The 70819-nt window shown below is 48.5% G+C and overlaps 1 protein-coding gene and 1 long non-coding RNA gene across 26 annotated transcripts; one reads left to right on the top strand and one right to left on the bottom strand.

Annotated features, from left to right (window-relative positions):
- Nucleotides 1-37932: 37932 nt before the first annotated feature.
- On the bottom strand, nucleotides 37933-49657 carry LOC129050861 (uncharacterized). Of its 4 annotated transcripts, none has more exons than XR_008514734.1 (4): nucleotides 48899-49459; nucleotides 45359-48015; nucleotides 42233-42552; nucleotides 37939-41949 (listed from the first exon to the last, which is right to left on the bottom strand). It is a non-coding gene; the product is annotated as an uncharacterized LOC129050861 (long non-coding RNA). The 4 variants fall into 4 exon arrangements; XR_008514733.1 differs by lacking the exon at nucleotides 42233-42552 and having other exon boundaries at nucleotides 37943-38087; nucleotides 45359-46725; nucleotides 47408-48015; nucleotides 48899-49032; XR_008514732.1 differs by lacking the exon at nucleotides 42233-42552 and having other exon boundaries at nucleotides 37933-38087.
- LOC129050860 (uncharacterized) lies at nucleotides 47733-65103 on the top strand. Of its 22 annotated transcripts, none has more exons than XM_054534248.1 (8): nucleotides 47733-47869; nucleotides 58566-58648; nucleotides 58740-58818; nucleotides 59599-59748; nucleotides 59838-60069; nucleotides 61840-61862; nucleotides 61952-62045; nucleotides 63044-65095. In XM_054534248.1, the coding sequence occupies exons 4-8, from the start codon at nucleotides 59726-59728 to the stop codon at nucleotides 63335-63337; spliced, it is 666 nt and encodes a 221-aa protein (XP_054390223.1). In that variant the 5' UTR covers nucleotides 47733-47869; nucleotides 58566-58648; nucleotides 58740-58818; nucleotides 59599-59725; the 3' UTR covers nucleotides 63338-65095. The 22 variants fall into 22 exon arrangements, 21 of the variants coding, with proteins under 21 accessions (XP_054390223.1, XP_054390209.1, XP_054390221.1 ...); XM_054534233.1 differs by lacking the exon at nucleotides 58740-58818 and adding an exon at nucleotides 56548-56635 and having other exon boundaries at nucleotides 47736-47869; XR_008514729.2 differs by adding an exon at nucleotides 56548-56635 and having other exon boundaries at nucleotides 47765-47869; nucleotides 58740-59748; nucleotides 59822-60069; nucleotides 61955-62045; nucleotides 63044-63184.
- Nucleotides 65104-70819: the final 5716 nt, after the last annotated feature.

The following is a 70819-nucleotide window of genomic DNA, read 5'->3' as shown; positions in this document are numbered from 1 at the left end:
AGCCATGGTGAGCCACCACGCCTGGCCGAGTACTGGACACTATTTTTCGTGTTTTAAATGCATTATCTCATTTAATCCCCACAGATATTCTCTAACATAGCTGTAATAATCACCCTCTTTTAGTGGTGAGAAAATCGAGGTTCAAGAAGTTTTAAGTGTTTCTCAGGATCACTCAACCAGTGAATGGCAAAGCCAGGGCCCAAAACCAGTACCATTCAACTCCAGAATCCACAATCTTTATAACATGGCTTCTAATGCCGTGCTATCTTCCTGAAAACGTCAGTTCGACTCATGGAAAGTAAACAAAAAACATGAACACAAACATGAAGGTATTATAGAATATGGTACATATGTTCATATTTCTTAAGAGTGAAAAAAAGATTTCAAAGATATTTTGAGTTTGTTCTTGCCCTGTGAGTCAATGCCTCAGGTCTCTGATTGATGATTCAGCAACTCTAGCATCAAAGATACTTTATTAAAAGGTTTTCACAGATTAGAAACTGGGTTACCAGAGATTAAGGAGACGGTGCAAAGGATTGACGAGGATGATGATGACAACAAAGGCAACAATGATAATGACGGTGATGGTGATGATGGTGATAACGATGATGATGGTGATGATCATGGGGATAATGATGGTAGGGGTGATGGTAATGGTGATGGTGATGATGGCAATGATGATGGTGATGGTGATGGTGATGATAATGATGATGATGGTAGTGGTGATGATCATGGGGATGATGATAATAGGGATGATGGTGATGATGATGATGGTCATGATGGTGATAATGGTGATAATGATGGTGATCATGGTGATGATCATGATGATGATGGTGATGGTCATGATGATGGAATGGTGATAATGATGGTGGTAGTGATGATAATGGTGATGAAGGTGATGGTGATGATGGTGATGATGGTGATGATGATGGGGATGATGATGATGATGGTGATGGGGATGGGGATGATGGTGGTGATAATGATGATGATGACGATGAAAACAATGATGACATAACAACCACAATTTTTCCCTTTTCTTCCTCCTTCCTGGGATGCTTCTTCCTTATATCCCTTCATGGCTCCTTTACTTGCTTCCTTCAGGTCTATTATTTCAGCGAATTCTACCTTCTCCAGGAGTCCTTCACTGGCCACACCATACAACTGGCAGCCCCCCTATCCCTCAACAGCCCCCATGCTCCTTTTCACTTCTTCATTGCATGTGTTCCTAGCTCACATTATATCACACATCAATTTGTGTATTTATTGACTTCCTCCCCACCAAGTGTAACCCCACAAGGGCAGGGGCTTTGTTTTGTTTAATAACTAAAGCAGTGCCTGACATACAGTACCAAAAAGTTTGTCTCATGAGAAAATGAATGAATGGATGGGTTTATGGAACCGTTTGCAGCAGGACCTAGTGCCCAGGCTCTCGCCCTGGGCTACACATTAGAATCACCCAAGGAGCTTTAAAAAAATAACCAATGTCTTTCTTCTGTCCTCCAGAAATTCCGATTCTAATGCAGTTGCTCTGAGGTGGGACCTATGCAATGGCATTTTTAAAAAAGCATCCGAGGTCATTCTAATGTATGGCCAGGGTTGAAAGCTGCTGCCCCAGGCTAAAACATCTTATAGACAAAATCTCATTTAAAAACTCCATACTCACAAATACTTTATGGGGTTTCTTTTCTGATTCATTCTGTTTTACAGATGGGATGACAGATACAGATAGACAAGGGACTAGAGCAAGGCCGTGAGCCCATCAGTTGCAGATGTAGACCCTGTCTGTGTGGCCCTGGGGTCACACTCTTAGCTATTGCTACATGCAGCCACTGAGTCAGAGAGATGCTGTTTATTTTCTGATTCATTCTATTTTACAGATGGGATGACAGATACAGAGAGATAAGGGACTAGAGCAAAGCTGTGAGCCCATCAGCTGCAGACATATACCCTGTCTGTGTGGCCCTGGGGTCACAGTCCTGGCTTTTGCTCCATGCAGCCACTTTGTCAGAGAGGACCTTCAGAGGACTGGACACATCGTATGTGTCCAGGAAATACCTGTTGACTGGATGAGGTCTTCAATCCATGGTCCCCAACTTCCATTCCAGAGCTCCTTGACTTCCCATCTACGTATGCTTCACTTGTCCCAGATAGATCAATAGCCTGCCTTTTAAAAATAATAGCCCAGAAATGCCACAAGATATATAAAGGCAACAATATCATTATAGCTGTTGCTGTGGCTCCTGTTTATTCCATTATTGAACCTCACTCAGTGCAACATTCTAAGAGGCATTTTTACATCTATTAATTCACCACAACCGTAAGAGGAGGCTGCCAATCATTTTCTTAGGTTTTTCAAAGGTGCAAAATTAAGGCACAGAGAAATTAGGAAGCTTTTCCAGGGTCACACAGCTAGTGGCTGGCAAAGCCAACGTAATGCATAAACGTTGACTTTCTGGGACTCCGGCCCCCGTCTTCTCCACTTCTCTCCCTCACACCCACTTTTGAAGGAAAAACACAGCTTTGAAGCCTGAGGCTCCAGGCATGAGCAGCTCTGAGCTATATGAGTCACATGTTTCCTCATCTGTAAACGGGGGATTATTTTTATGCCTCCATTGCTGATCTCATGGGGTTATCGTGAGATGAAAGGAGAAGGAATGTGGCAGCATTTTGTGAATTTGCAAGTGCAGTGCACGATCACAGCCTGTTTTCTGTTACCATGGACACAGATATATGCAGGCCTCTGAGCCCAGGTAAGCTGCAGCCTCTCTTGGCCCCCTATATCCCACGGTCACTGTCTGCTGGAGGAGGCAGTTTTTCTTTTAATTGCCTGCAACAGTGTTCAGTCTTCAAGCCCTCTCTTGGTTAAGGCCTGTGCACAGAGGGGCCCCTGCCCTATGTGGTTCCCTACCTCACAGTTCCCACTCACCCCCGTAGGGATGCAGGAAGGCAGATGTGGAAGATGGGGCACAAGCAGGCAACAAGCAAGACAGGGATGGGGCTGGGGTATGGGGAGGGACAGAATCAGAACCCGACGCACTCGCTGTAATGCACACTCTGGAGCCTACCACAAGGGATGCTGTGGGAATCTGTGTCCAAACAAAGCTCCCCAGGCACTTCTGCGGCCAGCAGATTTGAGATCTACTAATTCAATGTTTGTTTATTCAACCAAATACATTTCTTGGCCACTACTCTGTGGTCTGCCGTGAGTTCGAGCTGGTTAGGGGACCAGATTGGGAGCTGCCATGTCTGGGGTCATACCTGGATCTTTCATAACCTGGGTGAGTGATTTAACCTCTGTCTTCTTCGTAGTAACAGCAATAGTAGCTAATGCATATTGACAGCTTACTGTGTGCTTGCTATGAGGTAGTTACATTGGTGTGCTGGGGAATGCTTAACAAGCGGCTTTCCAAGGTTAAAAAAACCCCTGAGTTGTAGCATTTGCCAGTCTCCATGGTGTAAATCCCCTCCTTATGTCTGATTCCAACCAGTGTGAGGCCATTGAACATAAAGTTGGGAAGCAGTGTGCAAGCTCATCATTATTGAGTATTTCCACCAAAGTGGAAACATGAGTATCCTTAAGGGCAGGGAGGAAAGTAAAATGTGGGGAAATAATTAGGAAGTGATGACTTTTGAGTGTTTATTATGTTTGTTTTAAATATAGTTTATTCCACTCTAAGTGTGCATAATGTAATGTTTAATGATGGCAAAATTCTTTAAGCTTTAATAGTTTGCTCTTGCTGGAGTTGGCTCCAGCCCTCACTGGGTGACTGCTGTGATGATCCCTATGTCAATGAGAATCCCAAGACACAGAGAAGCTGAGTAATTCACTCAAGGTCACATGCAGAGCCAGGATTCAAACCCAGGTGGCCTGGCTTCAGAGCCTACACACCTAGCCATTGGGAATAATAATCACACAAGCCTCCTATGATGTTTTAAGGATTAGTGCACATGGCCCCGTTAGAGGAGTGCCCAGCACACAGTATGTGATTAACTAGTGCTGGGTGTTACTAGCATTGTTCCTGTTAATCCAAGCTGGTGTCCACAGGCACATTGAACACAATTTCTGTCCTTGATGAATGTACTATACAGAGAGTGAGCCACATACACTCAAGGCAAAGCAGTCTGTGTCAAGACAGAAGCACTCACAACACATACACTGCAGGGGCACAAAGAAAGAGTTGATTGACTTTTTATGGGGCAAGGAAATCTTCATGGTGAAAGGAATGTTTAAACTGGGTTTTGAAGAATGCATAGGAGTTCACCAGGCAGTTTAATGAGTCAGGAGGATGAGCCAAGTTACCTGTCTAGCTAGAAGAGCCTTTGGTCAAATTGCTGCCGTCTCGTCATGTCATGATCCCTCTTGCCATGAAGATTGATGCAAACTCCATCTCCAAATGGGGCTCAGTGACTTGCCTTATCCGGAAAGGTGAGCTCTTCACACCTTCAGGTCCAACCTTGCCTGGGCGTGGTTGGCTGCATCTCCCAAGGAAGCTTCTACATTGAAGCAGTGAAGCCTGGTAGTTGTGAGTGATGGAATCTTTGGGCTTGAACCTTGGTTCCTCCACTTACTCCGTGCAATGGGCACATCAAGTAACCTCAGTTCATCTTCAATTCCCCATCCATAAATTAGGGGGCATGATAGCTCCTACTTCTCAAGGTTGTGCAAGAGTCCTGAGGCAATGCTTTAATAATTAGTGCAGTGCTCAGTAAGAGCCAGCTCTGCAGCATGGGCCAGCCCTGTGTGCAGGCACTGGTCCAGGCTGCCCAAATCTGGAAAGGTTGCCTTACGTGTGAGCCTCTTGAGCTGGGGTAGGATGTGTGGGGAGCTGCAAAGCCCACCCAAATCCAGCCCTGCAGTCCCACGTGCCAGAATCAATGTGGGTATTAGGAAGACAGTGGCCAGGTCACAGTAACCTGCCACTGTGCTTATTCCCACGAGGTAAAAGCATCACGGGGTAACGCTGCCGCACGGCACCCTCCACGTCTCAGCCCTGCCTTTGAACTCTGACAGTAATTTCACATATACGTGTGGCTGCCAAGCCAGCGTGTTTGATGTCCTTTCCGGCTTTTGTAATGTTATTTCCTGTCGTGGATAGGGAGATGCATTATGCATGTAGAAGAGTCCCTTTTTGGCATGAAATTCCCGACACGTAGAAAATCAGCATGAACGGACCTTCCGATTCAGACGTTGTGGGCCGTTTAAGAGGTTGCAGGGGCGGGGGTTGTTTCTTTCTTTCTTTTTTTTTTTTTCCTTCTTCTTCTAATGGGGTCACTTTTGGGATCATCGAGTCTGAAAACATCCCTGTGAAAATAGAAACACCATGGGGAAGGCCATCATGTTCAAGAAGTACCTGTTTCCTTGTAAATTAATTGTTGGTGGGTTTCATTTGAGAATCCAATGTAAACATTTCTCAAATTATAGATACAAAGCCCTTAAACGTTTGATAAAATGATAACATATACACTGAATAGAATAGATAATAAAGTATCGGCAGCATAGAGCAGCGTTCAGGAGACATTTACATGAAGGGCCAGATGACAAGTATTTCAGGCTGTTCGGTTCCTGCTGTCTCTCGCAATTACTCAGCTTTGCCATTGCAGCAGGGAAGAAAGCCGGAGATGATGCTTTGAATAACGGGTGTGACCGTGCTGTAATTAAACTGGATGTGTTCTTGGAGAATTCTCCTGTTTTTGTGGCAGAATCTGGCTATGGTCACAGGTGATGGGCCAGATTTGTCCTACAAGCTATGGTTTGCTCACCTCTGGCTTGGAGCACTGGCTTAGGCATCAGATGACGTGATTTTCTAGCTGTCAGACCTTTGGGAAATTATCTGAGAGCCTCAGTTGTGCCACCTGTAGAATGGGGATAAGGATTCCATGTAAAGCACTGGGTTGTTGAGAGAATTAAATGAGTTGATGTATGTGAGATGCGGAACATAGTGCCAAGCAGGAAGAGTCCAAGTTCATAGGAGTCGTGGCTGAGATTAGGATGATGGAGATGATGATGGGGGGAGGGGAGCTGGGTCTCAATGGAGCACTGGCTGGGGAGTCAGAAGCGTGGATTCTATACTCTCCTTAGCTGCTGACTCTGGGGGACCTGGGTGAATCCTTCCTCCTCTCTGGCTTCAGTTTTCTCACCTTGCGGGTGAGGAAGTTGGACTGAGGAATATCCAGGCTTCCTTCCTACTCAATAACTCTGGGATTCTATAGCGCCCTTTAAATGATATGGTATTGCGCAGTGGGCACTCGCTAAAACCACTGCCATATTAACCATCGCACCCACCGACACCGCAAAGCCAAGGCCTCCCGCCATCTGAAAACCTGGTCTTCATCAGAAAGTCACCACCGCTGCTCCGTGAGGCTGCTCATTCATTTACTCATTGGTGTGTTTGTTCAGAAGCGATCAAGCCTCTACCACATGCAGTGCAGATGCTGAAGCTACCAGGGCGAGGATAACCAAAGCCTCTGCCCTCATGTGACTTGCTCTCATGAGAAATCCCCTTTATGGGGAACAAATCTGATCCGGCCATGGTCACTACAGTGAGTGAACAAGTCTGACCTGCTTGTGGTCACTGCAGTGAGTGGACGAGTCTGATCCATCTGTGGTCACTGAGGTGGGTGAACGAGTCTGATCCGGCTGCGGTCACTGCAGTGGGGTGAATTGTGTCCCTGAAAAAGATGTGTCCACATTCTAATCTTCCAGACTGCACGAATATGAACTTATTTGGAAATAGAGTCGTCATAGACAAAATTAAGATAAGGATCTTGAGATGTGATCGTCTTGAACTTAGGGTGGGTTGTAAAGCCGATGACAGGTGTCCTTATAAGAAGCAGAAGAGAAGACACAGACACACATAGAGGAGAGGCCAATGAAAACAGAAGCACAATGGCAGTGATGCAGCCACAAGCCAAGGAACGCCTGGGGCCACCAGGAGTTGGAAGAGGCAGGAAGGATCCCCGCTGGAGGCTTCAGAGGGAGCAGGGCTCTGCGGATGCCTTGACTTCAGACTTCTGGCCCCCAGAACTGGAGGGAATACATTTCTCTTGTCTTTTGCCACCCAATTTGTGGTCATTGTTGTGGTGGCCACAGGCCACTCACGCAGTCACCATGTGTGGGCTGCTGGGAGCTGTTCCCTGGGCCCTCCCTCTGAGTCACTCTCGCCTCACACAGGATGCTTATGTCCCTGGAGGAAATGCCATCTCTTGATAAGTGGAAATACTTTTTGGGTGAAGAAATTGTAAGCACACACTTGTTAATGAGGTTCAATGCTCTGTTTCAATTCCTGGGTCAATGGCTGGTGCAGAAAGGATGTTTCAGATTCGGAGTGATACGTGGACCAAGGAATTCAGCCAAGTATGTGTTAAGCCAGGAAGTGATTTCTATGTGTCTGTGTTATTATTTAATTAAAAATATGTTACTATTTTTATTAATAACATTAATTAAAATGTTATCATAGAATATTATTACCATATGTGTTCGTATTTTTTATTTGTTAGGAATCAAAAATAAATTTTTGTGAAGTTGTAAAAGCTATACAACCTAATGTATAGTACCATAGATTATAATCAATTAACTTTTCATATCATATCTTTTTCTTCTAGTTGTTACCTTTTTTTGGTTTGTTTTGGGCTTTATCATTAATGCATTCACTCATTCACTCATTCATTCATTCAATTTTGATCAATAAGTTATTATTATGGGTGCCCAGAGGCCTCAGGAAACCTGTCTGATTATTCCAACTTGGAAAAGTAATTTCACCTTCTAAGCTTCGGTTTCCTTGTTTATAAAATGGAGCTGAAACAAGGGGCTCTAGTTGTGTGAAGATGAAACCGGAACCTACGTCTCTGGGTGCTTTGACGTCGCAGGAGGCGCCCCGAGCTCCCAGGAGGCGCCCCGAGCTCCCAGGAGGCGCCCCGAGCGTGTTTCTCCCTTGTTTTCCCGTTTAGGGCTGAGAGTGGCGCTGCTTACTGAAGTAACACCTCTGATGTTTTCTCAAGCTGTTTGCTGGGTCGAGGTCTCAGATGCTGGCCAGTCCTGTTCAAGGTCAAGGTCAGACACCTGGTGGAAGTAAGTGGCCAGGTGCGATTGAGACTTAGCTGTGCACGACTTCTAAGAAGCGCAGCCCTGCTCCCTGAGATTCCCCTAACCCAAGCCCCCAGCTGGGGCCTGGGCCACATTGACATCTCCCACCTTCCTGGCCATGGGCTCCTTGGACTGGCACTGCCACCCTCCTCTCCTCTGGATGTGATGCGTCTTTCTGTGAGCTAGGCAATGTTGAAGACTCTGTGTTGGTTTAAGACGCATCACTTACCTTCAATTATTAGACATTCACTAGGCACCTCCTCTGTTCTGTGTGGGGATGAGAGGCTGATGCACCCATTCCTGCCTCCCAGGCTGCAGGTGACATTGCAGGGCCTTCAGCCCTCCCTACAAGTGACTGTCCACCACTCTTCATGAGACTAGGTCGTTCCCTGAACTCCCAATTCTGGAGCTCTGTGACCTAGGAAGAGGCCTTGTCTTTTTAAAATCTGATGCTGCTGTTTTTAATCAATTTGTATAGGTTTAACAGGTTTCCCTTTTCTCTGGTTTCCCTGCACTGTGGCTGTATTCAGTAATTAGGAAATTTTATTATTCGCTTCTACCCTATTTTTTTTTTCACTGAATGTGAGTAAGGATATACAAAGACGAAAGATGAAAACCAAAAGGGCCCATGATCTCACTGGATTGTCGTAACCATCACTGGCATTTTGGTAAAAGCTATTTCCACCTCTTTCCTGTGCACAGATACACAGGTGCGAGAGTGAGGGTGTGTTTGAACCTGTGTGTATAGTTTTTCTTAATAGGATCATACCAGTGTCCTGGAATTTGCTGTTTCTTCTCAGCTGCACAGTCAGCCCTGTGCATCTTTGGCTTCCACATCTGTGGATTCAACCTACTGTGGATCTAAAATATTTCGAAAAAGAAATAAAATATAATAATGCAACAATAAAAATAATACAAATAAAAACAATAGAGCGTAACAACTCTTACATAGCATTTACATTGTATTAAGTATTATAAGCAATCTGGAGATTTAAAGTACGTGTGAGGAAGCGCATAGTTATATGTGAATATTGCACCATTTGATATCAGGGTCTCAGCATCTGCAGATTTTTATGTTCAAGGGGGTCCTGGAACCCACCCACACACTGAGTGTTGAGGGGTTAGAAGGCAACAATGGGCTGGATTTTTTTTTTTTTTACACCTGCAAGTGTCCAGAAAAATCCACGATCTGCATCGTGAGGAAACAGAGCATTTTCACAGGAATTTAAGTAAAGTCATGTTTACCCCACCAAGCACCCATGCACGGACCCCTTTACCCCAGTGCACTCAAACAAAACAAAAGAAGCAAAACCCAAGTTCACTTTTGATGAAAGTGGCCCTAATGGGACGTCTTAGGCCGCATTCAAGCAGAGAACCACTTGCTCAAAGCTGATGTCCAGACAGAGACGCCGGGGCGAGTGCACAGGGGCTCACCTCCCCTCCTCCCTGCATGAAGGGTGCCAGGCTCCTGCAGCTGCTGACACAGCCAAGGGCCTGATGAGCAAGGCAGGAAATCATAGGAAGGAAGTCCAGGCCCGGGGCTCTGCAGGGTCCTCTCATGGGAAGCGTGTGGGCTTCATGCTGAGTACCCAGGCCAGGGATGGGTCGGAGCAGAGTGCAGCGAGGGGAGCTGCCGGGGCAGGGTAGGGCTGACTCTGCAGCAGCATCCATTCCTGAGTGGACTTGTCTTCCCCCACAAAGGCAGTCATGTGACTTCAGTGGGCCTCAGTTTCCCCATCTATAACACAGGAACAGAAAACCAAATACCACATGTTCTCACTGATAAGTGACAAGAACAGATGATGAGAACACATGGACACACAGAGGGGAACAGCACACACCCGGGCCTGTCAGAGGGTGGAGGGTGGGAGAAGGGAGAGGATCAGGAAAAATAACCTAATGGGTACGAGGCTTAGTACCTGGGCGATGAAAGAATCTATTCAACAAACCCCCATGGCACGAGTTTACCTGTATAACAAACCTGCACATGTACCCCTGAACTTAAAATAAAAAATTTTTTAAAAGTAACTTGGCAACAAGACAGACCCACAAGACCACTGGGAAGATGGAATGAGACAAGGTCCATAACACAGTGGACATAGAGATGTGCGCTCAGCAAACATAAGACCTCCCCTGATTCTAGCAGTCAGGACAGTGCAATAGCCGCCCGCGCATGTAGTGAGTTCCCCATCAGAGGAAGCATTCAAGCACCTTTGGGGGTGCTGTGGAGAAGATTAATGCGGAGAAGAGAGAGTTAGTTGGATGACCTCAAGGTCCCATCCGTCGATGGTCTCTCACATCCCCAGGCACCGTTGAGCAATAATAGCTCCTTGGAGGGCTGAGCCCAGCTATGCACCCAGCTCTGCCGGCCCAGCCTTTCCCACGCTCCCCGTCAGTCCACAGAGACAGTGACCCTGTGGCCTGCAACTGGGTCTTACCCATCTCCCTCTAAAGCCAATTCTAAATAACACAAACTACTAGCACAGAAACAAGCAAGTTAATTTTATAATATTTTATTTGGGTCACTTAAAAAATTGCTACCCTTGGTTTAAGAAGCTATGAATACCAGATCAGTCTGCTTTTATATCCATGGCAATTTCCTGGATCAGAAGCTCTCAAAATTGGCCCTCTTGTGACGACACCCCCTTGGATCTTAAGTTTTGAAACTTTTTTTTTTTTGGCTACCAAATGATAACAACTTCCTCATTCTTTACTCATCACACCACACACTTACGGCAGCCAATCAGAGCATGAGATAACCAGCAGAGCCATTGCCAAAAACAGAGAGACTTGACCTTTAAACCAGTCTGATTTGGGTTCGTGTACAATTTCTATTAGGTTTTGTGAAATTATGAAAATAGCTCCTGGGTTACCACCATAACCTGTTTAGAAAGTTGGAAGAGCAGCCTGCCTGCCCTCTCTTCTCTCTCCTTCTTTCCCTTCCTTCTTTCTCCCTCTGTCCCTCCTTCCCTCTCTCTCTCCCTCCCCCACTCATCCCTTCCTCCGTTCTTCCTTTCCTTCCTTGCTTCCTTCCATCCCCCCTTCCCTTTTCCTCCCTCTTTCTCTCAAGCACCATCCTTTTAAGCACACATTTAATTGGACATTCATTTCATGAATCATTTTTTGCTCCACCCATTTGTTCAACAAATCTTTGCTGGGTGGATGCTCCCTGCCAGGCCCGTGGTAAGGTCCTGCTCTTAGGGGATGCTGCCAGGTCCTGGGAATGTGGTGAGAAGCTGCATGAACAATCAGCATTTTCAAACAATGAGATGAGGGACACCTGGCTCCATGGCAGGACCGCAATGAGAGCTGAGGGCACAGGAGTAGGGGGGGCTGCAGGTGGAGTCACAGGAAGGTGGAGCTTGAGTTGGCCCTGCAAGAGGGGAAGAGAAGTTGGAGTTCCCACGTGGGGAAGGGCGTTTCAGCACGGGGAACGGCATGTGCGAAGGTTGCACAGGCAGGCCGTGGGGGTTGGGAGCTGCGGAACCGGGAGGATGTGGGCATGTGGATGAATGGTGAGAGGGATGGGCAGGGATTACATGGCACGTGCCCTCGCGAGCCAGGGTGCTGGGCCCGGGGATCTTGGGCAGGGTCTTCTGATCAGGTACTTGGCTGTGGATGAGAGAATCACAGAAGGCTGTGACCAAGAGCGCAGCTATAGTGGCTCCAGACCAAGCTACAGAAGCATGGCGATGTTGAGTTGAGGAATTAACAAGCCCATACTGGCTCCGCTGCCATCTCAGAGGGGAAGTCCCCTTCTTCCCTTAGTGGGAGCTCAGCTCTTGTGTCTGTAAACATCAGGGCCTTCCTGGGTTCCTTCAAGAAGCCGAGGTCTGACACAGGAAGCACAGGGCTCAGGAGGACACAGGGAGGAGGCAGCAATGCCAGGTGTGTCCCCTCTGGGATGTTCATGTGTGAAAGGTACGTAGGAGTGAGCACCACTGGGTGTGGGGGACGCAGGGCCAGGCAGAGGGAGGAGCTGGATGGAATGTGGTCACAACCAACCTCAGCCGACCCCGGAGGTAGCTCTGGGCCTGGGATGGCCCTCCAGGCTATCTGCTGAGGGACAAAGCGGGTGGGATCCAGTTCCTGGATCCTGGTGGGCTGTGGGGGCTGTGACTCAGCATGAGGCGGTGCCTTCATCTGGGGGCCGTGGCTGCAGAGCATCACGCTACCTACACCCCAGCATCAGGGGGTCCTGAGTGATGCCAGAAAGTGGCCCCCACAGCACCCAACTCAGGAACCTCCACCGGCTTCAGGGAGGCAGGGGCTGGATAGCCACTCAAAAGCCCCCGGCGGGTGCCTGTCCCCATCCCACCAGCCAAAGTTGCCGGCCCCTCGGCTGCTCCGCCATGGCATGAGGCACCTGCCCTGCCTCTGTCTCTCCCAATGTGACCTGGGGCTCCTGCCTCTGCTACCAACCTTTCCTTCTCGCTCTGTCTGTCTCAGATTCTGCACCTCTGGAGAAAGGATCTGGCTGGCACTGAGTCAGCACCACACCTGTGGGCAGAGCCTTCTGACTGGGACACCTTGCAGGCTACCTGATGGCCTGGCTGATGGCTTTGAACCAAGCGGCCAGCTCTTTTCCAATGAGCCTTGGCTGGAGTAGATGTCTTTGACTTGGGACAAGGTCACAGGTCCTAGGACTCCTTCAGAGGCAGCTCTTGGTGTGGGGTGTGTTTTGACTCCTGGCTAGTCTAGTTCAGTCTTCCAGAATCCAGATTCTAGACTTTTCTGGCTGACTCCAGGGACAGCAGCTTCCTTAGAAGCAGCTCACATCTAACTACCTCTAATACGTAGATGCCCTATGTTGTGTAGAAACTTTCCTCCCTGAGACCTCCTAGAACAAGAAAGCTACATTAAATGCATCCGTTTCTAAATTTGAGACCAGTGTGGCAAAGACACCAATACCCTCCAGCCACGCGATCAGTGCAGAGTCCAGCCCCCTTTCTTGGAAGTCTCATGGGACTAGTTCTGGCCAGTGAGCTATGAGCACAGGAATGCACACTGCTCCCAGGTGGAGGCAGTGGAAAACCCTTGTGTAGTGGGCCTCTTGGACTCTTCCCCGGCTTGTGGCTTCCTGGGCAGCCATGGTTTCCAGATGGTGCAGCTGAAAGATGGCAACACCACCGAGAGCTTGCGTTCCTGAATGACCACCTGGAGCAGAGCACCCTGGACATGTAACATGAGAAATAAACCTTTGTTGTGTAAAGCCTCAGGGGCTTGGGGTTTAATTTGTCCCTAAAGTACACACAATGTAGTCTATCTTGACTATTCGAGAGACTGGTGTCAAAATGGGGATGTTGCTATAACAGAAACTGGAAACAGGCTGCATGGGCTCAGCAGTGGGCAGCAGGAGACAGGGAAGTGTGGCAGATGCCGGCGAGGTGGCACCCCGTGTTAGGAGGTGGCAAAATGTTTTGTAAGAGTACAGTCCCTCTAGAGGTGGCTGATGGGCAAGATGGCCTTGCAGTTCTAGGGAAAGAGGTTGGAAACACAATGTAAAGGATGAGTGCTGTGATTGGTCACCCTTGGCTACCTATAAAAAAGAGGGAGGAGTCTGGCCAGGCACGGTGGCTCACGGCTGTAATGCCAGCACTTTGGGAAGCTGAGGCAGGCAGATCACCTGAGGTCAGGAGTTCAAGACCAGCCTGGCCAACATGGTGAAACCCCGTCTCTACTAAAAATACAAAAATTAGCCAGGCAGGTGGCATGTGTTCCAGCTACTTGGGAGGCGGCTGAGCCAGGAGAATCACTTGAACCCAGGAGGTGGGGGTTGCAGTGAGCCAAGATCATGCCACTGCACTCCAGCCTGGGGGATAGAGTGAGACTCTATCTCCAAAAAAAAAAAAGGGAGGAGGTCAAGGAGGAGCTGACTGGTTTGCAGCAAAAATGAAAGGAAATCAAAGGCCTTGTAGTATGGAAAAGCCAGATGCTTCTCGGCCCAGCCACACAAAAGCAAGGTTGAAAAGGACTTGAGAGACAAAGACCCGGAAAACCTTTTAACTAATTTTCACTAAGTCCCCTCGGGACCAAGAGCAGACTAATGGTGCAGTGCCCAGTAAACCTTTCAGTTGGATAAAATGATTCATGGCAAAGATTAGTGGTGAGACCTTCCCAGCAAAGTCCAACGACTTCTAGGCTGCTCCCTCTCTGTGCAGAATGTGAAGTGTGAGAGGTGAAAAGGGAAAGAAGTGTGTCTGAGTACTACATCTGGAACACACGCTGTGCCTCCCTGTGGGTCTGTTTATTGCTTCATGAGATCAATTGTAATCAAACATAAGAAGCCTACTAGGTTTTTAGGAGGATTGTACTGCCAGCTAAAGACTTGATCTCCCCACCTTCTGCAGGCAGGAGGTGGCCCTGAACACTGTGCAGCACCCCCATCCCCGGAGGGCCCCCAGTGTTCACAGGGGGCTCGAGAAGATGTAGGGTGAGGAAGAACCTCCCTGAACTATGAAGAAGAGCAGGCCAGGGTGCTCCTCTCACAGAGCAGAGCCAAGCCCAGTCAGGATGCAGTTCCCACTCCAGGACGGCCCCTCCAGGGCTGTCCCTGGACTTCACGAGTTCACAGGCCAGAGGCACGTGCCCCTCCTTCCTCTTTCTGACAGGAGTGTGACCAGGGGTGTCCCGTTCTTCTTCCTTCACTGTGCTCCCACCTGCCCACTGGATGTGTATGGAGGGTAAATAACTCGTCTCAGTAATTGACACTCCCCACCAAGAGCCTCTATGTCCAGCTCTGTCATACAGACCACCACACATCCCCCAAAGATCTTGGGCTTTGGGTTGGAATAGCTTTTAGGAGGGACTTTCAAGTTATCTAGCTTGGGGAGCGATCGTATGATATGTCTGGGAAGGAGGGCATGAAAGAGGTATTTGGTGACCAGAAGGGCAGACTGCAGCAGAGATAATAGCACTCACTGTTGCATTCACCTGTTGCTGTGTAACAAATAACCCCAGTGCTCGGATATTTAAAATGGTTACTTATTATCACTATATGCCCCTCTTTTGTGAGTTCATATTTTAGACAAGTGATAGGAAGTTTGGTTCTTCTCTGCCCTGTGATGTCTGGGGCTCAGTTGAAAAGACTTGAGTGGCCAGGGCTGCACCAACTGGGGAGGGGCCCCGAAGCTCACTCCATGTAGGCACAGCGGCTTCGGGGAAGCTGGATTTCTTACAGGCTTCTTAAAGGAGCTGCAAGTGTCCTTTCTACCTAGACTGGTCAAGACAGTCAAAAGCCCACCCAGACTCAAGGGGAGGGGCACCAGCCCACCCTGAGAGGGAGGAGTGCCAAATGTCAACAGTTTTATAGGCTCCCTAACATTTCCAACCCCCTGGCAGTCAGCTGGTGCCCCAGAGCTCTCCCTTGGTGACTGTGTGTGACAAACAGCATCCACATGGCAGTGACTGCAGCAGCAGCAGCTGAGTGGGTTACCCCATGCATCTTCTCTTCCCAGGATCCCGGCGGCCATAAAGAGGAGAGAAGTTCTGATCCATGCTACCACATGGATGAACCTGGAACGCCTTACACTTGGTGAAAGGGAGGGACTCAGAAGGCCACGTGTCGTCTGATTGATGTGAAATGTCCAGGACAGGCAAATCCACAGAGAGAGAAAGTAGATTTGTGGTACTGATTGCCAAGCATAGGGGGCTTTGGGCTTTTTTTTGAGGTGACAAAAATGTTCTAAAACTGACTATGGTGATGGTTTCACATATATCTGAATATGCTAAAAACTATGGGATGGTTTGGTTAATAATGGTATCAAAGGTAAAACAACTACCCCTTGATTACTCAAATAAAGGTTTGACATTTTTTTAAAAGCAAGATACTATCACAACCTTCTTTTTTTTTTTTTTTTTTTTTCAGAGTTTCACTCTTATTGCCCAGGCTGGGCACCATCTCGGCTCTCTATCTTCCCCTTGGGGCATTGGGTAAGACAAAAATCACAAGAGCTCAGTTTTAAGTTCAAGTCCTGAGGCTGCAGCATGCTGGCTGTGTGACCTTGGGCAAGTTTCTTACCTCTCTAAGTCCCTGCTGCTGCATTTGAGTGAGATAAAATGATAATAGTACCTACCTCATAGAACTGGTAGGAAGTTTAAATACAGTAGTCCAGGTCAGCTCCCTGAGCAGGGTCTGCCACAGGAAGCTCTCAAGTTTGGCATTTCTCATGCCTGTTGTTGCTTTTCAATTTTACAGAGGTAAAAATAGAGTCCACAGATGCGACGGGATGCTCCTGAGAACGTGGAGCCAGCCCAGCCCTCCCTCCAGGATTCAGGCAGCAACAGCTTCCCCAGAGTTGGTTCGGGCTCAGCCACGGGCCCAGCATTTTCCTGGTGCCAAGGTCAGCTCCTCGGCAGGCCCTGAACTTGTGGTTTGGAGAAATAAATGACATGCTGATTACTTAATCCTAAAACAACAGGAATTTTCTCTTTTTTAAGGGGCAATGACAGGAAGCTGGCAACATTGCAGAACCAGCCACAAGCATCTCGGGTTATGTTCCGGGAGACATAGTGGGGTGGAGAGTGTGCTGCAGAACTGAACGAGGATTTAGGGCTGGCCTCTCCCTGCGCCTTATGGCATCTGTGTCTGGAGGCTCTTCTCCATGCTGAGAACGCAGCTCTGCGCCGTCCACTCGGCTTGTCCCTCCTCCCAGCTCTCCTGGCCTCCTTGTGTCCTGGCGGCACTGGAGCCCTGGGGATGTGCTGCAACTTCGGAAGGAAATTCCCTTGGTGGGCTGCTTCCCTGGTCTCCAGACCTCAGCAGGCCAGATCATTTGGACTTGACTTCAGGCTCCAAAAAATTTAATGGTTCATGAAGGGAAAGCACCAAATAGCCGTGGCCACCAGCCACCAAGTGTACCCGGAGGCACAGAGACCATTGCCACTAAACTTTGGTTCTGTAAATCATTTGGGCCTTCTCTCATTGGATAATGATACCCCACACACCCACAAACCCTGGGCCAAATCCTGTGTGTGCCGCTGGGGACAGAGGGCTGAGCAGCAAGTGTGGACCTCATGGAGCTCAGGGTTACGTGGAAGATGCGGGCTCAGGACGTAACCAGGCAGCCCCAGGAGGAACCGCAGCTTTGAATAAACGAAAGCCAGGACTGAGAGGACATGTGACAGCAGGCCTCTTAAGCACTTCAGCCGCCCCCAGAGGGTGGGATGGGGACCCCCAAAATGTTCCCCGTCTTAACCCGCAGAACCTGTAAATGGAACCTCGCTTAAGACTAGGGTCTTTGCAGATGTGATTCAACTAAGGATCTCAAGATGAGATCATCCTGATTTAGGGTGGGTCCTAAATCCAATGGCTAGTGTCCTTATAAGAGATAGGGGAGGGAGACTTAAGCCCCAGAAACCCAGAGAAGAAGGCCATGCAGAGTGGAGGCAGAGGCTGGGGTGAGGCTTCTGCAAGCCAGGAAACACCTGGAGCCACCAGTAACCGAGAGACAAAGAAGGACTCTGCCCTCAAGCCCTCAGGGGGAGGACGGCCCTGCCCACACCTTGACCTTGGATTCCTGTCATCCAGAAGTGTGAGAAAGTAAATTTTTATTGTTTAAGCCCCCAGTTTGTGGTCATTTGTCCCAGCAGCCCCAGGAGACCCATACAATGACCTAAAGAAGAAAATCCGTCTCCCATGCCAGACAGTGTGAGCATGTCTGTGAGTTTGTGCGAGTGTTGCATTGTTGCTGGTGCTGGTCCTCACCTCCCCTTGGCCTGCGAGGAAGGCACCTGCAGACACGGCTTCTGAGGGTGCCTCAGAGGTGAAGTCTGGAGAATGCGCCTCAGCCAGTTCAACCCTGTCCCCTGCCCCTCCTGGCACCTTCCCACCTGCATGTCCTTCGGGCTTCCTAGGGCTGCCCAGTTCCCTCCCAGAACTGGCTGTAGAATTGCAGGCTGAAAGGACTCAGCAATGATTGGTTCCACCCTCTCACGTTTTCAGAAGAGAAGACTGAGGCTCAGAGAGGCTAACTCATCCGGAGTCATTCAGCAGTGGTGAAGAGAAGGTCCAATTGCACAGAGTCCCTGGGCCACAGTTCACAAGGCCTCAGCCCTGTTTTGCATCCTTAAATCCCCTTGAGGTGGATCTAGGGCTGGGCTGGGCTCCTCTTCAGGCTGAGCAGGCCACCAGGGTTGGCCCCACTTATCAGCCCTTTCCCAGGGGCGGCTGTTCCTTCACGGCTCCTCACAGAGCAGCTGGGCGGCGTCCTCCCTCTGGGCGGGGAGGACGGCTGTCATTGCACAAAGACCTCTGCGTCTTTGACAACCGAAATGCTTGGTGCTGATTGACAAACGAGCTGGTACCTGAGCGTCTCAAGCGCAGTAATGACACGGAGTGTTCGCTTGAGGACCACGGGGCAGGCCAGATAAAAACAAAGGGCCCAGACGGGGCGGCCCGCCGGCTCAGGGTCCACACTCGGACAGGGAATCAGTCACTCCCGAAGGCTCGGCCCAGGCCTGAGGCCGCGTGCTGGGTGGTCCCATGCAAGCTGCTTGTCAGCTCCTGCTTCTCCCACACCTCGGCTCCTTTCTTTGGGTTCCACAGATGTCAGCGTTCCCACCCGTCAATCAGTCATCAACTCAAGTATTTGTTAAGCCAGACACTGCCCCAGGCTAGTAATAATAATAACAACAATGACCACAATAGTGAGGATCTTAGAAACTCCCCCGGCTCAAATGCATTCATAACTTCATTTAATGATCACAACAACGTTTTGAAATGGATACTATTGTTATCAGCTTTTATAGATGAGAAAGCTGGGTCACAGAGAGATGAAAGGACTCACGCATTGTCATGGAGTAAGTGTTGGAGGCTGAGTTTGGTAACTTACATGAGCCCATCTGCCTAGCTCTAGACCATTTTGGCTCATGGAGGGACGTGGGTAGAAAGTACAGAGTGCTGACCATCTAGGCTTTATTGATCTTAAAAAGAGACATGAAGAAACAGTTTGCCTTCTTCCATTGGAAATTATGAAAGCAGCAAATGACAGCTGGAACCATGGCAATCATTTTGTGATATGGAGGAAGTGGCTGACATACTGAGGATGGTCATTTATGGAAGGAAATGGGCCAAACTGTTCACACACAGCAGAAAAAAACAAGGAAGTGTAGGGAGATAATTAATAAATAAAAATACAAAAAGAGAAATACAAGACTCTCTTGTTGGCCTTGAAGACACCAGCTGCTATGAGTTTTATAGCTTCAGGGAAAAGAATTCTGCCAATAATCTGAGGGCACTTGGAGGAGAATCGTTCACCAGTTGGGTGTCTGATGAGAATGCAGCCCAGCTGACACCCTGACTGAGCCTTGTGATACCCTGAGCCGGGCACCAGCAAAGCTGCACTCAGACCCTTGACCCACAGAAACTGAGTTAATAAATGTGTGTTGTTTTAAGCCACTAAATTTGTGGTAAATTGTTACACAGTAATAGAAAAACAATACAATGCTCATGGCTAGAACATTTAAACAGTACAGAAAAGAAGACCATGCGAGGTCCAAGTCTGGCTCCTCTCATTCCCCTCATCTCTCTACAGTGCCTGATGTCCCCTTTCAGAATCTCTCTAATGTGCATGGCAGCCTCAAAGGTGGTAGGGGTTTGTTTTCATGTGTATGTAAATGATTTTCCCCTTTTACTGCAATAGAATATGTATTACACATGCCTTAAATAAACCTTTTTTTTTTTTTTATTTAGCAATGCATTTTACAGTTCCTTTTATTAGCTCTCTCAGGCCTCCTGGATTCTCATTCTTTAGTGAAAATGGGTCTGACTAGACCTTTTCCTCCTCGATTCAGACCATTTTCTCTGGAGAAATGGACTGCAACCAATCTTCCCATTCCAATTTCCGATGGGTGAAGGTTTGGCAGAACTGGGGATAACGCTGACTTTCAGGTCTCTGAAAATGATTAGGTCAGCTGATGGATGCTTAGAGCCCATAAAATTCACGAGGCTTCAAATTGTTTCCAGACATTCCAGAGGGAAGAGCAGTGGAAGGATCATGAGCTTCAAGGCTGCGCGCGCAGAGGAGGAGGAAGATGTCACTTCATGGAGGCAGGAGAGGGAGAGAGTAAGTGACTCCACTTTGCTGCTGGGGTACTTTGGCAATTTGAATGCGTTTCATTGGATTTGTTTTAATTACAAAAGGACCATATGATTCTTTAATTAGCTCAGCAATTCAGAAGCAGATACATTTTAAAAGACAAGCTAGAAATTTGCCTAGATATTGGTGAAAGCACACCAAGGGATATGTTCAGGAATATAATTGCAACGTTGCTGGTCATCACCCTCAAAGAGAAAGTCTTTCAATGTCCATTCAAAGAGGACCAGTTAAATACGGCACTTTACACCCACATGTTAGGATACTGGACAGCTGTTAAAAACAAAGATGTGGTGGTGTTTAGATGCAGTGACATATTGTGCAGCAGCGAGAATGAATGATTCACAACCACAGGCTGCAACACAAATGAATGTCACCTACTCAATGTTGAGTCAAGGAATCTAGAAACAAAGGAACATACTGTATGATTTCATTTATGTATAAAAGCATGAACATAGGCAGAGGGAATGAATACTGTATGGAAGTCAGGATAGTGGTTACTCCGACAGGGCAGGTTTCAGAGAAGGGAGGTCTTCTGGGAGCTGGTGATGTCTGTTTCTCAATTTGGGTGCTGGTTACCTAGGTCACAGCAGCCCCAGGAGAACCATACCGTGACCTAAAGAAGAAAATCCATCTCCCTCACGAGCCAACATGAGCACATTCATGGCAAAAAACGAACATGAGCATGTTCAGTTGACAAAAATTCATCCTGTGGCACATTTATGATACCTGTACTTTTCTGTATTTCAATTAGAAATTTTAAAATGTGCTACCTCTTGTAATGACAAAATGTGCCCACATTTGTAACTCTAAACATAGCACATTGTTACAAAATTGTACACTTAGAAATCCAGTGAAAAGGGCTATGGATGATTCCAAGTCCCAAAATAAAATAGTTTCATTAAAGAAGGAATTCAGGAGGCCCAAGGGAGCTAATAAAAAAAAGGGTCATAAGATGCATCCTTAAATGGAAACGGCAGGTTGCTGCCAAACCAGGAAGAACAGAAAGAAGTATCAAGGAAATACAGGTTTGTTTCCTAGCAACAGCCCCAGCTCATATCTCATTGGTTAGAATGGTGTCACATGACTACTTCTAGCTGCAAAAGAGCCTGGGAAATGTACACTTGCTGAGTTCTGTTGATGAGGAGACAACTGCAAGGATCTTGAGGACATAATGAAATGTCTCTACCACACTCATAAAAAACAAGACTCACAAAATGCATCTGTTTTCAGTGGGTCACCAGGGATGAAGAAAAAAGGTGCCTTCAGGTTTGAAGTCTGGGGTCTCAGAGGCCTGCACATGTCTTCCTGACTACCCCATTCATGGGTTCCAGCCACCGGGACCTTCAGGATTGCCTGACTATTCAGAGTTATTAGGAATTAAAGCAATTAAGGGCAATTGAGACCAGGAGGAAGAGAAATGGCCATTTCTCAAGTACCTCCTGCGTGTAAAGCAGTGTGCCTCTGGAAGTTCTCACAAGGCCACACGCACCACAGCCTGGAAAGTGATTTTATAGACAAGGCTACTGGCGGTGAGCACCATGTGCTGAGGATGGCAATTTTTATCTGGTGGGTCTTTTATCGGGTGGGTATTTCATGCTGGGTGCCCCACATCCATGCCCTGTGCCTACATCCCCATAACCATGGTTCTGTGAAGGACATGACCCTTGGACAAGCAAGGAAAGGAATCCCAGAGAGGCTAACAGCCTGCACAAACTCAAACAGCAGGAATTGAGAACTCAACTCTGTCTCCAAATGTTAGCTCCCAGCCTGCCGCCCCACCAACTGACTATCAGAGGCAATTAAGCAGGTTCCGGGCCAAGTGGCCAATGCCTTGGAAGACTCTGGAAGGAAACTGAGGACCCAAAAGGTTAAGGAAGCTGGACAAAGCCACACGGTTGCTGGCAGTGGGGGCCAGTACTGAAACCCAGGTCCACCTGATTCCATGGATCATGCTTTCCCCACCATGTTCCTGTACCTTTTTCTGTCCATTCACCTGACCCTGGTGGAGCCCAGCGAGCCCTCAGCCCTAAGAGCCATGGAGGGCCAGGTTCTGCATGGAGAATGAGCTCCACGTTTCTGATGCAATCAGTCCTTAGGCGTATTAAGGGTCATCCAAAGGGCTCCCCAAAGAGACCCAGAGGTCTGGATTCACAGCAAGGACCCTGTGCCGCCTGCTCCTCCCTGGATCAGATCCTTTGGGCCTCCCATGGTCCAGGTTGCCACTAGGGCACATATGTTGTGCATGTCCACATGTGTGGTGCCTATGCTGCCCGCCACATCCCTCCTTGCTGAAAGATGCTCCGAAGCTGGCAGAGACAGCACCTGCAAATGGACCCATGGTGTCCTCTAGCCACTCCCGGCTGTCGGCTTTTGTCCTGGGCCGCCCTTGCTAATGAGGAGCCCAGGGAAGCCCAGCCGTCCTGCCTTGTTATCTTCACTCCTTCTCCAGAAGATCCGGTTTCCCCTCATGTCTTGTCCTGGCCCCTCACAGGCTATCGTGGAATATACAGAGACTCAAAGCTCTTTCGGGATGATTTATGAACTCCTTGCTGGGGGCCCATCTGTCTCCAGGAGACCCCCACTCCTGAGGCCAGGTATTGCTGGGGTCACGACCCCGGGAAGGCCACCAGAGGTCAGATAAGGATGGTGTTGAGTCTATCAGTGACCCCTCTGTTGGACAGACCTCAGCGTGATGGGGCTTTGCTTGAGGAATTAGTGAGATTTGTCAGGGGGTCTGTGAGGGAGAGGAGGGGGCATTGCTGGTTGGGGTCACAGGGTCACTGTGCCTTGGTGACTGGGTGAATTTTAGGTCATGAGCTTGCCCCATGGCTCTGCCAGGCTGCTCATGGATAGGATGGTGCAGGGTCTAGCTTACCCCACAGAACAATCCCGAGGAACTATGGAGGCAGGGGCAGGTGATTTGAGTTCAAGCTCTAGCACAGTGCCTAGTACACAGTAGGTGCTCAATAAAGAAGAGTGGAATGAATGAATGCAGGCATGAATGAAGGACCTTGCTGCATAACTTTGAGGTGGTGCCCCTGACTGGTGTCGAGCTGCCCAGTCCCCCTCCACCTTCCTTTGGTCAGAGCACTCGATCTCCTTTAGGGGAAATTATTTCTTCTGGTGGATGAAGCCCTGTTCACTCATGGTCTGCCCTCCCCACGACATGGGGTCTGCCATGACCCAAGCTTAGGCAGCGGGTCCTTCCCCCAAGTATGAAATGGATTGTGAGCAGAGGGAAGGAAGAACGAGCAACAGTGGGAATATGTTCATCACAGCGGGGACACCAGGCGGTGTTCTTGTTGTGAGGCAGCCCCAGTCCATCCCCATGTCCAGACTCGGCTCTCCAGCCTTCCAGTTCTATAGCCAGTGCATTCCACCAATTATCCCTTTTCTTTTCTGCATCTCGAGTTTGTTTCTGTCGCTTGTAACCCTGAACAGTTATTCCCCACCCCCTTATACACATAAACGTAGTATGTTCAGCTGGCTGAACCACTTCCTCCCTGGGCCTCGGTTTCCACATCTGTGAAATGGGTGTCACGAGTCCTCCTCCAGGGTCTTTAAGGATCTAGTCATGGGATGTTCATGAAATTGCACTGGCTTGCACCCTTGGTTTGCAGTGCCTGTGGTGTGTGAGTGAGCACAGGCTGACCTCCTGGTGTGGGTCCTGATGCCCTGGGCAGCCGGTGCAGAAGGGGGTGGGTGGGGCTTGAGTGGCGTTTGTTGGGGCCCTGTCCCCTTCCCTGAACACCTTGCCTCCAGGGTGCTCAGTCCACAGACAGACCCAGAAGCCAGAAAGCTTGAGCCTCATGATTCAGAGCCTGGATTATGCAGCCCGATTACCTGGGTTCAGACCCTGTCTCTACCACCCACCCGTGCCATGACTGTGGGCAATGAATTTAATCTCTCTGAGCCTCAGTATCCCTATCCATAACATGGGAAGGACAAGGATGATAGCACGTCCTGCCTCACAAGGGGCCAGGATGGGTTGAAAGAGATGGCATTTGGGAAGCCGGTGCCACTCTCTAGAGTCCTTGGTGTTTACAAACCAGAGATGAGCAGTAGGGGGCAGGGAAAGGTTAACCCTCAGGGCAGAGACTGGGGACTCCTCAGAGGACAGACAATGCTAGGGCCCCTAAACATGCTTGCTGCCCCAGGTCAGGCTTCCGCGGAGCACATGGAGCTTGAGGCAGGAGTCATTGACTGGGAGGTGGGTCCGGGAGGCTCAGGCAGGGGAGCAGATGAGACAGAGGGAAGGCGGGAGCCAGCGAGGCACCCTCCCCAGAGTTACCATGTGGGCCTCTGTGCTCAGCCATGCTGGGGGCTCGGGAGCGTAGCTCCTCACTCCTTCGTTCATGGCTGTCACAGACACTGGCATTCCCTTCCTGGGTGCCACGTGCCCCGGGTCCTGGCAGAAACACAAATGGATCCAGAGTGAGCCCCACTATCCATGGGCTCATGGTCCAGTGTGGTGACACACAGGCCATGCGTAATCTGGTTGCAGCAGGGCCGACAGAAGCAATGGCTGTCCCGGCTCAGGGAGTAAGGGTGAGGGGCTGGGGTCAGGGATGGCAGCGCTGAGAGGCAGAAGGAAGGGCAAGGACACACGGTCTCTGGTCTGGAGGAGTCCCACGCTGTGTGTGGGAAGGGGAGTCTGGGGATGCCGTGGTGGGCAGGGGTGGCGGTGGAGACAAGTGGCTGGGCTGGAGAACGCAGGGCCTTTCCCTCTCAGCTGTTTTCTGCCCCTACATGACCCTTGACCTTCATTCAGAGACGTACAAAAAACCATCCAAAGTCCACGGAGGCCTAAATTCACTGCCCGCTGCCTGCATCCCTACACCCACCAGGGTCAAGCCTCAAGAAATACACTCTGGAAACGGCGGCAAAGACGATGAGCATTCGCCATCCAGCCCCGGCCTGTGCGGTGTGGGTGCCCATGGGAAAGAATTCTTTTTAACATTGTATTTTCTTCTGGCATAAGCAACTCTTTCAAAGGGAATTTTAATAGCTAGTTTTGCTATGTGCTGTTTTGTTTTCCTGTGGGGGCGTGGGGGTGGGTTAGGTGTTGAATAAGGGAGTCTCTTTGAAGGCTCACCCAGGACCCTTCTAAAACAGCCCCACAGCCCCACAGGACCCAGCGCACAATTCTTGGAATTTTCCCATTTGCTCCATTATGTTACAGAAAGTGCAACACCAGAGGCATTTTCTTAACAATCAAGATCTGAAACCAACATTATCTTACTCTCTTATTGTTGGCACAGGAAGAAACCGGGCCCCTGCCAAGGGAAACATGTCAGCCTTCCAGCAAGTCCCCGAAGGTCGGAACCTTCGAGACGGGTGAATTTGGATTTCATCTTAGGAAAAGCTCCGAGTGTGGCACCAGGACGTGGTGAATATTTTAAGTAACTTTACATATTAAGTAACCCCCCCAAAAAACAAACAAACAAACAACAATAAAAGGAGATTCCCTAGTTTCAAACCTCCATGGGTGAAGAGGATGGGGCGTGAAAAACAAAATACAAGAGATTCCTCAAAATGCCATGGGCATTCTCTACTCTCTGGGTCTTGGCTATACTCTCTGCTCCAGGCATATCTGCTCGCCACCTGTCAATGTCTTATTTAATCACTATTATGCTCTGGCTACTGTGACAACTTCCTTGACCCCCTCCAGTGCAAATTGGTGACACTCTTCTTTTCATACTCACACTGACTGGTTGCATAGTATATGGTGTTTATTATGACTCTTTTTGCCTGATATGTTGATGATTGATGAGCACAGGTGTCTCCCTCAATAGACCAGGAGTTCCCTGGCAACCAAGAGCTGTACATCTGCCTGTTCCTCTGGGTGCCTGGCACATTGCCAGGTTTATGGCAGGAGATCAATACCTGCTTGTTTCATTCATTCATTCATTTAAAAAATGGGCTCCTCCATTCTTGACTGCAATTCCACTGGCCGAGAATCAGTAGCCACAGTACGCCTGTGTATTGCTGCAGTGTCTGTGTGTGTCTTTCTTCTGAAGGATCCACCAAATGTAAAAATTTGAGCTGGCTCACAACCTTAAAATATACACACCCCATGGGAATGCAGCATTCGATGCTGATCAGAAAGAACTTAGAAGCACACAGATGGAGTCCCAGAAATCTGGAATGCATGAGGTCCTGTAATTAAACATTAAATTTTACTCTGAGGCCTGGCACAGTGGCTCACACCTGTAATCCCAGCACTCTGGGAGGCCGAGGCAGGTGGATCACTTGAGGTCAGGAGTTCGAGACCAGCCTGACCAGCATAGTAAAACCCCATCTCTACTAAAAATACAAAAATGAGCCAGGCGTGGTTGTGCATGTCTGTAATCCCAGCTACTTGAGAGACTGAGGCAGGAGAATTGCTTGAATCCAGGAGGTGGAGGTTGCAGTGATCCAAGATCATGCCACTGCACTCCAGCCTGGGTGACAGAGTGAGACTCCATCTCAAAAAAAAAAAAAAATTGTACTCTAAGCTTCCTGGCAGGCAAGACAAAATGGAAATTGTTCAGGATCATCTGCATCTTCCTGTTACTAAATTCTAGGAGGGTGGTAGAGAGTGGCAATGCTTTTGACTTCTGTTTTGTTAAAGATATAAAACATTAGTCATATACTGTGTTCCAATCTGAGTTTATCGAAAGTAATATAAAAAAAGGACTCAGGAAAGATAGACACATGGAGGGCCCAATATCTTTGTAGCACTGTGGCTCTGAACGGGGACTGTGTTATAATTATAAGGATTACTGGCTGCTGGGACAATGAGCTCCCCAAGTCTCAGGGCAGTAAGCGGCAACTTCTTGCCCAGGTAAGAGCTGTATGCAGGTGGTGTTGGTTGGTCGCTGTTTTCCTCCATGACGTGAGTCAGGGACCCAGACTCCTTCCCCTGGTGGCCCTGCCACCTCTTAAGCCCTGTGGATTTTATCATCCAACTGGTGTTTGGGAAAAAGGAGAGCAAAGCAGACACGCCCTCTTCTCAGCCTTTGATGGGAGGTGACTCCCATGACATCTGCTCATGCCACCATGACAACTTGTCCCAGAGCCACCTTCAGATGTAAGGGGGCTGAAAATTATAGCTCTTGGCTCTGCAGCTGCCCCAGTGCCAACTCCTTCTTAGGTGTAGGGGGGAGGGGTCACAGCTATATATTAGAATCCCCAAGGAAGTACATTTATAGCCCACATGCAGTGCCCACACCCAGGCATTCTAGTGCAGGGAGCCTGGCAGTCACGGGCATGTGTGTCTTGAAGGAGCTCTCTGGGTGATTCTGAAGGCATCCCTGGACGGGAGGACGGGCCCTTAGATCATCCCCTCTAGCACTGGACACTTCTCTAATCACATGTTTTGGTTGAATAGGGTCCCCAAAATCCATGTCCTTCTCAGAACCTCAGAATGTGACTTCATTTGGAAACAGGGTCTTTGCAGGTGTCATTAGTTGAGATGAGGTTATACCGGGGCCAGGAGGGCCCTCGTTCAATGACCGGTGTGCATAGAAGAAGAGGAGAGGGACAGGCAGAGACACGCAGAGGAGAAAGTCAGGAGACTGACAACAGGGAGGCTGGTGATGACGGAGGCAGAGACTGAGGTCATAAAGCTGCAAGCCAAGGAAAGCCGGGGACTGCCACCAACAGCCAGAAGCTGACAAGCCTTCAGAGGGGGCTCTGCTCTGCTGGCACCCTGACTTTGGACTTCCAGCCTCCAGAACTGGGAGAATACATTTCTGTTCCAGCAGCCACAGGAGGCCAATATACCACCTGACACCATGGCCATTCGGATGGGGACCCACGAATGAAGAATTTGGGAAAATCGGACACTCTGCAGCAATGCAGGGTGGGATTTGGAGGATTTCCCACATGACAGCAGAGTCCTGGGAGGGTTGGGTTGGAAATTAGAATCCAGACAACAAGCCTGGATTTGGCCTCGGATTCTTGGGGCGAGAACCTAAAACCAGATTTTCCCACTTTTGGTTGACTTTTCCTCCACTCTAAGATGAAGGGTTGGGCCTGGAAAGGGAGTTCTCAAAAGATAGAGCATGAACCAGCAGCGGTGGCAGCTCCTGAGGGTACTGTTGAAAATGCAGATGCCTGTGCTCCCCCGAGCCCCTTTGAAGCAGCATCATCAGAGATGCAGCCTGGAAATCTGCATTTTCACAAAGTCCCTGGTGATTTAAGAGCATGCACGTGTGTTACGCACTGATCTAGAAGAGGTTCAGTGTTTAGTGATAAATGAGTCTCTACAAATGTAAACACAGTCTAAGAAACACTCCCTGGAAAAGGGGAGCAGATGTGCAGCACCTTAACCTGGAAACCGAGCCCTTGGGAGTAAGGGCGTCAAGTTGTAGCTGGGATCCTAGTACAATAAGGTGATTTTGGCACCCACTTTACAAAGAGCTTAAGCAAGACCCCTATAAGGCAAAGAGTATTGCCCAAATGTGTCAGGGCATTTGGCCTCTGATTCCCAATTACGGGAAAGCAGTTTAAGTATTTAAGCAGTTATGTGTTTCTTTCCTTTATCTGGGACTGAGCTACGAAAACCTCCATGTGGATATGCTTAAAGAGATACCCTGATTAGAAGGGAGGAGAGGAAAGAAATCCCTTGTTACATTAGAATAACAATTTCAGCTGCCGTGCCAAGCAAATCTGAGAAGGCATTTTTTAAACATAGATTCATTATTCGGGAAAAGAGAGTTAGTAAACAAAACACAAAGCCTGAACTCAACTGGAATCTAAAAGCCAAGTTGAACTTTCTTTTCCTAGCACAGGTTATGATGTTATCTGATTCATTTATTTCATTCCTGGATTAAGGTGGTTTTACTCAGTCTTAATCTCTACTAGATTTTTCCACACCAGGTGGGAAAAAGTGGATTTTTCATACCTTTTGAATTTTATAGGTAGAGAAAGAAATCATAAAGAAAAAGATTAACATATTGGACTATGTAAAATCCTTTTATGAATCCATCACAAAATTAGAAAGTCAACAACAAATTGGGGAAAATGTTTCCAACATCTGTGAAAGATGGTCTGACTTTCTCATTGGCCTTTGGAAGGCTAAGAGACCCATTGTAATGAAGGGATAAGGCAAATCACTGTCCTTAAAATGCAGATGACACTTGAAAATCAGGAAGATAAAGTTGATCACTCTAAGAGGTGAAGGGCAAAAAGTATTATCAAGCAATTTATAGAAGAAGAAATCCCACTGGCCAACTAACATAGAAAACTATTCATCTACAATAACAAGAAAACACACAGAGACACAGATGTTCTTTCTTTTTTGTCTGCCAAATTGGCTAAGTTTTTAAAAATTATAGTATTCAGTAGGAAACATTTGAGAAAAGTATTCTTATCATATATTGCTGGTAAAATTGTAAATTGTTACAATCTTTTTGGAGGGCAATTTGGCAAAGAGTATCAAATGCCTTAAAAAGTGCATGTCTTCAAAAATAATCATATTTGTAGGAATTGGTTCAAAGGAAATACTCAGAGGTTCTGCAAATATTTACAGATAGATAGACAGATTTATTACAACATTAAATGTGTGTGTGTTTGTGTGTGTGTGTGTGTCCTAAAAATGGCAATTACATAAATAACTAGTAACCAGGAATTGGGCAAATAAAGGATGGGCCATATCCACAAATAAATGTTTTGTATGGTGAGAAATTACGTTCTTAAAATATTTAGCTGGGTGTGGTGGCTCACGCCTGTAATCTCAGCCCTTTGGGAAGCCAAGGTGGGTGGATCACTTGAGGCCAGGGTTTTGAGACCAGCCTAGACAACATAGTGAGACCCCTGCCTCTAAAAGAAAGAAAAAAAATATTTAAAGTTATAAGAAGTGTTTGCAAAACCTAATTATAGGACAAACAGGTTACGAGGAAGTACATGTGTTATGATTTAAAAATTAAGTGTTTTATTTGGTGGTCTAGAAAAAATATGACCATTTGAAATAAATTTAAGTGTAAATAATAACAACCTTTGACTTTACAGATACGCTGAGGTTATTTGCTGAAGGCGGGACGGAGGCGACTGAACCATTACTGCCGCGTCTAATTTTTGTTTCAGTTTAAGTGCTTGACTGTGGTTTCCAAATTTCCTACAATGAACATGTGGGGTTTTTCAGAAAAACAAAGATGTGAAATCTTTCTCTGTCTAGTTCCTTCACCTTTACTTTGCTCGATGGTTTGTGAGCTAAGGTGGGCTTTCTACATGGACTTGGAATATTTAAGGAAAGATGGGGCAAGGAAATAAGAAATAATTGCTGCTTGATGGCAGAATAAACTGTGAAGGCCCCCTCCTGGCCTGCTTCACCTCAACAGGCCATGGACCAAGGCCCCTGGCACCCAGCAGCCTATGGACAGAAAAGCCTCTTGGGAGGTCCAGGCTCTGCCCCACCCTCCCCGCAGCAGCTGCCGTCACAGCTATGCCTCTGTTTATCTGCTTGATGTGTGAGGTGTTCTGGAAATACATTTGAATGAAGGGCTCCGTGGATTTCAATGATTTGAGATGTTGTTGCTCTGGAACATGAACCCATCTTTGATCCACCAAGGAACATGGGCTGGCTCTCTTAGACTTGATGTTGAAAGGTCGAGGATCTAGAACCCCAAATCAAGACATGGAAGTATTCGAGTACAAGGCCGCATTTATTGAGTGGGTGCCGGCCCTGTCTTTTATGAATAGCAGCTTTTTAAATTTTCACAATAGTCCTAGGGAATAGGCACTCTGATTATGCCTACTTTACAGAGGAAGAAACTGAGGCCCAGGTAACATAAATGGTAGAACCAGGACTGGAACTGAAGGCTGACTTCAGAGTCCCTGCTCTTAACAGGTCTAAGACTCATGCAAATCTGTGGGACCCAGGACCTCTGAGGGCAAGAGTGGAGAGGCTGCCACTGGTTCCCGGAGGTGTGGATGATGTCACCTGAGGGTGGATGGGTGCCTGAACTTGGGAGCACTGGGTCATGCCCTGGAATTATGAGTTGGAGTGCTTCCTGGAAAGAGATGGACACCTGTTCGGATATAGTGGATAGAATGGCAGCCTCTAGAAAGATACGTCCATGTCCTAAACCTAGAACCCATGAAGCTGACCTTATTTGGATAAAGAGTCTTTGCAGATGTAATGAAATTAAGAATCTCAAGATGAGATCATCCCAGGTTATCCAGGCAGCCACTAAACCCGATGATCAGAGACACACAGAGAGAAGACCAGGAGAGCTCGCCAGGAAGACAGAGCCGAGACTGGAGCGATGCACCACGAGCCAAGGGGCGCCAGCAGCCAACAGATGCTGGAAGAGGGAAAAAGGGTCCAGAGGGAGCACGGCTCTGCCCACACCCTGATTTCAGACTTCTGCTCTCCAGAACCTGGAGAGAATAAATTTCTATTGTTTTGAGCTCCCTTGGTTTGTGGTGGTTACAGCAGCCACAGGAGACTCATACCTAGTAACGAGACCCAATAAGGCCGTTTTTGTACCTATTTGTGTTTCTCTGAACAAGGTTGTTCCAGCTCTTGGTGTCGAGGGAGAAAGCCTATGTCAGATGATGCCAGGCGGGACACTTCACTGTGCAGGAATCCACAGGGCTGTGCCTCTCTGAGCCCTGGCAGGGAGCTAGAAATAGCTCAGGCACAGCACCCTTTTTTGGTTAATGGACTGGGCTCGCGGTGCCTGTCACTTAAACAGCTACGCCAGGCGGGAGGCTGCAGGGAGCCCGGCTCCTTCCCTCCCTGCCCCTCCTTATCATGATGGATTACCTCTCGGGAGTGAGATGGAAACTTAAAATGCTTCGCTCTGCACAGCTCCGGGCAATGCCTGGCTGCTTTTCCTCACAAATTCAGGGTCATAAACTTTTAAAAATAGGCACAGGGCTGCCAGTCTCATTAAAGGAGACTCTGATTTATTGAGATGCATGGGCATCATTTTCAGATAGTTCTGGAACTTTTTGGAAAGATCCTACTTATGACAGTTGTGAGTTTGCCCTCAGTCCTCCTTCTCCTCCTTGGAAGTTAGTTTTCTTCCCCACAGGAGCAAAGAGAGGTCAGCAGCCTTGAGGACTTTCTGGATACCCTCAGAGGAAGCAAACATCTGGTGCTCTATAAATGCTTCCCTAATGGTTTGAGCTGAAGAAGTAAAAACCACTCTTCTGAATGGCTTAGAGGAGCCAGTTGGATTGATGAGAAAGCAACCATCTCCAGTTATATTTTTACTGAGCGTGTCAGGATGAAAACCTTCTGCGAAAGAGGATTTTCCCCAAAAAAAGGTGGCGGGTGGGGTGGGGTGGGGTGGGGGTGGATATGTGGCACCCATAGAGCCCTGTTGTTAAAAGTATATTTAGCCAATTTTGTTTGGATAATGGTGGAAGATAAAATTTGCCAGGGACCCAGCTGACCCCTTCACAACTGAAATCAGATCCGTTAATTTGAGTACAAAATACAGAGAGGGCTTCCTTACTGATCACATTGTTCTTTCTTTTATCCAGGCAACAAACAATGAAGGTAGGTATCACGTATAATCCTTCCAAAGAAAAATGCCTGTTAAATGTTGAATACAACTCCCTTTTAGTTTTTTTTTTCTGTTTTGTATATTGTGTGTACTTAAAATCTGTATTCTACATGGCTATTTGTAACCCTTTGTCCTACTCAATATACTGTGAACATTTTAACATGCGTTAAGTATTTTATGGCCTCATTGTAAATGAATAGGTTTCCATCATAGGAAGGTATCTGAATTCATTTAACCAGTCCCCGTTGTGGCATATTTGCTATAATAATCTGATTAAGCACTGAGTTTTCATTCTAGGGGTTGAGCAAGAGGTAGATTCTGTTTCCTATAAATTCTTTTTCTTTGACACTGAGTACACAGGCCACGTTGGATGCCAGTTTTTGTCTTCCTGCTGGGATTAGATGTGGTAGACAGGGAATGTTTCCTCACCAGCGTGGTGAGTTAAAGGCTGTCATTTCAGACTCTTCCAGGCAGGGGCTGGAGCATGCTGATGACAGAGAGAGACATGGAATTCTTCCAACAGCCTGTGGGTCCCTAGGAAGCTGGAACATTCTTTGTCTGATTAGAGGAAGAATGGCATTTCTGAAAGTGGGTTTTGTGGGTGCATCAAAAGCCCAAAAAAGGGTCTGTTCTGGAAAGTTGGCCATCAGAACCTTCCCTTGATGTGATGGAGTATATCAAAGAATCACGTTTGGGTGCTACTAACAGAACCCCCCGACCTCACCCCACCCCCACCAACTGGTGGCTTGAACACACTTCGTATTTTTTTTTCTCAAGTGCTGAGAAATCCTAAGGTTGCAGTAAATAGCACTGGTTCAATACAATGCTGTCGGAGTCAAGATCTTTTCCATATTCTCTAACCTTCTTTTATTGTTACCTCATGGCGTCAAGATGGCGGCGACATCTCCACCAGCGCATCCCTGCTCCAGGCGGAAAGACAGGAATAAGTGAAGGTCAAATGAACAGATTCTGTTTGACTCTAGGGGCAATGATACTTACAGCCAGTTGGCTCTAATAGTGTCACATGATTATACCTATTTGCAAGGGAGATTGGGAAATGTAGTTTTTTAGATGCTCATTAAAACTTGGCTCTGTTAATAAGAAATAAGGGAAGAATAAATGTTGTGTGGATAACCAATAATTTCAACGAAGTGAAGCAAGCCGAGAATTGTTTTGAAAATAGACAGGCTGGGTACGGTGGCTCACACCTGTAATCCCAGCATTCTGGGAGGCCAAGGCAGGAGGACTGCTTGAGCCCAAGAGTTTGAGACCAGCCTGGGCAACATAGCAAGACCCCATCTCTACAAAAAAATTAAAAAATTAGTTGGGCATGGTGGCACATGCCTATAGTCCCAGCTACTTGGGAGACTGAGGTGGGAGAATCGCTTGAGCCCAGGAGGTTGAGGCTGCAGTGAGCCACTGCACTCCAGCCTGGGTCACAGAGCAAGATCCTATCTCAAACAAAAAAAGAAAAGTCAGACATTTAAAGGGTAGACTACAGAAGCAAAGTAATTAACCAATCTGAAAATAAATGTTTTATTCACAGCGTTGCCTCTAAATACAAACCACTGTGTCATCCTCAGGGTGCTTTAGATGGCTTTCTGTAGACTTCAACCACGTTAGGGGACAGTCAGTGACCAAAGAAAGAACATCTTATTACCACCGGCATTGCTTAGTCTAAACAGTCTAAAATCAGTTCTGTAGAGGCAGACCATGATATGAGGATCCACATATGGGTGGCTTATCAAGGAAGAAAGACTTCCCAGAGAGATGAGTGAGGGAGCAGTGGAAGCAGGACAGAGAAGGAAAAGCCGAGCAGTTGCCGTTTCAGGCAGAGTCCCAGCTAGAGCCTTTCTCGGCAGCATTGCTCATTGTTCTTAAGAGAAGGCAGCTGGGGCTTTATTGGCCCTGCCCTCGTCAGTCACTGGCCAGGGCCACTCAGGAGGGTTGCAAGGTCCGAGGAGCCTTCTCTGCACCTACGAGTGAAGCAGCCCCTGTAGCTCAAGAACAGGACTTCAAAGAGAGTCACAGGTGCAGGTCACCAGAAGCAAAGCACACAGAAGATGGGGGAAGTGGGGATGGATAAATAGAGGTAGCAACAGGGAGGACATTGTTTCAGAAATACTCTGGGTTATTTCCAATGACTTTTGCTGCAATGAACATCTTTGTATCCAAATCATTGTTCACATTTATGATTCTTTCCCTAATAAATTCCCAGAAATAAAGTTCCTGGATCAAAATCTATAAATTACTCTCATGGCCTCTAGAAACATGTAAAACATGTAACAATTTCTATTCTCCTCTCCGACATTGTGTATTAACATTGAAAAAAGTATTTGCCAAACTAATCAATGAAAAAAATACCATTCTGTGTTTATTATGTGTGTGACTTGGATTACTGGTGAGAAGGGAAAGTTTTCTTCTATGCTGTTGATTTCCATGTTTTCCTTTATTGAATTGCCCATTTGAGGCGATGATTCAATTTTCTATGTGAGTTCATGATTTAGCTTATTAACAGCACTACAGATGCAGATCAGAGTCATTTTACCCTTCCTAAGGTCTGTCCTCCGACTGAGGGATCCTCGTGGCCGGGGCTCTGAGTGAGTGGGCTGCCTGTGCTGTTTACAGACACTACACCCAGGGCCAGGAGAGAGAGTGATCATCTGTCACCTGTGTTTCACCTGAGCTTCAGAAACCCTGAAGACCTGGGGTCCAGCCTGCAGTAAAAAGCGGGTCACTGGCCAGGTGTGGTGGCTCACACCTGTAATCCCAGCACTTTGGGAGGCTGAGGCGGGCAGATTACTTGAGGTCAGTGGTTCAAGACCAGCCTGGCAAACATGGTGAAACCCTGTCTGTACTAAAAACACAAAAATTAGCCGGGCATGGTGGCGGGCACCTGTGACCCCAGATACTCAGGAGGCTGAGGCAGGAGAATCAGTTGAACCCAGGAGGTGGAAGTTTCAGTGAGCCAATATAGCACCACCTCACTCCAGCCCGGGTGACAGAGTGAGACTCTGTCTCAAAAACGAAAGAAATTTTTAAAAAATAAAAGCAGGTCACTGTTTTACTGGTTGGAAAACAAAAATCCCACACATGATCAAGAGGCTGCCTGTGTGCATGTGTTTGTGTGCACACATACATGCGTGTGATTTTACATCAGACCGACCTGGTTTTCCATTCTACATCTACCACGTGCTAGCTGTGTGGTCATGGAGAAGATCCTTCACTGCCCCAAGTCTCAGTTTCCTCATGTGAGAAATGGGAGAAGCACAGTGCAATGCTGTGTGGATTCGATGAGCTGATGAAGACAAAGCTCCTGGCAGGCAGGAACCATTTCACCCGTGTTAGCGGCCATGGCTACAAGCAGCCCTTAGTCCTGAAGGGGCCCGTGTCCCCAGAGTCCAGGTCTGTAGCTATAACTTGCCCTTCAAGGGGCTTCTAAAGTCTGTGGTCTTCAGGAACCCACTGAGCATCCCTGACACAGTCTTTTTGTAGCCAGAGAATAAATGGCATCTCAGAACAAAACAAAACAACATTAGGCTGGGCGCGGTGGCTTACACCTGTAATCCCAGCCCTTTGGGAGGCCGAGGCAGGTGGATCACCTGAGGTCAGGAGTTCGAGACCAGCCTGGCCAACATGGTGAAACTTCGTCTCTACTAAAAATACAAAAATTAGCCAGGTGTGGTGGCGGGTGCCTGTAATCCCCGCTACTCAGGAGGCTGAGGTAGGAGAATCACTTGAACTCGGGTGGTGGAGGCTGCAGTGAGCCAAGATCACGCCATTGCACTCCAGCCTAGGTGACAGAGGAAGACTTTGTCTCAAAAAAGGAAGAAAAATATCATTAAGAGCAGCTTTTCCACAGCAGTCCCTTCATGAAAGCGGGCTCCACTCCAACTTCAGGTGGGATTATCTGCAGGCGATGTTGTCAGGAAGATGCAATGAGGTGGGTGGGTCAGCAGCTAACAGCAGAGCAGAGGGGTGCTCCCAGGTGGACCTGAACTCAGCCCTTGGCACCATGCCTCACACTAGGGCCGGTCACTTGGCCTTACTGTGCTCAGTGTCCTCGCCCAGAAAACCAGATGCAAGAGCCCCCTCTCCACCTGACCCGTGGGCCAGCCCTCTCGCCCCTGCAGCAGCGCTTCCAAAACTCCAGTGCTCTGCCTATCACTGTTCAAAAGTATCTCTACTGATACTTTTGTTTAAATCTAAGCAGGCTGATCCTAAATAGAAATTTCAAATGAATTTTGCCTGTGGCACACCAGTAACACTTGCCACAAGTAGACAGGTAATTTTCAGGAGTAAATGTCACAGGGCCACATGACGTGAGACCAGATGCAGATGCCCACTGGAGCTCCAGGTCTGGCTCTTGTTGCAAAAAGGAAATTAGCAAGTGTCAGCTGTTGCAGACCCATCAGCACATACCTGTGGCTTGCTCTCATCCACAGGAGAGGCTGTGCCAGGAAAAGAGGAAGGCACTCTATAAGTCATTGTGATTTAACACATCACCTGGGGATCGTGGCACCTACACCAGTGGCCCTCTACCCATGGGGCTGCCCCTTTTAGGACCCTGGTGAAGGAAAATGGTCTTTCCTTGAGCAAATTGTTTCTCCAGACAATTGCACTTCCTCCAACGCTGGGCTTTCCCTCGGCGTTCGGCTCCCAATATGTGAAACCTGAAGAAATGAGTTCTGTTGTTCCAGGCTTCAGGCATGAGAATGACAAGTCTGGGCCCCAGTGCCCGTGCTGAACAGTGGGGTGTTGTCAGCACTGCTGGGGGCACTGTTCATGTACCTCCATGCTGAGGTCTGGGCTGGAGATGCTGTTGCCATGATGACCGTAATAAGGAAGGCATCAACAAGGCTCACAGGGGAGCTCCCCCGCCTCCCCACCAAGCTCGGATGGTGGCAGACGGTGCTGCTACAACCTTGTCAAACTGTGTGGCAGCACCTACCAAGGCTAAATGGGCACAGATTCTGCACCCCAGCAATTCCACTCCCCAGTGTGCACCCAACACACATGCCTACATATGTTCATTGAAAGTCACACACTAGAACGTTCAGAGCAGCTCTGCTTGCTCACAACCCCAGCATTCAAAATAAACCAAACACCATTCACAGCAGAGCAGATAAATCATATGTTCATGCAAACGGATTGCGTTAGCATGAAGAACAAATGGTCTACACCTGCGTGCAATGGGAATGAGTCCCTTAAACATCAGGTTGCAGGAAAGAAGCCAGACACAAGAGATCCCATATCGTGTGAGTCCATTTATTTAAATTACAAAACAGGCAAAGCTGGTTGATGGTGTTAGAGGTCGGGTTGTGCTTTTTCTTCGAGGGTAGGTAATGGCGAGAAGGGGCTCAAAGGAAGATCCTTCCCTGCTCCGAGCCTCAGTTTCTTCATCTGTGAAGTGGGAGAAACGCCCTGTGTAGTCAGCGCTGCATGAATCAGGTGGGCTGATGTGCACATCTCCTAGGATGCTGGTCACGTTCTGTTTCCTGGTCTGGGCACTGGCTTCACAAGTGTGTTCAGTTTGTATAAATGCATTGAGCTTATCATATATGCACTTTTCTGCGTGTATATCACATGACTTAAGAATTACGAATAAAAAGAACTAAAAGCCCAGAAGAAGGGCTTAAATGATCTCCCTCCTTCTCCCTCAGTCATCCCTGAGACACTCAGTCATCCCTGAGAGCGCAATGACTGGCACCCTGGCTCTGAGCCCCACATTTTTGAGGGCTCTGCTCTGACTGTCTCCAGAGCTTCATTACTCCCTGCAAATACATGAGCGAGAAGGGAGAGAAAAAGAGAGAGGGAGACCAAGAGAGAAAAGAAAAGAAAAAAAGATACAGTGATTACCACTGCAGAGCATGAAACCCCAGTGGAGAGAGAAGCTGATACCACAGGTATCCCTTGTAAATAGAGAACCTCTCAATGTGTGTGCAGTGGTATCTGCATGTTACTGAGCTCTGGGGGCATCCCAGAGCCAGGGTGGCCCCAGAAACCACTCAGCTGAACCTTGCTGCCCTTCTAGAGGTCACAAACCTGTGCTTTCACTGCTCCACACAGCGCTGTGATTCATTTTTAAAAATTAAGTGTCAATATTCAAAAATATGAAAATTGCACCTAAAAGTCTAGATACCCAGTTTTGTTTTTTATTGTTGTTGTTGTTGTTGTTTGTTTGTATGTTTTGAAACACCAGAAAATCCAGCCACACTGGACTTTACTCCCAAAATGCCCCAGAGCCAAGAAGGGGCTCTTTCCCCCCATTGACCTCAGCTGCCCTTGGTCCCTGTATGACGCTGAGACCCTGTTCTATATAATTGAGTCTGAGAACTCGGTGAGTGCACTTTCACACATAACCATTCTCACTAATCAGTCCCCGATTGAATACATTTCCTTCAGGCAAACATATTCCAACCCAAGTTATTTGTCCATGGAGATTTGAGTGTGAGACCCCTGATCTTCATAATCGAGCCTTGAGAAACACTCTAGGCGCACATCTACACGCTTACACAGGATTACTTCTAAGCCCAGACCATTTCTTCCTGGGAACACCCCTAGCTCCCTCCTATGCTCTGGCATGCAGCATGCCCTCAGGTTTGTCTTCCATCCACCATTCCAGCCACTTCTTCTGACTCTCAGGTGCCAATGGAGGCTGATGCCTGTCCATGAGGAGCGGGCTCCCAAGCTGGTGCAAGGAAGGGAGAGGGCACCCAGGAGGGCCTCTGTGCTTGTTTCCTAGAGCTGCCTTAACAAAGTGCCACCGACTGGGCAGGTTCAACAACAGGAATTCATTGTCTCACATCCTGGAGGCCAGAAGTTCCAGATCCAGGTGTCAGCAGGGTGTGTGCATGTCTGCATCCAAATCTCCCCTTTCTATAAGGACACAGTCAGATTAGATTACAGACCACCATACTCTAGTGCAACCTCCTCTTCACCCAACATTACATCTGCAATGACCCTATTTCCAAATAAGGCCATGTTCTGAGCTGCTGGGGGCTAAGATTTCAACCTATAAATGTTAGAGGGGCACGATGCAGCCCACACTAGCCCCCATCTCAGCATCAAGGAAGACAACATTCAGCCTGGGAGATGGGCAGGAACAAGCTCAGCTTCTGTCCATCTCCTAGGCTGTGAAAGGTGGACTGTGCTCCGGGCAGAAGCAACAGCATGTGCAAAGGTCCTGAGGATGCAGCAAAGAAAGAAGTACCTTCTGGAATGCTGTATGGGGAGGGGACTGAGACATAAGAGGTAACCAGGACACTTAAGATGAGTGCGCATATAAGTGTGTCTTGTAAACTCCCAGACACATTCATATATCCTCAGGGAAAAGCAGTAGAGGGAAAGATCCTCCAGTGTTCCCAGGCACCATCCCTGGGTGGTGTTGGGACAGCATTCAGGGCTCAGGGGTGGCTGGAGTGGGAGGAAGGGATCACATCTCTCAGTTGCTCCATGGGGCTGTGTCTCCTAGTGCAGAACGGTCCAAGCTGAGCAATTTTGAACATCCCTCAGTTGCTTCATGGGGCTGTGTCTCCCAGAGCAGAACGGTCCAAGCTGAGCAATTATGAAAACTTTTAAAGGCTTATGCATCAGCCTCTTCCAGAACGCTTCACTTCAGCCCTCCTCGTAAACAGATTGTAAAGGTGCAATCAGCCCAGAGCCCACTCCGCTGTGATAATCTGATGTAAGCCAGGCACTGATTTATATGCGCCAGTCCAAACAAACATACCTGTAGACCATCAAACTGGAATTTCTTCCATACTTTCTTCTTATGCATTAAGGAACTGCTTTTATTTCTCTTTTGCCGGAGGGAAGTGTTGTATTTATTTCATAGAAAAAGAGAAGCAGTGTGCAAGACACTAGGTAAAGGGGCGTGCGGAGGGCTGCAGGCTGAGTGGGGGCTACCATCCCTCTGCAGACAGTGCCAATTCGAAGGGAGAGACTGAAGAAGCCTACTGTCCCGTGTGTGCTTTATTTATATTTAAAAATGACTTGCGTTGTGTGTGTTGTATGCCAGGTGCTATTCTGAGCACTCACAAATAGGATGTCAGAGGCTCTTCCATCCCCATTTCAGAGATGGGTAAACTGAGGCAACAGTGATGTCCAGTTCTCCCCAAATGGAGAGCTGGGTTTTGGTTTCTCTCTGCCTTGTCCTCCCATGACCCTGAGCTTTTAGGATGTGGATCTAGATGTGCCTTCTTCATCCTGGGTGGTTAACATGTCTGACTCAACACACTACTGTATTTCACCTACCTTTTGAGGGCATTGGCAGGAGCTTGATTTCCAGTTCCCACACCTCCTCCTCCCTCTTCCTCTCCAATAACATTCCTGCAATGCTCATGTTGACTACAACATTGGCTGAAATTCCTCACCACTCCCCAGATCCACTACTTTTGTCACCTTTGTCATAAGACATTGCAGTTCCCCAGCACCACAAGGACAGAATGTATTTCCCCGCCTCTTAACTTTGAGCTCATCATGTGACTTGCTTTGTTCAATAGAATGCAGTAGAAGCAGTGGCATGCTGGTTCCCAGCCGAGGACTTAAGGGGCCTTGCATGCTGCTCCCGTGTGCCTCTGCTATTGCCATGAGAGGAACATGCCCAGGTTAGCCAACTGACCCCAGGGGCAGGATGAGCCATACCAGCTGAGCCCAACCTGGATTAGCATGCTGCTAAGATATTGTGGTTGTTTCTTGTGCAGCATTTTATGAGCCATAGGTAACTGCTACAATTTTTATTGTAGGAAATTTGATTATTATAGAATAGAATGAAGAAGACCAAGTCATTTGTAGCTGCATTACCCAGAGAGCATCTTTGAGCATTCTGGTATTTTTTCTTCTGCTGTTTCTCTCTGTGTATGTGTGAATGCAATTGTGAGTTTACAAAATGAAATCCCACTGCATGCATATTTTATGGATGTGCTCATCTCATTAGTCTCCTCCACCACCCCAGCATTTCCACCCTCAGTCATCAACAAGGAATCTCTTGTTGAATTTCTTCAGATGCACCCGCACCCTCAGGACCTTGGTGTGTGCTGCCTGGCTGCCTGGAACTCTCTCCTCCCTCTTCTTTAGCTGAGTCAATGCCTGCTGGTCTCTCAGGTCTTGCCCACTTGAATGTTGCCTTCCCTGATCCTTTCAGTCTGGGCTGGAGCCCTCCAGTCCTCGGTGTGCCCATAGCTCCCTGTCCTCATGATTTCCTTAATTACATGCCTTGTGTGTGCCTGGGGACTTGTCCGGATCCTTCTCTAGACTATGAGCTCTGTGGGGGAAGGGACTATGTCTTGTCCAGCATTCCCCGTGAGGGCAGCCCCTGACACACATAATGCGTAGGCACATACTATTTGAGAAGTGGAGTTGTGACCTGATAATGTAACATGATATGGATGGAACATGATAAACTGAGCTATTTTTCCTGTCATTAAAGGCCAGCTTGCTTTTCAATGGAAAATTGCCCCGGGCTTTAAGAAATGCCTGGCATTTCATGTGGCTAGAGGGAGATCTTTCTGCCTGTTTTCCTAAGCCAGGGCTTGAGGAATACTTACAGAAAATGATGGGACGCTTTCCCAGATAAGCAGTTCTATGATTGTGCTCTGCTGTCTCCCACTCCCAACCATCCTGGTTGCCAACTCTTGCAGCCTAGCGCACTTTCCTCAGAGTGCTTCCCCTGCTCAATAAACTTCAATTGCTCCCCAGTTCCCGGCAGAGTGTGTAGCCTGACTGATCACTTGGACAGTGGATAGGAATGGAATCATGGTCAAGGTAGACACTGGGAGGAGACAAGATGAGCAGGGCTGTTCCTTGGCTCCTTGTGGTCACTGGCTCCAGGACAGGTCTTTCTTGGGACTGTGCATGCCTGTTGGGACTGAACAGGAAACAGGCCTGTTGTTTCTCTATCAGCAGGGCTGGGAGACCTCCAGAAAGCTGTGGTGAGTGCAGAAATGAGCAGCTGTTCTTCAAGAAGGCTGGCCGCTGCTGACTCTGAACCAGTGGCCGTGCTATATGCAGGGTCCTGACCATGATGCAAGCAGAACCCTGGTCCACTCTGGCCTGTGTGCTCTGGGCCCCCAGTGCTCCTGCCTCTGACTCTGGGGAACCATGGACTACCTTGCTTTAGTCTCATCCTTCTTTGTTCTTTACCGGGCAATCCTTTCAACCACGAAGTCTGCCTTCCTGGTGGGTTAGTGCCATCCTGACTCTGTTCTGCTGGAGGGCTTTCCTGGCCACTGCATCTGAAGGAGAGTAGTTGGGTGGGGAGTACTGGGGGCCTGGAGGTCTGGCTAGAGTGCCAGCTCTGAGTGTACCTACCGTGTCCGCACCCCTTACTTGGCCTTCCCAGTGGATGCCGGCTCAGTGCTTCTCAAGCTGCCATATGCACACCCAGGATGGAGATGTCACTGAAATGCAGATTCTGATTCTGCAGGTCTGGGGTGGGGCCTGGGACTCTGCATTTCTATCAGGAGGCTGATGTTGCTGTTGCCTGGCTATTCATTGAGTGCCAGGCTCTAGCCAATTTCCAGTGACTGTGATTTGCACGTCTGGGTTTGAGGGCTTTTCCCCAAACCACACCAGGCTGCTGTGCCAACACCCAGTGTGGCAGGCCTCATGCTGTGAGGAGCATATAATTCTCAGGCCTCATGTGGAGAGGAGCACACAGCTCTCGGGAGGTGGCCTGCGAGCACTCCTGCTCCCTCGCCCCTTGGGCAGAGAATTTCAAGGCATGGGCTTTGCACCATTTTCCCATTTCCCTGCAGGAGGGAGCTCTCATCACCCAGTGGGGCAGCCGCATGAAGAACACTCTGCGTGTGGGGCTGTCTTCATCTCTATGCTCACACCCCAGTCCCCTGGGGTGTCCCCTGCACCTCCCGAATAAACGACTTGTGCTTGAATTCTTGCCTGCTCCTGGAAGAACCCCAAACTCAGATGCTGCTAGGGATTTAACTGTGTCCCCCAACCCCAAGTCTCTGTGAATGTGACTTTATTTGGAAACAGGGTCCTTGCAGCTGGAATCCAGTTAAGGTGAGGTTACACTGTACTAGGAAGGGCCCTCAGCCACTGGCTGGTGTTCTCATAAGAGGTTTGTGGAGGCGAATTCTTAGGGAGTAAGAATGGTTTGGGAATCAGGTAAAAGGCTGGGAAGATCTACATGAGCTGACAGAAAAGATGTTCATGCAGGACTCGGCAAGGGAAAAAGGAAGTTGCAGGAAATACATGCATGATGTGACACCATTTCTGTTCAAATAAATACCATACGGGTGTCTTTCCGTATGAATAAAACAGTAGGCAAGGCAGTACACACAGGCACTGTTGAGCAAGCAGGGTGCAGCTGGGGATGAGTGATGCCGAGTGTGCCTCCCTGCTCACTTGACTCACCCGCCTACTGTGTGAATTCATAGAGAGCACGACTCTCTTTACAATTTCAAAATCAATAGGGCTGGGCACGGTGGCTCGCTCCTGTAATCCCAGCACTTTGGAAGCCCAAGGCGGGTGGATCACTTGAGGCCAGGAGTTTGAGACCAGCCTGGACAACATGGTAAAAACCCATCTCTAGTAAAAATACAAAAAATTAGCCAGGCATGGTGGTGGGCACCTGTAATCCCAGCTATTTGGGAGGCTGAGGCAGGATAATCACTTGAACCCGGGAGGTGATGGTTGCAATGAGCTAAGATCGTGCCACGGTACTCCAGCCTGGGTGAGAGTGAGACTCTGTCTCAAAAAAAAAAAAAAAAAGAAAGAAAAGAAAAGAAATCAATAGAAAAATACAAGTGAAAGTGATGCCATAGACTTAAAAACCTAATGACACAGTTTCCAATTAGTATATAAAATTAAATTATACTCAGTAACTCATTAATTTAGTAAAGTAGGTGGTAAAACAGCCTACAGAGTGATTCCATTTTTACACCATTTAACGTGTGTGTGTGCATCTGTAAGCATGTATCTATCATCCATCTCTATTTGTCTTTCAATGATCTATATCTATCTATCTATCTATCTATCTATCTATCTATCTATCCACCTGTCTGTCTGTCTGTATTGATCTAGGGAAGAGAAAGAGCTTGGGATCTGCCTTTGTTCGCTCCGATATCAAAATGGGAACTGTGGTTTTCTGGATTCTTCTTTCAGTGCTTTTCTGCGTTTAGATTTGTGCACAACAAGCATCTGGCACTTGTACACTTTTTACAAGCTCTTAGACTCCCCAGCTCCTGGATGCAGGGGTGTCAGGCACCTCGGCAGGACTGAGAGTGGGAACACGGTCATCTCCCGGTGCAGCCATGAGGGCAGCCATGGCCACTTAACCCCTGGGGCTTTTTGTGTCCACTGATGGGGGCAGATGCCACTCCTTGGCAAGCAGCTCACCCAGCTTGTGCTCTTTCTGTACACAGGCTCAGGGTCCTGGGTCAGAAAGTAGCCTCTCAGTTCCCCCTCCTCCCTGCCAGAGATGGTTGAAGGTGGGGAGGAGTGGGGTCTTTTGGGGAGAGCTTGTGGGATGAGAAGAGGATGCAGCTGAGATGGTCAGGGACCTGCCATGTGGCGGGGGAGGAAGGAGGAGTAACAGGCGGCAGGTGGAGAGGGGATAAAGGAAGAGGATGCCTCCTGCAGCCACGCTGGGAGCTGACCTTCTCCACCCGTGCTTCATGTACTCAGGCACTCATCCAGGGATCATCCTGTACCTCAGACTCCACTGTCCAGCCCCAGGGCCTTTGCAAGCGCTGGTCACACTGCCTGGAATGCCCTCTCCCAGCTCACCATGTGACTGGCTCTTTCTCATTCATTGGCCTCAGCCCAGTGGCCTCCTTCTCGTCAGAGAGGCCGCCCCTGCCTGCCCTGGCTGGCCGGCCCCTCCCCCACAATGACTCTATGACATCATCGTGTTCCTTCTCCTCGGAGCCCTCAGACCCTCTGAAATCCTCTGGTCTGTGTTTTGTTTCCTCCGTCTCTATCTCTCTCCCCACTAGAAGGCAGGCCCCCAGGAGGGCAAGGACCCAGCCTGTCCAGCTCCCAGCCGTAGCCCCAGGGCTGGACGTGCAGTAGATGCTCAACAAGCCTTCTTTCCTCCCACCAGCCTCTCCTTCCCGCAGGGGCGACAGGACTTGGGGGTGTTGTTGGGGTCTAAACGACCCAAAGGAAAGAGACGCTGAAGTGGGTGAGCTGGCCTCGCACTGCACTTCCTGCTGGAGTTCAAAGTCAGCCCTGCCCCTGGAACTGCCATGGCCAGTTTAGATTGTTCCAGAATCCCGCTGCAGGCTGTTCAAAAGGCTCCCAGCTGCTATCAGGAAATAGCTCAGGAAGGTCTCCGTTAAACACTAAGAAACTGAGATGCAATCAGCTGGCCTGGAATTCAGGAAAGTGCTGGTTCTGAAATTGAGGACAGAAAGAACATGTCTCAGGGCGAGAAGATGTGAACCTGCCAACCAGCCTGTGTTCTTTTTCCACCTGTCCTGCCACGTGTTCTGCCACGTCCATACCTCCTGTCCCGCCATCACCCCAGGAGGTGGCAGATGGGGACCCTGCTCCGTGGAGAAGGGAACGCTCAGTGACGGCTGCCCCCTGCTCGCTGGCGTCCACCCGTAATCTCTCAGTTGTGGTCTCAAAGGCCAAACATGAACCAGGATTTTCCATTATGGTTGCAATTTTGGCTTGTAATTTTATCACTCGAATCTAAATCCACTTCAGAAATGCCATAAACTAATTGTCACTGAATAAACTGAAACTTTTGAGGAGTTTATAAAAGTGATTTAGTGGGAGAAAAAAGGAAAATAGAAAACAAATGTTGCCCACAGAATTGTTGGCAAAAAGGTAAAAACTCTCTGTTTCTTTTGAAAGCATTCCCTCGTCTGGGAGCAATCCCTGCCCATCGTGGCTTTGGGGCCCAGTCCCTGAGATTGTGTTTGTCTTGGAGCTGGTGGGCTTGATTTCACGTTTGTCCCTGGGAAGCTGATTGAGGCAGCGTCGGCAGCGAGGGCAGGGGTAGGTTGCATAGAAAATAAATGGCCGCAGATCAGATCCAATCCTTATCCCACGGAATGAACCTTGTTTCCTTGATTAAAAATAATAATAATAACAAAATGAATGTTGGGGTTAAGTAAATGTGAGTTAATTACTAAGCTGTGACCACGTTCACAGTTTCTGAGGCTAAACACTTCAACGCTCCTTGTCAGTTTATGTTAGGCAATAATTTGAACGACTACTGGTTAGCTGTTTCACTTCATTCATATTAAGAAACAATATACAAAGGGTATAAAGTGATCAGCTCTGTTTACGCTGAGGAGGAGGGTTATAAAATCAGCTAACAGGGAGCGGGGCAGAGGGGAGAGTGCTCAGGGTTTTTGATGTGCTTCTGATGATCGTTTACGAAGGAAAATCTTTGGAGAAACTTTTAAATGTAGACAGTTTGGGAACAGTGAAATGATGCAAAGCCCTCAAAGGCGTTTTCACCATGGACCAGGGAGAGAGGAGAGAGTTTCCCTGGGATATATAGCTTGTCGATAAGAAAGAGCCTACAAAATACTCCAGGTCAAAAGGAGCGAGATTCAGGATCAGTTGACCTCCTGCAAGATCTGCAAGTGCCTAATTACAGCAATCTTGGTGCCCGCTGAGGTGGGAGTCGGGGAGGCTGTGGAATTCTGAGCTTCCTGGTTGGCAGAGGAGAGAGGGCTCAGGGGAGAGGTCTTCCTCCCACCACTGCCTCAGAGAAACCCCAAAACCTCATAGCTTCGAACCCCAGAATTCTCTGGTCTTCTGCAAAAATGCAGACATGCTGGTGTCAGAAATCAGCCTGGAGTCCCAGGACAGCATCTCACATCTTTACGGCAACACAAAACAAAGCAACCCAAAAACAGCAAATGCAAAGACATCTTCTTGAGGAGAGGCCTCAACTGAATGAGCAGGGAGAGGCATGTTCCTTAAACCAGTGGTTCTCAAAAGGTGGTATCTGGACCAGCAGCAGCAGCAGTGCCACCTGGGTGCAGACCAGAGGATTCCAGAGCCCTGAGGGCTCCAAGGAGAAGGAACACAGTGACATCACAGAGTCATTGTGGGGGAGGGGGTGGGCCAGCCAGGGCAGGCAGGGACAGTCCTTCTGATGAGGAGGCCACTGAGCTGAGACCAATGAATGAGACGGAGCCAGCCACGTAGTGAGCCAGAAGAGGGCATCACAGGCAGTACATCCAGCATGTGCAAAGGTCCTGGGGCTTGACAGTTCTTAGGGGTATTTGAGGTACAGGATGATCCCTGGATGAGCGACTGGGTGCATGAAGCATGTGTGGAGAGTGTCAGCTCCCAGCGTGGCTGCAGGAGGGAGTTGTTTAATGAGTACTGAGTTTCAGCTCTGCAGGATGAAAAGAGTTTGCGCGTTAGAAATGCACATTCTCAGCCCCACCCCGGCCCTGTCACAGACCCTCCAGGGAACCCTCATGCAAGCCGAAGTCTGAGATCTGCTGCTCTCAACAACCGGGTGTTTCCCTAGGCCCCCTCTGGGTCAATCTCAGATGTAGCGTGGGGAGAGAGGATACAGAGGCTGACCCCTGGCAAACCCTTCCCTCTGATACTCAGTGTTCAGGTCCATGAAATGGGCTCCCTACGTCCAACCCCACAGACCCCATAGGAAAGAGCAGATGGAATCTCCAAGGGCACCAGCTATACATGGTGGTGGAAGGACCAACAAGTGCTCTCAATGCCACTGCAGACAACAGGCCAGTGCCCTCCATGAGCCTGAACTTCACGCCTCAATAATCACTCCTTCTCTGTCCAACACGGGCCCTTTTTCTGTCCTCCTCTTTCTTTAGGCCTTTCTCTGTTTTTCACGACTGGCCTCACCCCGTCCTGGGCTCTGCAGAACTGGTGCACGGCTCTGCGAGGGGGTGAACCCTGGCTCTGCCCCTTTTCTGACTGAGGAAGCTGCTTGGCCTCTCTGTGTCTCAGCTGATCTCTAAAATGGGAGTGAAAATCTCTAAACTCATTGGCCGCAGTGAGAATTAGAGAAGATGCAGCACCCTGCTATATGCCTGGCATGGTCGCCATCTGCCAACAGTGCCTACCAGTTATTATCAACCAGTCATGCTCTGAAACTCTCCACCCACCTAAACGTGTGAGACCTCTGTGACACTCCCATCATAGAGCTCCTTACGACCTCATTGGTTAAGCCCATGGGTTCCTCTGTTTCTTAGATATCACCATTTTCCTTTCATGCGTGATTGTCTAGAACCAGGTACCTGTAAACAGGAGCGTCTGCTCTGGAGCATCCTCTATTCTAATTTCTTGGCATCTCCCATTTGTGATTTCCCATGAGAAATGAGCTTGCGGCTGTGAGCAGCCTCCCTGGGCTGTCTTCTTCCTGCTCATGCGGGATCAGGCTCAGAGCCGGAGGTCACTGCCTGCAGGGCTCCCCGGGAGAAGCACTGCCCAGGATGCTCTGGGGTGATGAAAAGTTCTAGATTGGGCCATCCAGGGTTCCAGTCAGCAGCCATTAGCCACGAGTGGCTGTGCTCTTGAAGGGTGGCTCAGAAGTCTAAGAGCTGCATTTTATTTTATGTGATCTGAATCGAAGTGTAAGCAGACACCTGTGGTGAGCAGCTTCCGAGGTGGACTGCAGCCCTGGGGAATATCCTGCTGCTTCCAGGCTGCACTCCCTGAGCCCCAGAGGTTCCAGCAGGTGCTTTCAGGGTTGCACCTTAGAGGCAGAAAGCAGGAAAGGTCGGTCGGCAGGGCTTTGTGGCCCCACCTTCTACAGAGCACATGTGTTCTCGTCCACGCATCATGCTGTTTGAAGAAAGCTTAGGAAAGGAATGATGAGACCCGTGACTTCAGTCAAGTCTTTGCTGAACATATAAGGAAATAGAGACGGTGATGAAGTGGAAGGACTCACACAGTCACCCTTCCTTCAGTGGGGAAAGCGAGCCTGGGAACATGCTCAAGCCCCTTTGGGGTAGGGGGTGGGAAGATGGCGACAAGCAGTTCCTTGTGGACCCCGGTCCCTGACCCCACAGAGTGGGGACCCCAAGGGCAGTGAGGGGCAGAGTGAGTTTGTACAAGGCACTGGGACCCCAAGCTCCCTCTCTCTGGCCATGGCTGTGGGGGTCCCCAAGTGGAAGTGGAAGAGGGAAACTGAGGAAAACAAAATGGTCCTGCTTGAGAGAGGGAACACGGGCTGCTTTCTCCTCCCCCACCAGCTAGTCCAGTGAGCCTCATCTGTTCTCACGCTACTAATAAAGACATACCTGAGAATGGGGAATTTATAAAGAAAGAGGTTTAACGGATTCACAGTTCCACATGGCTGGGAAGGCCTCACACTCATGGCAGAAGACAAAGGAGAAGCAAAGGCAGGTCTTACACGGTGGCAGGCAGGAGAGCTTGTGCCAGGGAATTCCCATTTATAAAACCATCAGATCACGTGAGACTTACTCACTACCACGAGAACAGCATGGGGGAAAGCACCTCCATGATTCAACGGTCTCCACTTGGCCCTGCCCTTGACTGTGGGGATTATTACAATTCAAGATGAAATTTGGGTGGGGACAGAGCCAAAATGTATCAGAGCCTTTGAGATGTGTCGAGGCTGCCACCCCAGCTGAATTCATCAGCAGGACAGGAAGGCGGCTGGGAAGGGCTGTAACTTTATTGCTCTGTGATCCAAGCTGAGACAGAAATGTTTGTTGAAAGGGGCTGTGGTCAAACAAGCCTGGGTTCAAATCCTGTCCCACCCTTGCTTGTTCTGTGACCTCAGAAGTCAGTTCCCCTCTCTGAGCTTCCATTGTCTCATCTGTAAAATGGGGACAAAATATAAAATGTAAAAATACAAACCAGGAAGTTGGAAGTCATACACTTTCTGATTTCAAAAGTTACTAGAAAACTATGACAATCAAAACACTGTGGTCCTGACCTACATACATACAGACAGACAGACCAATGGTACAGAACACAGAGCCCAGAAAGAAGCCCTTTGACTTATTTGACATTCAAGTGTCTTGAGCCAAGACCCTTCAGTGGGGAGAGGGCAGTCTCTTCAACAAATGGTATTTGGAAAACTGAATACCACATGAAGAAGAATGAAGTTGAGCCCTTATCTTACACCAGATACAAAAAGTTAACTCAAAAAGGATCAAAGGCATTACCATAATAACTAAATGTAAAAAAACTACAAAACTCTTAGAAGAAAACATAGGGGGAAAGCTTCACAATGTTGAACTTGGCAGTGGCTTCTTGGCCATGACACCCAAGAACAGGCAAGAAAAGGAAAAACAATCAAATCCATGCAAACACGTGTGCACAAATGTCCTCAGAGCGCTATTCCTAACAGCCAAATGCTGAGAGCAACGAAAATGTTCATTGACAGGAGAATGGATAAACAAAACGTGGTCCATCCATACAGTGGAATATTATTCAGCCTTAAAAAGGAAGGAAGTTCTGACACCTGCTATGACATGAGTGAGCCTTGAGGATATGGTGCCGAGTGAAACAAACCACTCATAAAACGACAAACATCGTATAATTCCATGGACATGACTTGCCTAATGTCAGCAAATTCTCAGAGATAGAAAATAGCAGGTGGCGGGGGGCTGCCCAGGGTTACAGGGATGGGGGTGGTGTTTAACAGGGACCTTCCTGAGCTATTTCCTGATAGCAGCTGGGAGCCTTTTGAACGGCCTGCAGGGGGATTCTGGAACAATCTAAACTGGCCATGGCAGTTCCAGGGGCAGGGCTGACTTTGAACTCCAGCAGGAAGTGCAATGTGAGGCCAGCTCACCCACTTCAGCGTCTCTTTCCTTTGCGTTGTTTAGACCCCCAAAAATACCCCCAAGTCCTGTCTCCCCTTGTGGAGGAGAGGCTGGTGGGAGGAAAGAAGGCTTGTTGAGCATCTACTGCACACCCGGCCCTGGGGCTACGGCTGGGAGCTGGACAGGCCGGGTCCTTGCCCTCCTGAGACCTGCCTTCTAGTGGGGAGAGAGATAGAGACGGAGGAAACAAAACACAGACCAGAGGATTTCAGAGGGTCTGAGGGCTCCGAGGAGAAGGAACACGATGATGTCATAGAGTCATTGTGGGGGAGGGGCCGGCCAGCCAGGGCAGGCAGGGGCGGCTTCTCTGACGAGAAGGAGGCCACTGGGCTGAGACCAATGAATGAGAAAGAGCCAGTCACATGGTGAGCTGGGAGAGGGCATTCCAGGCAGTGTAACCAGCGCTTGCAAAGGCCCTGGGGCTGGACGGTTCTTGGTGGAGTCTGAGGTACAGGATGATCCCTGGATGAGTGCCTGAGTACATGAAGCATGGGTGGAGAGGGTCAGCTCCCAGCGTGGCTGCAGGAGGGAGTCGTGTAATGACTACTAGGTGCCAGTTCTGCAGGATGGAAACAGTTTTGAAATTGGACGGTGACGATGTGGTGCGATAACGCGAATGGACCCAATGCCACTGAAATATTCACTTTAAAAAAGTTAAAATGGCAAGGTTTACATTAACTATACTTTGCCACAATAAAAGGAAAAAGGAAAAAATATAATAACTATGTGAAGTTGAGATGAAATGATGCAACTAATAATTTAGTTTGGTTAGCAAAGAGTAGGCACTCACATAGTTAAATATAATCATCATTATGATGGTACCCTGTTATTGCTGGGGGATGCTTTATGAGGGAGGTGGAAGAGGAGGAGGAGGAGAGAGAAAGAGAATCAGCTTCTATTATCCACAGCAGAATGCCTCTGGAGTTGTTTGAAGTAGAAGGGTATTCCATGTGATCCTGTTTATATTGTAATATTGGTTGACCAGGTCTTTAAAATTACAAAGTACTAGATAGACCTAACTCAGCCCCGTCCTAGTAATCACAACTCCTTGAATATTTGTGAGGCTTCTGGTACATTCTCTACAGTCCCAACATTGGGACCCACTGAACCATGTGTTGCACATTAAATCCAGGGTCCGGGACACCTCCCAGGCCACCTCTGTCATTTCACAAGAGCCAGGTCATCTTCTCAGTGCTTGTGAGCATCCCTTCACACTCAATCCTTCCCACACACCTGTCAAAGGGAAGGAGGCAGGAACCACCTACGGATGCCGAGAAAGAGGCAGCATGGTCCTCCCACCCTCGAGGCTGTTACCATCTGGAACACCCCACCCTGAAAGTAAGACCACCTACCATCTGGGCTTCTGTCTCACACTGGATATAGCCTCTCAGTGGCCAACTGTTTTTAATAAGGGTCTGCCAATTCTAATGATATTGCACAGACACGGGGAAGGGGAGAGAGGAGACAGGACTTTGTCCATGAGCTGTTCATCCCTCCAACAGCAGTGCTGGTGTCATGGCTGATGGGCAAAATTCCTACAGATGCCTTGACTTAGAAACTCACTTCCCTCTGGAACCAGACGCAGGCTTCTCCAGGAAACAGCTCACTACCTGACATAATCCCCAACCCCCCTCTGTCTTCTTTTCCCTTTTGCTTGGGAGAGTGTTTTGGGCCACTGCCGAGAGAGAGACCTTAGGCTGCGCACCGAGTCCAGCATCTATGTTTACTAAGGAACCAAGAGTCCCTCTCTTGAAAAAGAAAGAGAAAAGGATTTTTTTTTTCTTTCCTGTGAAAGCCATTGCTGTAGCTAGGGCCATCAGAAGCTTTATCTAAAGCCCCCAGAGGGCCTGCACAGCCTACTTCGCTTTTTCATGGCATAAGGGGACTCCTCAGGCACCCTGGGCTTTTCCTCTGGCCTGAAACAAACCTCTGCTGTCCATGAAGATCTGGACTGTCACCCAATCCCCCGTCTGCTGAGACCCCTAATAGGATATCTGGCAGTGAGAGACGGCATCTGATCTTATCAGCTTCTTCTCTGGCAAGCCCGGCTCCACCAAAATAACTTTTATCTGGAAATAAAATAATGCAATTAATGTCCTGACTCTCTGATACCCTCTCGAGTGATCTCAGCTCTGATGATTTCATGGGGGGCCCCCTGTCTGCTAATTGCCCAGAGCATTTATTAAGTTAAAGGCATTTGGTTGGAAAACAAAGCCAGTGAGCGCACAAGGATCTTATGCGATGAAATGAATACACAGCACAGGGTTTTTTGTTTTGTTTTTGTTTTTCGTTTTCTCTTTCTCTATTTGGATCTAAAATGGCTCCGTTCCCCGCACCCCACCCCTTCCCGGGGCAGGAAAAGTGCATGCCCCTCGCAAGCGTCGTGACTGCATTTACGTCACCTAGGAATTTTCTTTTTCTGGCTTACTCTCTGGCATCACCCGGCCGAGAGGCTCCAGGAAAATCGTAAACCCTGTTGAATGGCACTGCAGTAACGGCCAGTCCCATCGGAACATGCTTGTGCTTTTTGTCTTGTAATGTCAAAATGAACTTGGCCGGGAACCTGAAGCCGCCAGCTGTGTGCCAGCTTGGCTTTCCGTGTTTCTGATGGGGGGTGGGCTGCAAAGTGGGGAGGACTGAGCAGGCCCCAGCAAGCTCACTCCGGGTCCTTGAGGGGCTCAAATCGGGCTGCCTGGCATGGGATTGTCTTGAGGGCTCCGAGAGCCCATCCAGAACCTTCTTATACTCACGTAGGGCTGGTGCAGCACACACAGGAAGCCCTGGGTGCGGATGAACTTGGTCTGCCTGCCCCTGCCAGGAATAGCTGTGTGACCTTCAGGGAAGCAGTTCGTCTCTCTGGGCTTTAGTTTCCTTGTCTGTAAAATGAGGAGAGACTGGAATGGGTTAGGAGTTTTCAGTTCATCTCATCCTGGGACTTTATTTTCTATGGAAACCTTCCCAAGATGTGTCATTTGTACAATAGAAAACAGTTGAGATCTTCTGTTTGAAGCAGACGGTTGGTAGCTCAGTCCCATCTGCTAAGTACTCCTGGCTTCTTTTCCAGGAAGATTCTGGGGTTCAGACCACCAAATGCTCTCTGAGGGGAATTTCAAGCTGTGCTTCTGTGTTCCACGATTTGCCAAAAACCAGCTTCATTCAATCAGTCAATCTGTATCTATTGATCCACCTATATCAAGCTTGTCCAACCCAAGGCTCTAGGGCCACATGTGGCCAAGGAGAGCTTTGAATATGGCCCAACAGAAATTCCTAAACTTTCTTAAAACATTATGAAATTTTTTGTCATTTTCTTTTTTTAGCTCATCAGCTACGGTGAGTGTTAGTGTATTTTATGTATGGCCCAAGACAATTATTCTCCTTTCAATGTGGCCCAGCCAGAGAAGCCAAAAGAGGACACCCCTGATGTATATCTCCTACCTAGATATCAACTAGGGTTGCCCTTATTTATCGCCAAACTTCAACATGTCTGAGTACCCTGGAGACTTGTTCAAACATGGACTTCCGGGCCCCACCCCTGCAGTTTCTGATTGATTGGAATCTGGGTTGTGGATTTCCAGTAAGCTCCCAGATGAGGCCACTGCCGTGGTTCCAGCTCACCCCCTGGGGATCCCCAAATCCTCTTCCATATTTGCTCACAGAGAAGGTTTCTTCACTTTGATTTTAGACATTTGAGCAGAAACTGAAGTGTGAAGGACAAGAACGGTGCTCTCTATTTCCCACATGAACAGAAAGGAATAGTCAGAAGGGATTGTGTCCAGTTTTGAAGCCTCTGTGCTGCCCTTTGGGGCCCAACAGCATTTGTCTCATGGGATACTTGCATTTACTAAATTAATTTTTTCTCTTACAATTAGGGCATAAAAGTCTGACTAGTTGTAGTTAATCAGGTGAGTGTTCACACACCCTACAGCCCAGTCCCATCCCATCCTGGGGGAGCAGCTAGGGGAATTCTCACACATCCATAAGGGACACGTGCCACCATGTCCCTCATGGTGTCGTTTATGATGGTGAGAGCTGAGGAACTCACCACTGGGACAGCGGACAGTACAGCGTGGGGCGCCCCCCATGGAATGAGAGGTGCCAGCTAGGGACAGTGCATATGGACCCAATACAGTGGGTGGGTCTTAATACCTTGCTGAGGGGTGGGGTGGGGAGGGGAGAAAAATAGAATGAAATATTTAACACAAGACCATTTGTGCAAATTATTTCCACACTAAGAACACACTTTAGACCCGTTGGAACCGTTGCCCACGTGGAGAGAAGGAATGGGAGTAGGAAACCCTCAGGAGGGGGACTGGAGAAATAAAACGAGAGAAGGGCTCCGTCGGGCCAGGGATGAAAATGGTGCACCAGCAGCGAGGGCTGCAATTTGTTCGCCGTCTGCACCTGAGTTAAGAAACCAACACAGAAAAAGTGAAAAAATTAAAATGTGGGTCTTGGTCATCCACAGACAGCACTAACGACTTCTTTCCCTCCAGCCTCTTTACCTTTGTTAACCTCACATTGCCTGTTCTCATCACAGCAGGACAACTAAGCCCTGGCTCCTCCGTGCTGGCGCCCGCCCTCCCTGTGTGTCCACAGTGGCCGGGGAACTTGGGGGCATGGCCACTGGAAAATTAGAGAAAAGAATGACTCATCTAGGTTCCTTTTTCCTTTGTTCTCGTTCCCCTCATGATCAGGGATGACGGTGGCTAATTTCCTTTGTGCGGTTTTAGGGCAAAGTCGGTTTGTAGTGAACTCACGCACGGTTCACGGACCTGGCTACATCAGTTTCAATCAAGGCACTTGTTTAAAAAACCAACAAAACCACTAAATTCCCACGGTCCACTCCATATCAGATTCTCTGGGACGGGGGTTAAAGAATCTGCAGGGGGTGTGTGTGTGTGTGTGTGTGTGTGTGTGTGTGTGTGTGTGTGTGTGTGTGTGTGTGTGTGTGTGTGTGTGTGTGTGTGTGTGTGTGTGTGTGTGTGTGTGTGTGTGTGTGTGTTTAAAGTTTCCTTAAGTTTTCCAGGTGTCGGGGATGAAATCCAAGTGGGAGCTGGGCTTATGCCCCCAACCTGTGCACTCTGCAGGTGCTGAGATGGGGCTCCCCTGCGCCCCCTGGTGGTGAGGACGAGGGCGCGCCGCTCTCCCGAATGGGAGAACCCAGCCTGGGGGCAGGTAGGAGCCCCACAGAAACCAGGTCTGCGATGATACCAGATGGATGGGGCGAAACCACCGCTCCACTGCAAGAACATTCCAGACCTTGCTTTTTTTTTTTCCCGCCCTGCATTTCACTGCCATAGGCATTATCTCCTTCAATCTCATTTGTCTTCCACGGGTGCCTTTCCAGAGTCCCGAGGAGTGATTTTTATGGTGGAATTTAAGCCCCTGTGTCAGGATATTAGGGAGATGTTTTGCGGGAGACACTTTTTCTCCCTTTCCCTCACATCTGTTCAAGCCTGTGCTCAGGCCAAGTTCCCTGATCCCACATCACTGCGCAGAGACTTCCCTGGTGAGGCCTAAGAAACAGGACAGTGATTGTGCCGACATCTTGGCTAATGGGAAGGCAACAGCGCTGCATGGGAGAGAAGCTTCTAAACGTCTTGTCCCAGGGGCTAGATCACTACTACATTGTTTGTTATGTCCAAAAAAATGCGGAAACTCCACATGAGCCAGGGCAGTGCTGGGGGCAGGTATCCACCTGTGGGTGAGCAGACATGGCCCTGCCCTCCGGAAGCTTAGAGTCTACTGGGGAAATGGTCAAATGACCACACAAACAGATCATTAGAATTGGAAGGTCTGATGAAGTTTAATCTGAGACCTGAAGGTGAGAAGCTGACCACAATGATAGCTGGGAAAAGAGCACCTGGGAGGGAACAGCATGTGCGAAGGCCCTGTGGCAGGCCTTCAAGTGGAGTGTGGCTGCAGCAAAGGCTGGAGAGGGAGGTGGGGCCAGGCCAGCATTGCTCAGAGTCCATAGTGAGGACCGGAGATCTGCTCTGGGAGCCCCAGTGTCATTGGAGGGGATTCAGTGGGGAGTGGCGTACTCCCATTTGTGTTATTCTTTTTTGTGATCTAAAAATGCATGTGGTTAAGAAAGATCAAATAATCCTCAACAGCCTTTCATGGAAAACACTGTTGATGGGAATGTAACTTAGTGCAGCCGCTGTGGAAAGCAGTTTGGAGATTTCTCAGAGAACTTAGAACTTTCATGTGACCCAGCAATTCCATCACTGGGTATAGACAGAAAGGAATAGATACACATGCATCTGTGCGTTCATCGTGGCACTGCTGACAATAACAAAGACATGGAATCAACCCAAATGCCTATTGACAGTAGACTAAAGAAAATGTGGTATACACGCACCATGGAATACTATGTCGCCATAAAAAGAATGAGATCATGTCCTTTTTAAATATGGCATGTTCTCATTCATAAGTGGGAGTTAATGATGAGAACACATGGACCCATAGAGGGGAACAACAGACACTGGGCCTACTCAAGGGTGGAGGGTAGGAGGAGGATGAGGATGGACACACTGCCTAGCAGGTACCTGGGTGATGAAATAATCACACACCAGCCCCTTGCGACATGCGATTCACCCACATAACAAACCTGCACATGCACCCTCTGAACCTAAAAGTTGGGAAGAAAATGAAAACACCGGCTTCCTGCTTTACTCCTCCCCATGCCCAGTGCCACTCACTCTCCAGAGCAACTATTTTGGGTTTTTTGTTTTTGTCTGTTCGTCCTCAGCTCTGTATTTTCACTCTCCTCATTATAGTAGAGAATATTCATCATCATTAAATGAATGAATGAATGGACTCCCACCTAAAACCCACCTGGGCAAGCTCAGGAAGAATGTCTGGAGGGTTGGAAGCCTCGGGACAGCCAGCAGCCTCCCTGCTGAGCGGTTCCAAGCACTGCCCATTGGCATGTGGGAAAGGGCACCTGGTGTATAAGTAGGAGCGCTGCCACCTCTTGGGAGCTGAATGCCAGAGGGGCAGACGGAGCTGTGGGTCCCATGAAGTCTGGTGTCTGAAGCCCATGCTGGGACAGGTGGGCTGTGCCAGGTGAGGTGGTTCAGACCCTACCCTCTCTTTGCAGGGCTTGAGTCTGGGGGAGCCTGGCTGCCCAGAGGTGGCAGATGACATGAAGAAATAACCATGTAAGGGCTGGCTGTGTATGAGGTAAGGGGAAAGGAGATGGGGGTAAGGGAGGAGTGGGGCTCAGAGGAGGGAGGGAATGGAAGAGCAAACATCATGGCTTCCTCGTCTGCAGCAAGCATTGGGAAGGATGAATGCCAACTATGTTCCAGGAACTTCTACTGTTCTCACACACCCAGATGAGTGGTGTTCAGGTGGGTGGCACCCAGGTGAGTGGCACCCAGGTGAATAGCATCCAGGTGAGTGACACCTAGGTGAGTGACATTCAGGTGAGTGGCATCTGTGTGAGTGGCATCATCCAGGTGAGTAGCTTCCAGGTGAGTGGCACCCAGGTGAGTGGCATTCAGGTGAGTGGCATTATCCAGGTGACACCTGGGTGAGTGGCATCCAGGCGAGTGATATCATCCAGGTAAGTGGCACCTGGGTGAGTGACATCCAGGTGAGTGATATCATCCAGGTAAATGGCACCCAGGTGAGTAGCATTCAGGTGAGTGACACCCAGGCGAGTGGCATCCACGTGACTAGCATTGTCCAGGTGCATAACACCCATGAGTGGCACCCAGTTGAGTGGCACCCAAGTGAGTCACATCCGGGTAAGTGGGGTCCAGGTGGTGGCACCCAGGTGAGTGGTGCCCAGGTGAGTGACAGCCAGGTGAATGGTGTCCAGGTGAGTGGCATCCAGGTGAGTGGTGTCCAGGTAAGTGGCATCACCCAGGTGAGTGGTGTCCAGGTGAGTGGCATCACCCAGGTGAGTGGTGTCCAGGTGAGTGGCATCCAGGTAAGTGGTGTCCAGGTGGTGGCACCCAGGTGAGTGACAGCCAGGTGAGTGGTGTCCAGGTAAGTGGTATCACCCAGGTAAGTGGCATCCAGGTGAGCGGCACCGTCGAGGTGACAATAGCTAACAATTATTGGGCTCATTGTGGACAGGCACTGTGCCAAGCTTGACATCACTGAACTCAATTCATCCTCGCCAGGAGCTTATGGGCCGTCCCTAGATCAGAATCTGAGGAGAAAGGACTTCCACAGGGCAGCCAGCGAGCTGGAGAGCAGCCTCCTGCCACCGCCAGCCTCCCTAGCCCAGTCCTGGATATCTGTGAAAGAATGAGTGGATCCCCACAGGCCAGGTGGGCTGGGAGGGAGGGCTACTGTTTCCTGGGACAAACGTGTGTGGGGAGCTGAGTGTTTCTCCTTTCTCAGTTCTGACTTCCCACAGCTATCCCCAAACATACTCGTTTACACTGAAGCACCAAGAGATCAGAACCTTCTGGAATCTTAATATGCGAGGAATCGGTGGAGAAGAAGGCACTGAAGAAGAGTCGTCCCCAGGCCAGGCTGGAGGGAAACTCAAGATGGCGGCCTGTCCCTCCTGGGTGGCGGAAGTGGGAGCAGCAGGGGCCCTGGCGGATCCGGGAGGCCTGAAGAGCGGAAGCGTCCTCCCCTCTCAGGTGCGGCTCAGCCTCTGCTGGGCAGCGCTGTGCCCCACTCCCCCCTCCTGCACCTCCTGGCTCAGGAAATGAGCCCCCGGGCGTCACCCCCTGAATCTCCCAACCCGGCCTTGAGGCCCGCACAACCTTCAGTGTCTGGGCTCAGCCTGCAGTGGGTCAGGGGTTTGCTTCCTGCAGCCCAGGCTGAACCCCCTCTGCGTGGGGATGAGGAGGCCGAGCCCCCTCTGCGTGGGGATGAGGAGGCCGAGCCCCCTCTGCGTGGGGATGAGGAGGCCGAGCCCCCTCTGCGTGGGGATGAGGAGGCCGAGCCCTCTCTATGTGGGGATGAGTAGGCTGAGCCCTCTCTGCGTGGGGATGAAGGGGCTGAGCCCTCTCTGTGTGGGGATGGGGAGGCTGACTCCCCTGTTGCTGTTCCCTGTGGCTTGGGGGCCCAGGCTCCCCACGGAGGTTGAGGGCTTCCAGCCCAGCAGAGCCTGGAATAGGTTCTGCTGTCCCCACAGGAGGAAGCAGACAGAAGATGAAAAGGGGTGGGAGACAGGCAGAGGAGGGGAAGGGAGAGAAAGAGGGAGACCGCAGAGCAGAAGGGGACCGGGAGGGAGGGACCCTGAGCTCAGATCCTACTCAAAGTTTGCAGACAACTCACTGCCATCCACCCTTCCCTGAAAAGCTTTGCAAAGATGAGGGGGTTGGCTGGTTTCAGAGTAGAGGTTTATGAGGACAGGGTGATAAAGGCTTTAACAGCCACCAGGTCCCAGGGTGTTCGCCCTTCATAAGCCTGTGTGCTGGGAGGGATGGCAAGTGGGCCAGAGGCCCTTTTGTCTCGGGAACACAGGCCCTTGGAAGTCTAGCAGGAAAAGGCAGCTCCCAGGAGACCATCTATTCACATTCATCGGAAATGGCAGCCACTGGCCCAGAGGCCGGGGAGGGTGGGTGGAGGGAGCAAGGGGCGGGGCAAGGATGAATCATTCATTCATTCATTCATTAGGCCAGCAAATATTTCTTTAGCAGCTACAGTGCATTCCAGGCCCTGGTCTCTATGCGGGAGAAGCCAGCAAAGACCCTGTCCTCAGGAAGCTTCCGTTTCAGTGCGGGAGGACCCACAATCCATGAGGCCCTGGGCCTGCAGGTGTCAAGTCCTGCAAAGGAAAATAAGGCAGGGAAACAGGCTGGAGACTTCAGGTGCTGCGTGATGCTGTTTATGTAGGGCCTGAAGGGAGGGAGGGGTGGCCACTATTGGATCCCCAGATCTCTGCACTCCTGCAGAGACAAGAGGAGCCAGTGCAGAGATGGTGCCGTGGCCAGAGGTGCAGGGGGCATCCAGGGGCAGGCAGGAGGCTGGAGTGGAGGGAGCGGGGGGAGGGGCATGTGGTATTGGCTCGGGGAGGCCCTGGGCCCTGTTATGAGCCTCAGATTACACCTGGCTGAGTTGGAAGCTGTTGGAGGGTTCGGAGCAGGGCTGAGATGCGACCCAACTCAGGTGTTAAAGAATCACATTGGCTGCTGTGTTAGAACTGACCAGTGGTAGGCCAGGTGCTAGCAGGGAGGTGCGTTCTGGGCTACTGTGATGACCCAGGTGACAGAGGGTGGCCCCAGGGCCTAGACAGAAAGTAGAGGAGAAGGTGGTAAAAAATAAATATACAAAGTATGCAAATATATGTATAGATATGTAATTACATATTAATTATATATAAAATCTAACCTATGTATGTTAATTACATAAAAACTTATATATGTAATTTGCAGAGAAACTTATTTTGTATTCCTTCCTAGACAGGGATCCTTGGGAGATACAGGTTTGTCCATTTTGGCCGAGAAAGAACAGCCCCTAACCCACAGCAATCGTCTTTCAGTAACTGTTGAAGAAACAAAAGCCATTTCTTAGCAGGAAGCTGAGACCCCAGAGGCTGAAATTTCACTCAGACCCAGGAGAGCCAGAGTCCGGAGAATCCCCCTGGTCTCCTCCCATCAATCCCAAAGTGAGGGTCTTTCTCAGGGTCCCTGGAAGAGCTGGTGGGAAAGCGGTTTATGAGTTTCTGAGTGCCGTTCCTTGCTCTGGGCAATGTCCTCTGAGATAAGAGACTCTTAAAATGTAAAGGACAAGCCACTCAAGGCTCTCCTCCCGAAGAGATGGGAACCATGCCTTTCCCATCCCCGTCCTCCCTCCTCCCAGGCCCCCTCTGTCCCAGGCCCCCTCTGTACCGGTTCCCCGCTGTGTGCACCCAGCCTCCTCACAGTGGCCTTCACTGAGCCCCACCCTGGGTTGGGGGCAGCCAGGCCCTGGGAATTCACAGAAGATAAGGCGTTCCCTGCCCTGCTCATCCCAGCCCAGGGGTCTGGCAGACTCATCAAGTGAAACCGTTTTCTGTGCCTTCCGCCTCTGTTTTGGGAACTTAATATGCATCATGATAAAAGTGACTATGATAGCAAAACACCCTTTAAAACACCCTTTAAAGATTGCGTGTTGAAATACAACAAAAATACAGACAAGCATGCAAATCACAGGCATGCAGCTTAGTGAATTTTTGTGAAATCATCCCTGCCCTGGAGCCAGCCCCTCAGCCCAGAAGCTCCCGTGCCCCTCCTGGCTGCCATTCCCGCCTCCTGATAACGCTTATCAGGCCCCGGCCAACCAGGGAGGCAGAACTACTATGCGTGGTGTAGAATAACAGATTTATGACAGGGATTTAGACCCGCCGCAATTGTGGGAGGAACTGAGGGGGTTCAGAAGCAAGTTCCTCCCCAGGGAGGCTTCCAGAAACATCAGTGAGTGCAGCTTGCAGGGAAATCCAGAAAGCCGGCTGGCACGTGGGGAATGGGGACGGGAGGCAGTGGAGGGGTCTGTGGGGCACAGCTGCTTCTGTGACTGGTGGTCCCTGGGTCACTGGTGGTCAGTGAGGCTTGCAGTTGGGAAGGAGACAGGGAGAACAAGAACAGGTTGTCATCAATCAGCACCTCCTTGCCTGTCTCTCCCCAGGACAGCCACAAGGACTTTCGGGGGTCGTGGCAGCTGCTCCACTTCCAACTTCCAGATCCCGCTCACTTTCCTCTTTCCGCCAACTCCAACCTGGGACCAAGCAGGGGAAAGCGGCTCCAGCCCAGCTTGACGCCCCTGCAAATGGAGACCTGTGCACCTGGTTGTGAGCATTTTAGAGGGTGTCACACAGGGCATACCCTTCGGTGCCTGGATTCCTTTGCTAAGTGTTATATTAGGGAGGCGCACCCTTGCTGTTGTGTGTGGCAAGATTTGTGCATTTTCATTTTTCCATAATATTCCTCTGTATACCTATCCCATAATTCATTGATCCATCCTACTGTTGAAAAGCATTTAAGGAGTTCTGGTCATTGGCTGTTACAAACAGTGCTGCCCGAATGCTCTGGTGATGTTCCTTTTGTGGACGTGTACACATTTTTCTTGCAATTGTGCCTAAATGTGGAATCTCCAGGTGGGAGGCTGTGCTCATATTCAGCTTCAGCAGACAGTTCGTGTCCCGTAGGAACTGCACCCCCGATTATGTTTCCTCTTGCAAGCCCTTTTTACTCCTGGTCTTGGGTTCAAATGTTGATTCCGTTACTTTCTAGCCATTTGACCTGGAACAATCTAGGTAACCATGCAGAACAACAATTTCCTGCTTATCTGTAAAACAGGGATAAGAATAGTACCTCCCACATGGGTCCCTATAAGGAAATGCGGTAGTCCAGGAAAATTGCTTAGGATAGTGACTGTCACGTACAAATTCTCAACATATTAGCTGTTATTACTCTTTTTATTTATAATAATAATGATGACCTTATCAAATTATTTGGAGACAATCTGACTTTATCTGTAACTTGCATAGATAAAAGGGCAAAGCCTTGAACCTAAGTCATCTTCGAGTCCTCAGCCCTTCACCCAGAGCCTGGCACACAGTAGGAGCACAGAAAGCTTTGTTGCATGGAATTAAGCACTCAGGCTGGAGAGTGGATGATCTTTGCTCGGTGCACTCAATCCCTCCAACAGCACAGCACACACCACAAGGATCGTGCCCCACAGACCCATGGGGAAGACTGGGTGCAGAGTCTTAATCCTGACTCCCGTTTGCTGAGGCTCTCAATGTCTCAGGAAACCCCTAGAAAACCTCATTTAATCCTCACAACAACCCCGCAAGGTGGGCTATCGACCCCTGGTTGAAGGATAACGAACCCCCCACCCCTTGTCCCCCGGGGTATACATCCAGCAGGAGCTGGCCCTGAGCTCTGAGTCCAGATCATTGCTCTTGGCTGAAGCAGCCTCTCTACTCACAAAGATGAGCACCGTCCCTGCCCCGAGGAAACTCGTGGTCCTGTGGACTGCGGTGTAGAGGGAAAGCTTGGGATTCTGAGCCTGGTAATGCACCATTACATCCCCACTCACTCGGGCTGTATGAACCCAGCAAGTCACAGGATCACTGGGTGGTGAAAGAAAGAAACACTCACAGAAGCGTCTATGCTTGGAGAGCCATGCAGTCCATCATTGTGACTGCTGCTGTCATTGCTATCGTGGCTGTCACCATTGCCATCACTCGAGGACTTCTCTCCAGGCCCAGAAGCCAAGCTGATGCCTCGTTCCTCTGGGTTGGGAGAGGGGCTGGGCATGGACAGGAGGTGGGAAAAGGGACCTGTGCTAGCAGATGATGCCATCCAAGACATCTGCATCCTAATCCCTGGAACCTGGGATTCCACTAGGTTACATGGCAAAGGGCGATTAAGGTGGCAGGTGGAGTGAAGGTTGCTAATCAGCTGACCTTAAAGTAGGGAGATGATCCTGAATGAGACAAAAGAGAACCAGCCATGGTGTCATGAGAAGGACTCAAAATGCAACTGCTGGCTTTGAAGATTAAGGTGCTACAAACCAAGGAACGTGGTAGTCTCTGGAAAAGACAAGGAATAGACACTGCCTTGGGGCCACCAGAAGGAACTAGCCCTGTCAACACCCTAATTTTAGCCCAGTGAGGCCTGTGCTGGACTTCTGACCTCCAGAACTGTAAACTAATAAATGTGTGTTGTTTCTGCCTCTAGATTTGTGGGAATTTGTTAGGGCAGCCATAAGAAACTGATACCTTCGTATTCCCTGCTGTGTCCCCAGGGCCTAGTGCCTAGTAGGCTCACAAAAAGTATCTGTTTAATGGACAAACATCATGAAGGAAATGCTTTGCTGTGAGCCTACCCTGTGCCAATTTTTTGATGCTGTGTGAGTTGTCAGATTCAGCAAATAAAAATAAAGAATGCCCAGGTACATTTGAATTTTAGATAAACAACACACCACATTTATAAAAGTATGTTTCATGCTATTGTAAAAAATCATTTATTACTGAAATTCAAATGTACCTGGGTGTCCTTATTTTGTTAGGCAACCCGTGCAGTCCCTTCCCAGATAACCCAGCAAACCCCAGCAAGCCCTTCCGTAGCCAGAAGGGAGAGCCGAAGTTTGACAGCAGACCCCAAGCCCCTGCTTCCGCCCTGATGCCCCCTGCAACTTCCCAAAGTGGTGGATAATGAGCCAAACACCTCATCAAAGGGTCCTCCATGGGACAGGCAGGATGCACCACCTCCCATCAGGTCCCCACATGCTTGGAGGAAGCACATTTGAGGGGCATCTTCCTTCAGCTAAAGCTGAGACCATCTGATCTCTCATGATTCTGTGGGGCAAAGCCCTCTCCGCTCCTTCAAGAGGAATGGAAAGGATTCAAGTGGGATCCACGGTCAGATAGCGAGGGCCTGGGGCAGGTCTTGGCCACGGGTGTCTTCCTGCTGAGTCGGCATTCCCCTGAGCAGGGGTCTGAGGAAACCTGCTAAGGAAGCAAGAGGCCAAGGGAAGTCCTTCCTTCGGAGGGTGGGAGTGCTCGCCGGAGGGAAAGCCACCAGCATGCAACATGAGACCGAATCTTGCCTTCCTATTTCAGGGAAAATGGTACAAAAATAGGGTCCATGTGGAATTCTCTTTCCCCCACGGTGCTCTGTTGGAGGAGGGCTGGTCAGTTCCTGAGGTTCAGCGACCCCCTGGCTTGGATGGACTTTCGCAAACACCTCCAGGAAATACCTTATCAAATACGGTCACATACATGCACCAGCACACAAAAATAACCTCGGAAGAAAGCACCGAGAATGGGCTTGAACTTGCTTTGGCAAAGGTCTTTACGTGTATTGTTATTAGTGGAGTCTCCAAACCACCTCAGATTTTTTCCAAGGAAATTGAAATGCAAGAGATCAAGGGATTTGCCCAAGGTCACGGCGCACAGTAAACCGTGCCCCCGTCTTCCAGTTTCCAGGCAAGTGCTCGCTCTGAGAAGTGGGTTGGCCTCTCCTTCCAAACTTCATTTTTTTTTACTATTTGTACTATTCTTATTTTTTGAGAATTATTAATTTTTGAGAATATTATTATATTCTATCGCCCAGGCTGGAGTGCAATGGCACGATTTTGGCTCACTGCAACCTCCGCCTCCCAAGTTTAAATGATTCTCCTGCCTCAGCCTCTCAAGTAGCTGGGATTACAGCGCCCACCACCACGCCTGGCTAATTTTTGTATTTTGCGTAGAGACGGGGTTTCACTATGTTGGCCAGGCTGGTCTCGAACTCCTGACCTCAAGTGATCCACCCGCCTCGACCTCCCAAAGTGCTGGGATTACAGACGTGAGCCACCGTGCCCGGCCCCAGACTTTAAATATAGTAAACATTTGAAGCCCCTCCTCCCAGCCTTCCATTCAGGTCACCTGACCCAGGCACAATGATTCTGACATGATGCCAATTTCAAACATTATTTTGCTTTTTGTGTGCTCTACTGCACATATGATCTCCTTGGAGTTGGACAAGTTAAATTTGAATCTTTGCCCAATGAGCAAGGTGAGGGCCAGCAACGAATTGTCCACCTTCTGGACAGAAATGGCATGGTGGTCAAGTCAAATTGGGAAATTTGAAGAGAGTTGGACAAAAGACCAGGTGCAAAGTTGTGAGTGGAGGTATATGAACAGCAATGACCAGTTCAGCCCCTTACGGGTGGCATATGGGAGCGGGTTCTACCACTGGGCATGAAGAAGGGAAAGAAGGAAGGACTGGAGCTTAGCAGGAGGGACTGCTGAGCCAGAGGTGGAGCACAGACAGGGGGACCCCACAGGGAGGGAGCTGGGGAGATGGTGCCACAGACAGCTCTACTCCTGCCTTGACTGATCCCCTAATAACTGCTCTTAAGTTACAGAGTAGGTTGCAAGCGGAGAATACCCATCACATTGGTCTTCCCCAGAAACATTCTTTGTCCCATTTATTCAGCAAACATTTCCTGAGCATCTGTCTATAAAGTGCCTGCCAAGATAAAGTTAGAACTTTCACCTTGACCTTCACCTGAAATGGTGTTCCAAAAATATAAACCACAGTGCCATTTGCGACATTTTCCCGTTATATTGAAATGAGGGAAATCATGGTCCTATGGGGCAATGTTTTCTCAAAAGCTAATGAAATTCAAATGCACAAGAAGGGCTCAGGGCAAGAAATCCAGGGCAAGGAGAATGAGAGCCTAAAGAATTTTACATTCAGAGGGAGATTGAATTTTATCTATGGAACTGCGATTATTTTAACCATCAAAGAGAATTGATCCAGAAGTAAGAAATGTACCTAATGTAGGATTTTGGCTCTTCCATCTGTTAGTCTATTCCAGGATGCCTTTGCTTTGGATAATTTTATTACCCATCTCACAGACATTGCTTCCTGAGAAGATGTCCTATTTATATTAGATACTCATGCTCTCAGTTTGCTATGGGTGTACTCATTTCAATAACAAGAACAACAAAACAAAATGGAACAAATGTCTCTATTCATCAAACTGTCTTTTACTTTCAAAATTACTGAAAATTTATTCTGTATTTTCTGAGTCAAGTTCACCACACTGCATTCACCCTCCTACTTTATGAGAACACTGGAGGCAGCTTCTGTAGGGACCACGGGGACAATAATAATATCTCGATGATGGACGCCCATAGATCAAATGCAGTGAGTGATTTTCCATGCTACAAACACCCTGATGGCATAGGATAATATTACAGAATTCAACTGAGGCAAATGTAATACTGGTTTCCTCAGGACCTTCCTGAATTACGGCTGTGGTCCCGGCACACTCATCACTTGAAAATGTCTCACTTTGATAATAAATTATAAGATAACCTTAGCTATAAATTGCTTATTTTACTAAATCACATATTTTAAATTAAATACTATATCACTTATTTTATTTATTTATTTAATGAGATGGAGTTTTACTCTTGTTGCCCAGGCTGAAGTGCAGTGGCATGATCTTGGCTCACTGCAGCCTCCACCTCCCGGGTTCAAGTGATTCTCCTGCCTCAAGCTCCCAAGTAGCTGGGATTACAGGTGTCCACTACCATGCCCGCTATTTGTGTGTGTGTGTGTGTGTGTATTTTTAGTAAAGATGGAGTTTCACCATGTTGGCCAGGCTGGTCTTGAACTCCTGGCCTCAGGTGATCAACCCATCTCGGACTCCCAGAGTGCTGTGATTACGGGTGTGAGCCACTGCACCCGGCCCGTATCATTTATTTTGAAAGAAATCGAGGCCAGAGAAGGGAATTGACTTGTTCAAGATCACACAGTTACTCCCAGCACCAAGCCCTCTTCCCTGCCCTCAATGAATTGCAGGGCAATCTATTGCATCTATTGAAATGATACTGTGTGTGTGTTTAATTCATTAATATAATGAGTTACATTGATTTTGAGTGTTAAATCAACCATGCATTCCTGGGATAAACCTTACTTGGTCACAGTTTATAATCCTTTTTGCTATGTTGTTGAATTTGGTTTGCTAAAATTGTCTATAGAATTTTTGCATCTATATTCATGGGGAATATTTGTCTATAGTTTTCTTTTCTTGTAGTGTCTTTGTCTGGTTTTGGTATCAAGGTAATGCTGATTTAGGTCAGCATTGGGTCAATGGTTAAGTTCATTATCTGGAAGAGCTGGTGTGTAATTCGTAATAGTTCATCCTTAATAGTTTGGTAAAATTCACCAGCGAAACTGAGCCTGAAGTTTTCTTTCTTGGAAGAATTTTCCTGCAAATTTAATACTTTTACTAGACATAGGCTATTTTTTCTTGAATGAGCTTTGTAGCTTATGTCATTCAAAAAATTTTAATATTACCAGGTACTATGTGAGTTGGCATCCTCTCCCTGACCCAGTCCCAGTCCCAGTTTCTTTCTCTCTTTCTCCTTTCCTTCCTTCCTTCTTTCCTTCCTTCCTTTCTTTCTTTTTCTTTCTTTCTTTTTTTTTTCAAGGTCTCACTATGTTGCCCAGGCAGATCTCAAACTCCTGGGCACAACAATCCTTCTGCCTCAGCCTTCCAAAGTGCTAGAACTACAGGCATGAGCCACTGCACCTGGTCAAGCTTTCTTTTGAGTAGTGTTAGCATAATGAATCCTCACCCATCCTTTTATTTTTAACCTATTTGTGTCTTTGTCTTTAACATGCTTTTTTTTTTGACAAAGTGTTACTCTGTCACCTAGGCTAGAGTGCAGTGGTGTGATCTTGGCTCACTGCAACCTCTGCCTCCCAGGTTCAAGTGATTCTTGTGCCTCAGCCTCCCGAGTAGCTGGGACTACATGCATGTGCCACCACATCTGGCTAATTTTTAGTTTTTCAGTAGAGAGAGGGTTTCACCATGGTGGCCAGGCTGGTCTCAAACTCCTGGCCTCAAATGATCTGCCTGCATTGGCCTCCCAAAGTGCTGGGATTACAGGCATGGGCCACTGAGCCCGGCCTTACCATGCATTTCTTGAAGGCAGTATATACTCGGATTTTTAAGAATTCAGTCTGACAATCTCTGCCTTTTAGTTGGGATATTTAGACCGTTTACATTTAATGTGATTATTTATATATTTAGCTTTACATCTATTATTTTGCTATAGTTTTCTATTTGTCTAATCTATATTTTGTTCCTTTTTCCTCTTTGTGTGCCTTCTTTTGGATTATTATTTTATATTTTATATTTAATAGCTATAAGTGTTTTGCTATTTTAGTGGTTGCTTTAGGGTTTATAATATACATCTTTAACTTATTTATTTACCTTCAAATGATATTACACAACTTCATGCACAATATAAGAACTTTACAAGAGTATACTTAATGTTTCTTTCTTCCCAACCATTGTTTTCAAACATTTTACTTACAGCTAGGTTAGAAATTCTACAATATCTAAACACATATTCTTTAAACTTTCTTTTTTCTTTTTTTTTTTTGTGAGATGGAGTCTTGCTCTGTCACCCAGGCTGGAGTGCAATGGCTTGATCTCGGCTCACTGCAACCTCTGCCTCCTGGGTTCAAGTGATTCTCCTGTCTCAGCCTCCCCAGTGGCTGGGATTACAGGCACCTGGCTAATTTTTATATTTTCAATAGAGATGAGGTCTCCTGCCTCCTCTACCCACCACACTCTTAGATTTGGTTTCAGGTGGAAACTTTTGCTCTTTGTTTTACTTGGGTTTAGTAGCAGTAATAATATAAGCTGCAGTGCCTTTGGATGAACTCTGGGCTCAACACTTTTCTTCTAGCGTGATCTTCCCAGTGACCTTGTGAAGATGGATGAGCACTCCCATGGAGAAGCTTTGCCTCCGTGAACTCACTCAGAGCCAAACATCAGGGAGGGGTGGAGCTGGGGTCCCACCAAATTTTTAATTTTACTATGAGAAAGAGCTTTTCCTTCCCCTCCACTTATTTGTTATACCAATATGGATTCACGAATTCC

This window comes from Pongo abelii, chromosome 18, assembly GCF_028885655.2.
Source record: "Pongo abelii isolate AG06213 chromosome 18, NHGRI_mPonAbe1-v2.0_pri, whole genome shotgun sequence".
NCBI lineage: Eukaryota > Metazoa > Chordata > Mammalia > Primates > Hominidae > Pongo > Pongo abelii.
This window is presented reverse-complemented; position numbering and strand designations above follow the sequence as displayed.

Coding starts and splice junctions, on each gene's coding strand:
- LOC129050860 (XM_054534234.1), top strand. Junction 59,749..59,837: donor AGTGGATCCCCACAGGCCAG/GTGGGCTGGGAG, acceptor GACTTCCCACAG/CTATCCCCAAACATACTCGT. Junction 62,046..63,043: donor CTCCTCCCATCAATCCCAAA/GTGAGGGTCTTT, acceptor GTCTCTCCCCAG/GACAGCCACAAGGACTTTCG.